Source organism: Phasianus colchicus, chromosome Z (genome assembly GCF_987193195.1).
Source record: "Phasianus colchicus chromosome Z, bPhaCol1.hap1.1, whole genome shotgun sequence".
NCBI lineage: Eukaryota > Metazoa > Chordata > Aves > Galliformes > Phasianidae > Phasianus > Phasianus colchicus.
Genome location: NC_143476.1, coordinates 27,504,278 through 27,565,225, shown reverse-complemented (window position 1 = coordinate 27,565,225; position 60,948 = coordinate 27,504,278). Strand labels below are relative to the sequence as shown.

The following is a 60,948-nucleotide window of genomic DNA, read 5'->3' as shown; positions in this document are numbered from 1 at the left end:
ATTGCATCCAACTCCACAGAGCACCATCCAACATCCAAACCCTGCGTCAAGAGCATTCTCCATACATTCCTTGAACTCCCACTGCCCTGTGCATCCCGTTCCATGCCCACCGCCCTGTGGTGCAGACCCTTTCCCTGACCCCCAGCTCCCCTCCCCTGACGCAGCTCCATGCCGTTCCCCCGGGCCCTGTGGCTGTCACACAGAGCAGAGCTCAGCGCTGCCCTCCGCTCCCTGTCAGGAGCTGCAGATGCCAGCAGGACTCCCCTCAGCTCCTCTGCTCTGAGCACACCCAGGGATTGCAGCTGCTCCTCATATGTTTTGCCCTCAGAACCCTCCACCATCTCTGTGTCCCTTGAAGTCCTCCTGCATGCACCTCTGTGTATGACTACATCTGTATGTGCCATCAGTTGTAAGATTTCAGACATGGCAAATTTAACTTACTGGGTCAGTAATATTTAAAAGTGAAAGCCTCAGAAGCATTTTGGCTTTAGGGTTTCAAAGAGAGCTTGTGGTTTCAACAGTAGCATGTGTACAACTTTGGTTTTGGTTTGGCATTAAGGAATTTAGGCCTGAACAGCAGCTAGAAATGCAGATGGCTATCAAATATGTGGAATTTTCACATCCCAAAAAAAGTTTAAGAGAGCAAAGAAACACGAAACAAAATAAAGTTACCAACTTGTAAAACTTTCAGCTATGGCTCAGTTCTGCAACCAAGAATTAACTGTTCAGAATGATGCAGCCATCTTGTACCAATAGCTACTGACCAACAGATAGACATTGCATTCTATCACAGAAAATGCTACAGTTAGCTCACAAAATTAGTGAGACTCTTGAGAGTACTGCCACCTCCTCCCCTGCCCCTAGCATATGCATAGGCTGGGGAAAGCCCCACAATCTCCACCTTCCCAAACACCTGACTGTACTCAAAATCAAAGTGTTTTGCCAGAGCCCTTCACTGTGAACGTAAAATAGAAGTAGACAGGAACTTCAGGCTCAGAAGGATAGGAAAAAGAGCCACTGCAAATTGGCATGTGTACATTTTGCTTTTTTGTTAGGGAATGTGCTAAGCATGAGTCCTTCTCCTGCCAAGGACAGCGTGCAGCCTGGTGCTCAATGAAGGCTGCAGCAATGCAGCTCCTGCTCTCCGACCTTGTTCTGTGAATGGTGCTTACTTCCCTGCCCACATTCCCAAGCAGTACCACTCACAGGCAAGGACAGCCCCACACCTCAGAGATGCAAAGTGAACATTTTATTGAACTCAAGTTGATGCAGAACAGAAGGGCAACAATGGCTCAAATGTTCATTGACAGAATGCCCCAAGATGTTTCACGCACAGAGTTTTAATACAGTTTGCATGGAAACAATTGAAAAAAGTCTTACAGTACTCTGAACCAGAAAGGGAAGTCACAGCCCTGTTGTAAGCCTTCATGTTCCCTTCACGTAAGGGAGGGCTGCCCTCCTTAAATAATTCCACAACCTTCCCCAGAAGAAGGCTACGGAACTTCTGGCCATATCCCTTTCCCTTCAGGTATACAGAGTAGAGCAAAACTTCTGAGAAGAATCATAGTTTAAAGTAGCCATAAAGTCTTCACATGAATCACCATTAACATATCCAGAAAGACTGGTTGTAACAACACTATTTAAGGAAAGCTAACAAATGAACAAGGTTACAATATCAACACATTAACCCAACTTGTTTAAAACTTATTGAAGCGACTTTGCTTCCAATACTTACGTACATGTTTTACAAAACGCTTTCAAATATTTTTACTTTTTGATTAGTGACAAGATCAAACGAAGACTTGGAAGCAGTCAACAGTGATCTGCTTCCTATGATGGTTTAGAGCATAGCTACTATTTCAAAAAAGTTTTCTTTGGGCATCGTTTTCCCCCTACAAACCATAACAAGATGGGAAACCAGTCCTCATAACTTGTGATTTTTTTTTTTTCCAGACAGCTGGAGAGGGCTGATGCCCCCTCATGTCTCGATGCTGTTTGAAACCGCAGTGAGATCCAGCTTCCTTTCAGGAGAAGGAACATCTGCCCCTCTCCATCAGTCATTTGCTCCAGACCTGTTGTAGTGTATCCCCAGCCAACATGCCGCCATCTGCAGTGCTTGCTCCTCCGAGCAAGCAGGACACTTGTATGGGGCAGGGCAATAAAGTCACAGGCCTAGAGTCAGTGGGTTCTTCCACATCTGCCAAACAGGAATGGCAGCTCAAGGGCAACAAGAGATACGTATTGCAAAATAGTGCCGTAAATTTACATAGGCTGTTTGGTATACTTGCAAGGCTTAAGAAATGCTTGATGCAAATGAGCAAAACCTTCAATTAAGGTCTTTACAGTAGCTTGTCAGATCTCATGGTGATGCACAGTGGTGGACCTCTCAAGTAGCATTAACCTCCAGCTGCAACAGATACACAGGTAGTAAACCAGAAGATGCATGCAAATACGAGTCAATCTTTTCACATAAAAGGAGGATAAAAATTTGTTAACTACACTAATCTCATTTACATAGTTGGTAGTACAACAAATAGTAACAACACATTTGGACAGCTGTACACCAGTACTGAATGTCTCACAATGGCAGCTGAAGTAAGATCTGTACAAACAGCTTAGATGAAGAGCACTGCACTGACAAAACAGTATAAGAAGCTTTCCATTGTTTTAATCTCAGAAGACACTTCGTTGAAAGTTAGGTTGAAATCCAGCCATCCAGTGCAGATGCAACACAGATAAAAGCTCCTGCACTTAGACCTAGGCACTACTGTCCGCGTGCCTTAGTATTTGAGCCCAGATGAACATTGCTCTTACTGTTAAGCAAGAGGTCATCCCTTCACATTGCCATTTGAAATGTGGAGGTTAAGCCAAGGGATCCAAAATCAGCTTGGCCTCAAATATATCATACAAGTCATGCAACAGAAAGGAATGCCTCTGCATGCTATTTCATCTTCATAACTACAAGATGTCTGAACTCACAAATTCAAGGCAAAAATTCAAATTCCCATTTCCTTGAATGCATATTTTCAAACATTTTCTGGTTTACAATCATATACGACAGTTTGGATTAGTTTTTCTTCGTTGTTGTTTTTTGTTGGTGTTTTTTTGTTGTTGCTGTTGTTGTGTTTTTTTTGTTTTGTTTTGTTTTTATTTTTTTGTTTGTTTTTTTTTGTGTTTTTTTTTTGCTTTTTTTTTTTTTTTTTTTTTTTTAATGCTGGAGATAAAGTTTATTAGAGATACTACCACTATTTTGGCAAACATTCCAAAATCATATTTGTAAACATAGTGCTTCCCTTTTAAATTGGCTGCATTTTGAAAAGACAAACAAAAGACAAAGTAAGATTTTGCTCTATTTCGACCAGATAACCCGTGTTTTCACATGACAAAGCAAGCTATGATTTAAATCAAAATAAAATAAAAACTGCATGAAATGAAAATTTGTGCTGTTTTGTGATCACAGTATTTCATAGTTAAATACATCTGTTCTTTGTTATATTCCTGGCACCCAGGACAGAAATTTTTAAATATACATTTCATGTAGGCAATAGGCTTCTTTGCATAACTCTCTTCAAAAAATACTTTATAGCAGTATATAAATAGGTAGCCTACATGTTTAGTTTTATAATCTTGCCCAAAACTATATATCTGTTTAATTTTTTGTAAAGTATCAATTTTACCAACATTAATAAAGCTGACAAACTATTGAAATGGAAATGCTCTCATCTTCCACAATAGAAGTAGCAATTTTATAGGAAAAAAAACCTAGAGGAACACTCGTCAGTTGTTTTAACCTGAGCGATGTCTGGCCTACTTAGAGTAGTTGGAGTAGCAGCTTTTTTTCTTTTTTTTTTTCCCCTCCTCATCATGCATGCTCACACCCACACATTTTTGCATACACACAGAACAGTCACACAGAACAGACACACACTTTCAGACTGGTAGGCCATGTAGTGCTTCCCAGGTGTTTCAGCAAGGCGGGAAGCAGTGTAGCTAATAGTTTAACTACACTAAATACACACAAGCAAACACCTTAAGGCAACCATTGCAATGGGGGGTTTAAGTTGCAGTGATGAGTTTCTCTAGTAATAAAGACGGGCTGTATATAGACTTATATACAACACCTTTTTAACCCTCCAAAACAATGTTTTTGTTTTTTGTTTTTTTTTTTGTGGGTTTTTTTTGTGCAAATTTCTAAACCTTCTACCATTTAAGGCAAAGAGTTTGCATTAACAAGAAAGGTCAGAAAAATAGCCTTATATTTATCCAAAAGTATTTCACTTCGCTATACTATTTTCTTAAAATGTGCACAACTTCACAGTAGGTGTACTGGGTCCCAGCACCTACTGATAAAATGATTTAAATGGACAAACATAAGTCTTGAAGAAAAAAAGGGACCAGAGAAAGCAGCTTCAAATATGCATATAAACAACATCAACAACAGAAGTAGTCAACTCAAGTATACTAATACTGAAAAACTTTTGTAATGCAAAAGTTCAATCTTAGAATCTTAGAGCAACTCATATGGAATTTTAAATAAATACGTTTCCATTCATTCACATGTGCTGGTCCAAGCTTAAGACTAGTGCTGCAACTCTGATTGCTGTTGGTCAAATTCACCTATCAGTCTCTTAATGTGAGACAGCTTGTTATGGAGATATTCACATCTGTGTTTCTCTTCACGGTAGTTGGGACTAGACTGTAAAGATAAAAAGAAAATTAGGGCATGAAAATATCTGAAGTTTAGTATTTCCTGTCCTTTGCTTAAAAATGGCCATAAGCCCATTCCAACAGTTTATAACTCCCACAGACCTCGTGCTACACATACCTGTTGTATCTTTCGATACTCTTCTAGGACTTCCTCATGAAGCATCTTAAAAAAAAAAAAATTGAAACGTGAAAACAATATGAAGAACATTTCATTACTAGAAAATACAACCAAATAAAGCATTAAAATGATGTTTTACTCAAGATACTTTCTTATCCAAGAGTCATCACTCTTCTGAGTCACAAAAAAACACAGACTAACAAACACAGAACACAGCCCAGATCTGCAATTAAATCTGTAAACAAACAACAGGAAGAAAATGCGTTTGAAGATTCCCTTTGTGAAGTCATTCATGCCACTGTAAAATACTTGCTTTCACAGAGAGCTCACTTGGGTGGAGTCTTCAAATAAGGGCTAAATGACTTGTTACACGGTTTTGCGAAGCCACAGAAGTCAAGAGTTAGCCAATGTAGGGTCAGACCACGTACGTGAGTTCTGTAAAGCTTTTCTCCTTTGTCTGATTGAGCAGTACCAGGGATTTTAAAATACTCCCTGTGCTCACAAATGCATTTGCAATCTGTGCAAAAATTCGTAAAAGTTAGCCAGATGCTACCAAACATCCTCAACACACACAAAGAATTTAAGAATTCCAGTACTGAGCAATTGGAATTTGCATGTCCAAATAATGTCAACCCAGGCTTGAAAGCTGGAATGCAAAGTTTTTAATACCCTTCTTTGCTAAAATTTACAGTTAGAGGCCAAATAAGTTTGTGACTGCACATCTTGTTAAATATACAAAATAAACTTGGCCCCTTTAAACAATGGGAAATAGCAGGTCAGCAAAGCCTGGGGATTATGGTCCTTTGGTTCTTCTCCTTTCTCATCAATGCAGCAGTACTCTTTTACTTCACAGGATGCTGTGAGGCGGTCAGTAAAACTACAGCCAATCTGGTAGCTCCTAACATACAACTAGTTACTTGGTCTCCCTTGGACACTTTAAAATCATGTCAACGTAATTTACTAGATTACAAAACTGAAGCATCTGCCTATGCTGAAAATACAGAACTCTGTAGGGCTTAAAAGATGGAAAAAGGACACAATCTTCATGGTTTTACTCTTCATTACCTGATATTCCTTGGACCCTGGAGAAAGCTGCTTTCGCTGTTCATCAAGCTTCATGAATTTTCTGGTAATGCTCTCCATTCGAGCATGCAAACTCCTGTATTCATCGTACTCTGCATTGAAGTCATCCTTATAACGCTGGCGTTGCTCATATGAGACTATAGCTATGTATTTTCTAGTAGAAAACACAAATGCATATTCAATCTTATACAAAAGACATTTCATGGTATCAAACAGATGCAGTGAGGGACCGGTTAACTGCTGAACTCTGCCCTGCCTTACCTCCTCTGCAAGGAAAGTGCTAACTGTTCTGAAGGTTAGGAACTAATTACTTTGTCTTTATCCAGAGACACCAACAGGGGCCCAAGCACTTCAGCAGGAGCTATGAGCAACAAACTGATTATGTGACAAAATCTAATCAAAAGATTCTCAAAACAGAACTTCAGCTTCAGAGAAGAGCAAGGTCTCATAGAGACATAAACAAAAGACTGGAGCTAACATATGCCTGCCCCGTGCTGGAAGCCCTGCTGAGCATGACAATGAGGGAAGTTGATTTGTGAACTCAGGACTGCTGTTATAATTTGACCAATCATGTCTGAACACAAATGGAATGGAATAGTTTGGTTTGGAAAGGACCTCCAAAGATCATCTTGTCCAACTGCCTGACCACTTCAAGGCTAACCAAAAGTTAGAGCATGTTATTCTGGGTATTATCCAAATGCCTCAAACACCGTGAGGCAGGGGCATCCACCACCTCTCTAGGAAGCCTGTTACAGAGTTTGACCAGCCTCTTGGTAATGTCCTAACGTCCAGTCTGAACCTTTCCTTGGCATCTTTGTGCCATTCCCATCAGATACAAGGAACACGGCCCAGTGCCTTCCTCTGCTTCCCCTCCTCAGAGGGTGGCAGAGAGCAACGACGTTACCTTCTGGCCTTCTCTGGAATAAACAACCCAATTGCCTTCAGTCTCTTCCCACAACATACACCTTCCAGTCCTGGTAGCAGCTTTGTTGGTCTCCTCTGGATGTTTCTGAGAACCTGCACATCCTTTTTAGATTGTGGAGCTGAGAACTGCAAACAGTATCAAGGTGAGGCTGCTCCAGTGCTAAGGCTTTCCTGCCACTTGTATCCCAGACTGTCCCAGACAAGGTGAGAAACCTTCCTTTGTTGAACTTCATGCCATTGATGACTACCCCATCCCCTACAACCTTTTGAACTCTTCTGTTGAGACAGTTCATCATGCAGTGCAGTCCAACTGTTTATCTCACAGTTGGACTGCTCCAAAGGCTTTACTTGAAATATAGGAAGATTATATCTACTGCCTTCTCTCCACTCACCAAGGAGGTGACCTTATCAGAGAAGGAGATCAAATTATTACAGCAGGACTTTCCCTTCGTGAGCCCACACTGAATGTGACTGATAATAGCTTTGTTCATTAACTGACTTCCTGTATCCCCCAGGACAGTCTTCTCTGTAATTTCTCCAGGGACTGAGGTTAGATTTACAGGTCTGTAGTTTCCTGGCTCCTCTCCTATGCTCTTTTTGTAGATCGCTGTGATGCTGGCTAGTCTCCAAGCTTAGGCTAGTCAGCAGAGACCTCCCCAGACTCTCACAACCTTCAGAAGATGGTTGAGAGAAGTGCAGTACTAATGTTTGTAAGTCCTTCAGCACTCTGAAGGTGAATCTCACCTGGTCCATGGATTTATGAACACTGAGCTGCTGCAACTGTTACTGTACAATTTTAGTGACCATAGATGGAAAGTCATTGATAGTCCAGTCACGATCCTCCATGTCAGAGGATCAGGCAGACAAAAATCTGCCATTATTAAAAACTGAGGCAAAAAGGTCATTAAAACCTTTCACCTTTTCTTAAGCCTTTTTGTTGATGACTTGTTGGTCACCTGTATCAACTGTCAGTACAGTGTTTTCCTTTGATCCCCCTTTGCTGTTCATATATTTGAAAAAGCCCTTTTTTGTTGTCCAACACCACAGCGACCAGCACTAATTCAAGTTGAGCTTTTGCTTTTCCTGTTTTCTCCCTGCTGCAGATGTAACTGAAGCTCTGTACTCTCCCCATAAATCCTGACTTTGCTGCTTGATATTTTATGTTTTCTGCCCTAATTCTATGAGGGCTTCTCTGTTTAGCCAGGCCTGTCTTCTGCTCTATTTGCTTGCCTTGCAGCAGAATGGAACTGAGTGATTCTGGACTTTCCAGAGTTGATTCTAGGGAAGTGACCAGCATTCATGGAGAGACTCTACAGGGCAAATTACTAGAGGACAATGCTAACTAGCTGCCTGAGTAGCTTCAGGTTTGCTTTCTTAAAATAGAGAGTGTTGACTTTTTTCTCCTTATGCCAAAAATTATGAAGTCAACTATTTCATTATCACTATGTCAGAGACAGCTCCCTACACTCACCTCTCTCTATTCTCAACCAACAGATCCGGGAGGTTGCCCTTCCAAGTTTACTCACTAAATATTTGTGATAGGAAATTATCTTCAACATGCTTTAGTGTTATACTAATGAATTATGTAGTACTTGGAGGCAGAAAGAAGAGCTAAAATAAATTACCAAAATCCTTTAAACTGGATCAACCCGCAGGTTTGTTCAAGCATTCAATCTTTTCCTCAAAACAAGGCAGATGCCTGAAGCAGCTCTATGTAACTTATTTCCAGTAAGCTATAGCTAACAGGTAGATTATCTGTACAATTATTTGAAAGGTTGCTCCTTTCACAAAGAATTCTCCATTGCAGTGTTTACATCCAATCAGAACCCAAACAACTTGATGAAATCTTACACTATCTTTTTCCCTTTTTAGCAAAGCTTAGAGACACCCAACTGAAATATCAGACTACATAAAACAGTTGTATATCTCTCTATGTGAGGACAAAAGATTTCAAGACACCTTAGAAAGCTCAGTATCACTGCCTTCAGCTTACATGGGAAGCAGATGTCAAAGAGCTGAATCTATTTTAACCCAGGAAAGGTTTGGAATTAAACACAGGTTTGAACTCTCAGCCCAATGCTTCAAGCACTAAACTAGAGCTCTGCAAAACAAGATTTACTCTGTCTGCCCACACCATATCACTGCAATAAAAATGCAGAAGCTACTTTTCTATTTTATAGGGTAAAGGATAATCCTTCTAACTGAACAATAATTTTATTATTCTAAAAAAAAAAAAAAAAAAAAAAAAAAAACCCTAAAAAAAAAACCAACCACAAACCCCAACATTTAGCAAACTATTGATTCTGCTATTACACCATTCCAAATCCAGTTTCTTAACGCCTGTCTTACTGCAATGAGGTATGAAAAATTTCTGTGTATGGCAGGTAAATTTTAACCTTTAGGCATGTTAATATGATGTGTAACTATCTGTTAAGAAGCTAAAATTAAGCTTAACTGGGTATTCTTTCTTCAATCGTAAAGAGTGTAATATCCCAATCACTACAGATATGCAACATTTCATATATGAGTTTAGCACATTCGTACCTATTTCACAGCTATATAAAATTAAAATTTGAATTGAAGTTTCTTCCTTATCTCTTGGTCTTCGGTCTATGATTCTGTTGTGAATTCGGTTGTTTTGCTATGGCTTCCAATTATCAGTGGTCATATACATCATCTTTAGAAATAACTTTGATGGTTAACTCCTGCTAGTTCATATATATACACTATGTAATGCTGGACTTTAAATTTTGCTAATTTTCCTTCACCACCTTCCCAACTTAGATGTACTAAGCAGTGAAAACAAGAAACTTTGCATACTCAGTATTTTGGCTTTCTGCCTTCCTTTCGTCTAAAAAGAAAGCAGCATACACTCTCAGGTCTTTTTATTTTGGTCTTCAAGAAGAATGAAATTAAATGTGTTTGTTTTTTTCTTTTTAAATCTGCCAAAGCATATTAAAAATTGTTCTTAACATTTTTTTTTCCCTCAAAATAATTAAAGGACAAGCTCATATCTCAAAACTTAAGGTTACTTAAGTAAGACAACCGGTTAACTTAAAATGTAATTTTAGAGTAATGGCAAGCTCCTTTATAGGAAATTGCCATTATGAATGAATTTGTTGTTATTCTCCAAGTACGTTTTGGTGGTTCTTCAATTTTGTAAATAAACTAGATTTTTTACAGGTGATTTTTCAGTTGCTTCAATAAGCAACAAGAGATTTTAAATTATTACTTTACTCACTTGATGTAGTCTGGTAGTTCATTTGTTGATGAAGGAGAATCTGTGGAGGCAGTGCACGTTTTTTCAACTCCTATAGAAAAGCAGAAGTTTTGACACTTGTGATAAACAGATTTTTAATATGGCTAAACAATAAGAACCTAAGGGGCTTGAAAAAAAATCCTATAGAGTTCTATTCTGACCATAAATTACTGCAAACAAGCTGCGTATATTAACAAGGCTCACATGACCTTCTCCACAGTACACAGTACCGCAGCTTAAAAAGAGGGAACGGCTAGTTTATTTCTCAGGTTCAGCATGACCAAAGCATTAATCAGAGGTCAACTTTTATTAATTCAAGACATAACATGGCATTTGCACAGCAATTCAAGTTAAACAGCTTGAATAGCTGCACAATTAGATAGCTTGATTTATACCAGCATTCATGTTGCAGAGGACTACAATACGTACACTGGAAGGTTTAGTTCTTTTTCTGCCACATTTTTATCCTTCCTTCCCTGCCCTTTTTAGATATCCAAAGTTAGATTTAATTTCAGCACTCTTCTAGGCAGGAAAGTTAAGACCTTTGTAGATGGGTTACTGGCACTCAGACTTCAATAAAGTGCAACAAAGAGATGTTCCTCACTAATGTATCTATACCAAGTTTCCAAGATATTTGCTCTTGGAAATCGCTCTGTCGATGGCATTATAAAAGCACAGTATACCTTCTAATCATTTTTAAAGAAATATTTCAAGACACATCTACTTTTTTGATAAATAAGAACAGCTGTTCTAAGGAAAATTAAGCTGTAACTGGAATTAGTGTTCTTTTCTTGTATCTTATCAAACCTCTACCTTTTTTTTCATTGGTGTTCGTTGGAAAGCTTAAAAAACAACAACAAAAAAAACCCTCTAATGATAATTATTATCTTACACTGCCACTGTCTAAGCATATTATTTCTGCTAACACTCAGCCATTTTTACGAATCTGTAAGCCATCTGAGCAAAGGCAGAGGAAAAGAGTTATTTTATGATGTTCTACAGAAGCTGATTACATTTAATGTTAGAAGTATAATGTCGAAAGCAGAAAGCATAGTAAAAAAGCAGTACATAAGTCAGAACAATATCTGAGAGAAATGCAGCCAGTAATGTTAACAAACACTATTTCTGTGAAGAATTTTGCTTCGAGCATTTTACTTCCGAGAGCTCAAACAATATTTGCTAAAATGGTTCAGCCCATTTAAAAACTTCAATGTAGGAATCAATATTAGAGTTAATACAGATTTTTATTTCCCTAGCTATTTGGAGTTATATTGCTGGAATCTGCAGAAAGATGCTCACATGTTGATAAAGTCAAAATATTTTCAAGGTAATTTCACACCACATGTGGACACGAGGCAGTATAATAAGGGCACGTGGGAAAAGACCACCTCAAAGCACTCTTTTTCTACGTGCAGAAGAATACTTCAAAGGGGCACCCTGCATGCTCTAAACATACCTTCAAGCTGTGACAGCTAAGGGCCAAACCTGACTTCTAGCCTGCTTTAGTAGTGAGTTCTGTGCCTAAAATGGAGGTGAGCTTACAGGACTGTTAAAACCAAAACTCAAGAAAACTGTAGGACAGTTTATGTAGATTTTAGATTTTCCATGAAAATGCAGATTGCCATGAAACTTGTATTCCAACGCATGATCAAACACATGCATGTCTGAACCATGTGTTTCAGTAAACTACCATTTAGCACCTGTATGTCAAACTTTTCTAATTATGTGCTATTAATGTGCAGGCTTTAAAAACAGTTGATTAAAAAATGTGCAGTAAACTGAAACTGTCAGTTCAATGGAAGTCAAATAAAAAAATAAATCCATTACCTGTTTTTTTTTTTAGCATCTACACTTTCCTTTTAAAGATTTACTTTTCAATAGGCACCCATAGAATATTTCCTTGTTCTAATCATTTCAGTACTGCAGAGTGAGAATTCTTAAAAATGAACCCAATTTTAGACAAGGCTCTAGCATAAGAAGTTCAGTCTCTGCTTCTGAGTTGTTTGTGGGTTTTGTTTATTTTATTTTATTTAGTTAGTTTTTTAAAGAAGAAGCGGTAACTAAAATATAATGAGAGAGGAAACAACAAATTATTTCCTAATTCTTTGTTAACATAAAGTAGAGATAATGGTAAAGAACTTAAAATACAGCAAGGGAAAAAGTAGACTATTCATGTTTCTAGTCTTTGTTTTTCTAGTGTCATTTCAGAAGGCCTATTCATGCAATAGTCACGAGAAGCAGCGTTTTAATACCTTCATCTGACTCCAAACCAGAGGGGCTTTTCATCATGGCAGTCTCCACTTTTCTACGGTCCGTTTTGCTTTCAAGTTGTCCTTCATCTTTCTGCTCTCTTGTAGTGTCCTGCTTTTTGATTTGGTCCTTCTCCTTATACTTTTTCACCTTCTTCATGGACTTCTTGCACAACACCGCACCCTCCTCACCTGCAAGTGTGGGATGTTCCAATTTACTACCAGCAGGCGCTGGGGTTTCCAAAGGAGTCCGAGAGGTATATTTTTCTTGCTGGTGCTTGAAGACGCTACTGCCGCTTTGGCTGATGCTATCTACAGGCAGATCTTGCGTCCCACGCCCCTCAGGTGTGCTGGGGGAGATTGAGCTGGCAGTCTGGGGCGGATTGGAGGCAGGCGGGTGGGCGGCAGGCATGGATGGTGGGGCGGGTGCAAGGGTTGTCTTCTTGCTGGGGGCAGGTGGGGGTCCGCTCAAGGACGGCTGGATTCGACTGTTGAGGTGGGAGATCCTCGGCTTCTTGTTCATCAGGGGATCAATGAAGTTGAAATCCAAGAGCCGTTTCTGCAAAATAAAATGGAGTAGTAGCATTCATTTGAATGGAGAACCTCTAAAAACAAGCAGCTATTGAACACAGCCATCTAAAGAAGAGACGACAAAGAACAGGTTGAAAAAACAGTTCTGCTGCAGCTGCCACTTCAGCTGTTTTCTCCAGTTGAAACACAGGTTCATGCTTTCCTGAACAAGTCTGCTGTGCTTTTTCTTGATTTACAAAATGGCAGCACTTGAAAACTAAGCACTGGGCACAGCTCTGTGTCATCTAGTTGTAACACATAGAGGTCCACAGCACACACATTGTGTTGCTGTTTGAGAGGATGAAAATAAGGGAAGAATAGGTATGCCCTTCCTCCACTTTTTAAACTGAAGTATCTTAACAGCGTAAGACTCCAAGTACTTCACTGTTTATCATTGCACACAAGCTCTGGTGTACCTAAATTTCTTTGAATTTCAGTTATTATGAAAATAAAGTTTCAAAGAAAGTGTCATACTTTTCCTCAAAGGAATGCATTTCACATGGATTTTTTCAAGCCACTTCTGAAGAGTTTGTACTGTGCTTAAGTTTGAAAAGGCTGGGGAAGCCTGGACCCACTGATCCAGACCTCCCTTTTACCCTGCATCATACTGGGTGTTCAAAGATGGCAGCAAGAAAAAATACATACCTCCAAACAGCAGACTGCAACTGTAATTTCTGCTTATTCTAGCTTTCCTAAGCATTATATTTAAACAGCAACATAATTACGTTTGTGCATCTTTGATGCATTTTTACTGCCACATCACAAAGAAACTTGAACACATGCAATCACACAACAAAATATATATATACATTCATAGTTTTCAGAATGCCTTCCTACACACCAAGATAAACAAATCTAGGGGCAATACAAAACAACCTTAAGATTTTAATCAGAAGTACTTGATAATAATGGGTAGCCAACAAGTTTAGCCTCTACAGGTGAGCTAGCTCCTGCAAGGTCAATGTGCTATTGATAGACAGGTGCTATGCTAACATTTCAGCTCTTCAAACACTACAGGGATATTCTCCAACCAATTTAGATATATTTACAAGATAGCATGTACATAGGAACTCTCTGTCTTTCCAAAGATTCCGAACATTCTGAAATACGAAGACTAAACATGGCAGCTTTTAGGCTATGTTATCATTAAGTCTTCAGGTCTTTGACAGTGCAACCATCTTTAAAAACAAAAAACAAAACAAACAAATGAAAAAGAAAAAAAAACATAAGCACCCATCTAGAAATAAATGCTTCAGTTTTTCATATGGCTAAGATAATACGAGTGCTCTGTATTACAGCTTTTATTCCAATATAAAAGCAAGTTAAACCTTAGTACATTATAAATAATTTTAAAAAGCCACAAAATACCTGGGAAGGAGAAGCTGATGCAGCATCTTTACTAGAAGTTACAGGAGATCCCAAATGACTGGTGCTGGTGGTACTCTGAGATGAATTTAGTTTTCTGTAAGGATTACCCACATTTCAGGTTACAAGGCAAAAGTATCCATGTCATAGTCCTTTCATTATTGGCAAAACACACAGTTTCTAAAACTGTTGTTTTCTTTCTCCTATAGCACCAACTATAGCTCCTATAGTGACCAACCTGCTTTGTTTTTGTTGCCCTCTTTTTTGAAGTTTTAATTAAAAAATTAAAGAATTAAAGTTTTTTTTTACTAGCATACATTAATCATATTATATGTTTTATATGTGGCCCATGACAATTCCTCTTTACTCAATGCAACCCAAGAAGTCTAATTAGACACCCACGTGAGAGAACAGAACTTACCTAGAAAGTATTAACTCCAATGTCTGTTTATCAACTTCATTGTATCCAGGCCAGTCTTTCTGAATGTCTTTAAATAAATAATCCTTCAGAGTATAAGAATTATCCTTGGGATTCAAGTTGGCTACCTAGACATTTACAAAGGGAAAAAAAAAAAAAGCCAATTATACCTAAGTGTAAACCACAGTAGTAATGTACAGCTAAATCAACAACATAAACAAAATCAAGCACCAGTTTTTATAGCTGAAAGACAAAGTAATTCTCATGCTGATCCTCAGAAATGTGGTCAAATTTGGATACAAAAGTTTGGATGTAAAAAATCCCCAAAAGATGCAAGCTTCTATGAATTGTACTCTTCAGAAAAACTTTTCTATGCATCACATATCTCTGTCTTTAAATACAGCTACACCAGAATGAAATATGTAGAGAGACCTGAGCTGCTCCATTTCAGGATGACACCAGCAATCCCTGTGTTTGACAGTGCTGCATTGTGTTTGCAGAGCACAACAGTTCTTGGAAAATGCTTCTTTCACCACCTCAGTGACTGCAGGAGCAAGAGCAGCTTTATTTGCCATCACTTTTCTTGTAAATAGAATCAAGTTTCTTTCTCAACTGACTGCGCCACAAGAAACAATACCTTTCTATTGAAAAGGCTTACTTGATAATGATAAATACACTTATTCATTTAGTATAAATAGTAAGTTTTCATCCAATCCAGTAGTTTTAAGGCACACTGACTATTTACAGGTGGAAAAAAGGTAGCTGCAGTAATACTTATCAAGATCTATTTAGGAATCAAGATGTATAGCTAACAGAGTGAGGTAGAGATGCATTCTTTCCCTTGCAGGCAGAGAGCTGACTGTAGCAAGATGCTATCATGAGAAAGTCACGTCTCTGAAAATAAGTTGTTTTTTTTTTTAATCTTCCTTAAGAACAACACAAAGTATACTAAAAAAATTCAAGTTATCTCTAGCAAAATCACATGACTAGTGACATCCAAAGCACTGTTTCAGGCTTCCTACTCTGATACCTGCCCAAACTTCCAGAGAAAATCTCAAAGAAGAACAGTGTCAGTCCACTTGCCTCATACAAAATGCTCAATCACTTTGCACACACCACCACCACCACTTTGTGCTGCCTTGATCATTTTCTCTCCTGTAATGTTTACTATTAAAAGGTGTGAATGTTGATGCTCGAAGAAGGAGGATTTAAATGCGCTAGTGGGTTAAGCATACTTTATTTTTTGCTGTCTTTTCTGACACATTCTTGCACCTGAGTTTAATTTTATTGACACTGTGGATAAATACTGCTAATCTGCGTGTGTTTCTCCTCTGTTTAAAAACTCAAAGTAAACAAAACATGGTGAAGTTGTAAACTTTGTTAAAAACTGAATTAAAGCTGCATTCCAAGATAATGAAATATATGCATATGAGAACACAGTTTTGGTTCCTGACTTTAGGCTCCTAGAAAACTAATAATGAAGATAAAAAAAATGTCAACAAGGTTTTCTATGGTGTAGTGCTGCTAACTTGTTTATTTCTGAATGTAAACTAATACCTTTACTCAACTCATACCACATAATAGAAGGAGATTCCAAGAAAGTCTCTAAACATTGCCAGAAATAATGGAAAGGGAAATGATTGTCATATGTTCTTTTTTACTCTAGTAAGCCGAGCTTCAGAATCTTAAAATACAAAATTAATTATTTATGAAGTTGATTAAAATCATATATAAGAACACATGGCTCTTTAAATTACACATCTTTGAGGTAAAAAAAACCATAACACCCTGTCATTGTTCTGGACAAACTAAACAATACTTAACTTATTTGAACAACCACTGTTTAAAATTCAGTGCAGGATTGACTAAAACTGCATAAATACTGAGTTACTCACTGTAGTGGTTTTCAAAACTATTCTAAATACACAGGAAATACTGCTACTTTACATACACAATACAGTCATCAGTCTGTGAGAACAGGTAGTATTAAAAATATTATATGCTATCTTAATGACCTTATCAGAATTATTTTGTTAAAAAAGTAGCAGTATGTGACACACTTGAATACAGAGCTTAGAAGTCTCATCTACATCATGCAACAGGCCTACTGGTGATTTTCATGAATATGATACAGAAATGCAATGGGAACCTAACTCAGTGGGGCACTGGAAAAGCCAGCACACAGGGAAAAAGCCTGCAAGAAAGACAAGGACAGAATCCATATGATAGCAAAGCAGGTTTGTTTGTTTGTTTTTTCCCAATAGAGACCACTGTCTCTCTCATTTACTGTTTGCTAAGACTGCCACATCCCAAGAAGAGGCACTGACCATATAGGCCATATAAAGGCCACCAACTACATGCGTGTGAAATAATAACTTAGTTCATTACTCGACTTTGCTCCACATACGGTTGGGGCAAGAAATATTAAGAAGAGCTACATCAAGCAATTGAGAGAAAGCATGGTCAGGTTCTCTTAATTACCTAGTTCAGCAGTTTCTTCTTAAACAGAGGGAGGAAAAAAGAAAAAGGCATTAGGAGCAACAAAGCTAAAAATAGTTAATTGCTGCTTGCCATCCCAGCAAAACAAAACTACCCCCCACATATCTTTTAATCTTTCCTTCCCTCACTTTGGCTTGCATTTTGAAGCACGTGTATAAAGTCAGTTGAAACACTTAAATGGTGAGAGGATTATTTAAGGTGTTTATTATTTTCTCATTTAAACATGGGAGTAACACATCCCAAAATTATGACTAAAAGAGTAGCAGGAGTAAAAAAAATGCTGGCAACCATGACCTCACCTGCTGCAGGATAGCTGTAAGGGAATTCCTGTCCTTCAGGTTGACACCATCTCTCTGCAAACGAGCAAGTAACTCTGGTTTCTTGTAGGTCTTCAATGCCAGTAAGTGAATCACTCTGTCTCTGTATGGTCGCTGAGAAACAGCATTGTTTGCATGAGTCCTCCGTATTGTATTTGCTGGGTTTATGGGTGTTGACCTCTTCCTTTCAGGCACAGGATCTGGAATGCTTTGTGGTGCTTTTCTTATCTGTACTCTTTTTCCTAAATTAAGGATTTAAAAAAAAAAAGTTATATGGGAGTTTGGGAGATGACAAGGAATTTGATTTTAAAGAGATTACTAGGCCAAATAATCTGCAAGAACTAGATTTGGTTAGCATTTTAAGATCCACTTGTAATACACAGAGTAAAGATGCATTAAGGTAGGAATTAAGAAATTACTCAATACAATAAAAATCAGGTAAATCAGTTATATTGTTAGGAAGACTTTGCTGGAATATTTATGTAAATGCTGATTTTATTATTTTTCCAGTTTATGATCTTAAGCACTGAATAAAATAAATCAGATTATTTTTGGAATAATACAGTTTGAAGAAAAGGCCTTCTATATAATTAAAGTGTTCATCATTAATGCCAACGGAGACCAAGTCTAAATAAATAATAGCACTGCTGCTTAAAGAGACTACCAACCTGATGTTCACTGCCTGACCTACTTATTTGAAAAAGAAAAGTTCTCCCTTCTTATTACATATGGCCATATACATGGCATCATGTTGGGCAGAAACAATACACAAAAAATCTAACTGTTCTTGGAACCATGACAAAGAAGTTTCAAAAGAAAGCCTGGAGAGCATTTTGGATCAAATTCTACAAAAACACATATTTCTCAACTGGAAGAACAATGCAAGTGCTTGCAAACAGTGAACCCAGAATGTTAAAGCAACAGCAGTCAACCATTAACTTGAGTTTCCCAGGAAAAGCTCTCAACTTCTCTACTACGTTTTTAAATAACATCTGCTACAGAACAGAAAACAAACAAAAATCCTGCAACATTCCATAAAATGTAATGGATGTGAGACAAACTATGCATTTTTCAGATGTTAACAATTCATGTTTGGTACATGAGGGAGGCAAGTGAGTATGTGTCATAAGAACTGAAGCTCTACCTCTCTTCCAACAGCAATGCTTGGAATTCAGGAAATTTCTGGAGTCACAGGAAAGAGAACAGCACATAGTTGTGTTTATATACTGCTATTCCCAAGAACAGTAAAAATTTATTGACATTTTGCAGAAAAGGCCAAATCACTATAATCTTTCAATCTTCAGGTTTTGCCTTTCTGGTTTTCAAGAACAAACCTAACCACAAAAAAGACAACTGACTATGCTTCTGGAGCAGCATGAACTTGCCAGTTGTGTATTAACGAATTTGATGTGTTGTGACAAGGTAAACACAGTTTAGATAAGCATCCCTGGCACTATGCATAGTGTACGTGGCGTTCAAGCAAGCACCTTAAGTTATGTCTCTGAATCACTTTGAAAAAATCAACTGAAAACATAACCACGTATTACCATGAGTGACAACCCCAGCTCCCAATCTGTGCTGTGTGAAGCATGCGGAAAGCCACCCTCCATACCTCAGCAGCAATGTAACCCTGTCCTGCCTTATCTTTGCCTATGCCACCCTCAAAGAGAAGCATCCCCAAACACCATCATTCTCCTGCTGCTCATCTTCAGATCCCGTTTATTTAACTTAAAAACATTCACTTGGAGCCTGTTTAAGCAACCACCACGAAGAACACAGATGATATCCATGTAAAATGGAGCTTCTCCAAGCAGAATGTTGTTGCAGAATACAGTGACGTGGCACATCTCACCTTGCAGCCTAGACAGTGCACATCCCAGTCCCAGCATTAACCCATTCCCAGCTCTGTTCCCACAACAGAGGCCATTTGATCTTCATTTTGCAATTCTAAGGAGAGACACAGGAGCATGCAGCTTGCCATGGGTGTCTATGTCAGCACAGTGACAAAGCCCAGCACATGATGGCTTTTTCTGCACAGGGACTCATGTGGCCTGTCTAGCTCACTGCCATGTCCAGCCCCAGCTGCGTGCTCACCGGCACTCTTATCTCCATTCTCCTTGGAGAAACAGTACTCAAAATGGTTTGTTCTGTGTAAAATGATGAAATCCACATGCAGATGACAGGGTTATTTTTTATGGAAAAAAAATATGGCTTTAGAATAACAATAGCTCATCCACGATAAAAGCATAAACAAAATCTGATAAGCATGTATGAAAAGCACATTATTTCGAAGCAAGTATTTGAATTTGTGTAAGAGATGTCCTTGATGTTATTTTTTCTTTTTAATTACTCTTACAAGTATTGGTTTAATACTGTATTCAAAGTTTTCTTACAGAACCAAAAACATTAGTTACTAAAACAGAGAAGGGTATGTGTGTGGGAAGATAAAACCCTGCACTTCAATGGTCAAAATTTTTACCAGCCAAGCAATAATAATAAGGAAGGAAGAGCTGGCAGGCTTTTCAGAGGAAAAATAAAGCCAGCCTTTAATGCAGCAACAGATTTTAAATCTGCAATATGATAGCGAGCCACCTAACACTGAGTCTTCTGAACACATAAACTCTGCTGACAGTATGATGAAAGGACCAATTACTAAATTTGAAAACTTACAGACATCTAGTAGAAAAGGAAATACAACCATACCTAAATATGGTCCACCAGGCTTAATAACCTTTGCACTTCGATTGCGTAATTCCTCTTCTGCTTGGGTCATGCGCTCTTTGGTCATCTGATAGGAATCATTTGTTGCACATACTGTAATTTTATTCTGTATAAGTCCCAGGCTACTCAGTTGTGAGGCTCCAGAACTATAAAAACATTGAGAAAAAATGAGCCCAAGCACTATTTCAAGTCTGGAAGTATGGTTGTATAAGAAACCTAAAAACCTGTTCTGTCAGGCAAAGAAAAATGTTTTTCAGTTCTCACCACTAGTAATATATGCTTCAAATCATTCTGCAAACCAAACATCGTTGTTTTATCAACGTTATCTGTCAATATATTTACAGTATTCTCATATAATCACATTCAAGAGGCAAGCTCAGGATAGTATGAGTTGCTACACAAAAAACTACTGTAAACTACTCAGATTAGAATGCAAACTAAAATAGACTGACATCCAAACTATATGCACTGTATGCCTGTAAGCAGGCATGCCCAACCCGCAGCCCACAGGCCGCATGATGCCCAGCACAGCTGGCAGTGTGCACCACCATGGAGGTGGCTCTTTATATGGAGCGGCCCCAGGCACGCACCCATTGCTCAGCAACAACCAAACTACTGGTGTGCTATTAACGCTGCGTCGACTGAAAGCAAGGCACGGGGAGGGCAGTGCTGACTCAAGGGATGGCAAATAACTGCTAAATACAGGGCTCTGAACAGTGAAGAATGCGCAGCTGTGCTTTCAGCTTTGGTAAAGGAGTTTGAGAATAGGGTTCAAGACTGCCGAAAAAGTCGTCATTTTCTGTGACTCCATTTTCAGTTGATATACCTACATTACCTGCAAATTTTCAAATGGAATGTATAGAGTTGCAATGAGACATTCAACTCAAAAATCTGATCGTGCCTCTTTGTAAGATTTTCACATTTCCCCTCTTACATCCCCTGCTTCACAATCATACTTTATTCAGTGTCATTGCTTTTTGGCAGTATGTAGGTGAACAATATGTATGTGCAGTGAACAATAACTTGCAAGGATGAAGCACAGGAAGACTAAAATTTCATCCAAAAAAATCTCTACTGAACGTTTTGAGAGCTCACTGAGAACTGCAGCCCCTGCCACTGAACTTGGCTGATACCATCAGTTTCACAAAAATATTGTCAAATATCCCACTAGTTTTATAGTTTTGTTCCTCTCTGTTGCTTTTTTTTTTTAAGGTTTTAATAAATACATTAAAACTCTTTGTTATTTATATACTAACAATATTGTATATTTTACAAGAACTGTTATGAAAATAATACCTCCTATTTTATGATGTCAGAGGCAGGTGTTGGTGGACTTTCCTGCCAGCATCCCATTACATGTTGTTGCTGTGTGACAGATGGCAATAGAGGACCGGTCTGACAAAATGGCATCTGACATGGAAGTGCAGATGCAATAAAGGTGTGTTACTGAAAAAATGGTACCCACTGACATTCATCAGCACTTGCTGAATATTTACAGAGACCAAACAGTGAATGTGAGCACAGTGAGGCAGTGGGTGGTGTGTTTCAGCAGTGGCAACAGTGACAGTGGGTCACCTCTGCCAGTGCAGATTTTTATGAGTGCAGCACGCAGGCTCTTGTTAATCACTGGTGAAAAATGCACAGCTAATGGTGGTTACTGCATTGAAAAAGAGTGCCTAGTAGTTGAGAATTTGCTCTATCAAATAGCATTCTTGTGCTCTTTGTATCTATTGAGTTTCCATGGAAATAAATAGGAGGCATTATTTTGGAGTAACATATAAATGTAGCCCAGTACAATTCCTTTTCACTCAGTGTGGCCTAGGTAAGAAAAAGTTGGACCTCCTCAAGTCATGCTCAGCAATTAGTTAAATACACATTTGAAAGTCACCTGCTTCTTCTGCCTGTCAAAGGCAGAGGTCTTGCCCATCACTGTCTGAGGTCTTGCCCATCACTGTTTATGTACCTCTAAGGTTCAGGAGACGTAAGCCAGACTTTCCCTAAAGCTTGCATGCTATTTACTATCCTGAACCGTCTCAGGATCCTCTGCTGACTCATTGTTTGATAGCAACCTGCAGCACTTGCGGTTTAACTATCTGCTTCTCTGGGGGTGTGTATTTAAATAAGGGACACAGACCAAAGCCCCACGCAACAGGAAAGAATGCAAGACCAGATATGGTGTCTCCTCAGCAAAGTTCAGGCGGGCATCAGGTTTCTGAAGAAGCACAGTCCTCTAGGATTTCTGCCTTGTATTCACAGCAGCTGCAGACATCAGCAGTGGCTCATGGACAAAGGTGTCAGCAGTTCCAAACTAAGTGAAGAGGGAGATTTTCCCCAGAACTGCTTCCTCATTTCTCCTGGATAAGTTTAAATGCATTTTTACAGTGTAATACATTCAGCCAGATGAGCACACATGTAGCCTAGATATCCTATATAGCCTAATAGCAACTTAATTTAGCCTGGTTTAGTGATTATGGCTGTTAACATTTATTTTGTGCAGCACTCACCTCAGCAACACCTCCAAACAGAGAAAGGATGCCAGGCTGCACTAGCCCAGAACATTCTGGACAACCCTAAAGATGATTTGAATCACCTAGTAAAGGTTCCATAAAGAAAGGCTGAGGAACATTTGGCAACTTGTTTCTTAATTTACCAAGTTGTTTCTGAAAGTCACAAAGGTTTGGCATCTAGTTTCTTAACTTACCAAGTTGTTTCTGAAAGTCACAAAGGTAGACCAAGCCGAGTCACTGCACAGTATTTCAAAATACAGCTACAATTTTGTCCAACCAAAGCCCAGAGCTGTATTTTTGGCATTATTTCTTGCTCCAAAATCACAGCATTTACAAAAGAAAATAGTTCTTGCCATGTAGAGCATAGATTCTATCTACTGCATATTTCCTTGACATCGCTGTCTTTATGCACCATAGGAACTGAACAGTTCAAGAAGGACCATCACCAACACCAAAGCACCATGCACTGGTCAGCAGCACGTGGTATGCTAACCATGTAGGACTGCAGTGGCCTGACTTGAAGTCAAGTGTGTGGCAGGCCTAGAGAATGGTACAGCTCCCAGACCAGCTCTAAAATATTCCAGAGACAGAACAGATTGAACAGAACTCAAAACAGGCTTACACCATGGGAGCTTCTGAGCACTGATCAAGGGCACTGCCCAATCTACTACAGAATAGATTGCAAAACTTAAGCCAGTTTTGAAGCCAGACTCACCTTCAGCAGGAAACCAAATACTCTCCAGAGGTTCCTTACGAATTATTCTTTAAAATGATTCTGCATAAAATATTTGAACAGACCAAGAGCCTGACTACAAAGGAACTGGTAAAAGCTTATCTGAATTAGATTTTGCAGAGCCACGTTCAAACTATATCGGCATATTATTCAGAATTATTTCTAACTAAAAGTTTTTAAATTTAGTCTTAGTTATAAAATGAATTCAGTTTAGTTTAACTGAACCTGCTCCTTCCCAAGCAACAAAGAGCCCAAAGAGAGACTTGGTGAAACACTGGAGTCAGTCTTGAGAACCCCTGTACATTGCCTAAAGAAGGAGCCTGATGCAGTATCTCTCAGAGAAAAGATTTTTATGAGTCCTCCACAATGGCTCTCCTGAAGGTCTCTTAAAGATTTTCTAATTGGGAGCTGGCAGCAGCCTCGGTACACCAGCAGCTGCAGTATGTGTGCAGAGCTTTCAATCAGACAAAAGAAAGAAGAAGCAAGACCTCTCAACCCAACATGCACTCCTGTAGGCTTACTTTGTGCCTCAGCAGCTGTCTGACCCCTTTCAGACACAAGTTAAACAAAAAAGAAACAACAAAACACACCACTCCAAGCTTGAAACCACTAAACCATTCAGCTTTTAGTGGTTCCATCAGTTACATAAGTTCACAGAAAAGCTGCATTGTTGTAGAAGAAAACTAACACAGAGAAGGAAGATGTTTAGAGATCTTCTGTCAGGCAGAGAGCTATTCAATCAGCTCGTTTTCATACTGCTGGCAAAATTCTCTATGTAAACAAATCCCATGTTTTCAGAGTAAGGGAAGATGCTTTTCTATGACCACAAACATGATTAGCACCTTTCTGAGACACGCTTGAGTAGCAGTTTGCTAGCAGCTTCCAATGTGATTACATGAAATCTGCCTGCAGCTTCCTAATAAACAAGATGGACAATTGTTCACATCAATGCTACACTAAGCGCATTATTCTAGGGGCTGAGGCAAACTTGACATAGAAAGATGGTATTTTCTTGGCCATTAGTTAGACATTAACACTTTTTACTTTGACTGAAATGAATCAGGACAAAGTGCTTCTGTACTGCGTTTGGGCTCTGAAGTGCAGCAGTCATGCAGTTATGGGTAAGGTCACTGATTTATGTGGTTCTTAAAGTCAGACAACTATCCATTATGGCCATCCTACTAGCATGCTGCCAGTTACATTTACATATGGTTGGAGAATGGACTTGTTCTAGCTTGAATGATACGGAACTCCAAATGCTTTTAAAAATAGCACGAAGAGGTGAAAAATTACTCAAAGCTTCTTCTTTTTAAAGCAAAACCAAAATAACTATGTAAAAGGTAGTATTTATAATGAACAAAAAATTGTGCTACTGCTAGAATTTTTTTTTTTTTTTTTTAACTGCAGCTCATCACTAAGAGCATGCATCTGTTAAAGATTTTTGCTACATGCTCAAAGCCACAGAATCTGCTTAGATTTGCCATGAAAGAAAATGTTAAGTAAAACTTACCTTGAGGCAGTTTGCTGGACACAGTCAAAGCTTCCCTGAGGGTTATCTTTGCCAACATTTGACAAGTAGAAGTTAAATGTATGCGATTCATTTGGGTGATCAACTTTGGGAATTTTAATAAGCTAAAAGGAAAAGAAAATGTTTATGTAAGGACTTCCATCTAAATTCCTTTGCTTGTCATTAGCTACAATACAAGAGTCTTCTTAGAATTTACTTCTAAAAGAGAAAATGTTTCAATTTCAAAAGTTTTAGCATGTTTTTAGTAACATCACCAAAAGTCTGATCTGGCATAACTCTACCTCTGAAAACAGCACCAGCTATATGCAGCAATTGTATTTGTACCAGAAGAGCTACAGTCACTGAGCATCCAATTCAGCAAAGCAATCAAGTATGAAGTGATCTCTTCTGATTTAGTGGAATTAATATGCATGTGCTTAACTTTACATGCAAGTGTCTGAGTACAGTTAAACAGACTGAAGACCAACTAACGCAACAGAGCAAAACAACGTGCACAGACCAACTTTGTGATTTATGCAGTCCTAATGAAGCATGTACTGGAGTCAGATACAAGAAGAAACAACAACACCCAAACTGCAAGACTAAAGTTTCTTAAATTATCAAACATGAACAACTTCAACAGATAATAAAAGCCTTTTTGCTTTGCTTAGCTCTGGATTCAGTTATTTGCATAAATGTGACATGTAAATAGTTTTTGGTACATTTAGTCAGAAACAACAAAATTTGATTTCCTTGGCTGAGCTAATTATTTAGTAAAGAATGTGCCACATTCTGCTGGAGCTGAAAAATGTAAATATGGGAAATTGCTTACAGATTTTTCTATGCGCAGTTTTATAAAAGAAGCCCTTAAGCATGCACACACAAAAGACTGCCATTCAAACACCTTACTCTGAAGGTAAAATTAGCTTGCATAAAATCGAATAAGCTGTTCTGAAATTTGCTTGTTCTGAATTTTTAATGGAATTTTTAATAATCAAATCATAAACAAGAAAAGTTTTGAAAAACAATATTCAACAGTCTTAGAAATCTTTCTCTTATCACTTTGCTTATGAAATTGTCCAGTCTTCATAAAAGTCAAGATCATTCACACAAAGTACTGATAATTGAGTCTTTCAGTTTTATATTTTAATCATCAGTACTGGCAGAGCTTAGCAACAGCTTGTTGCAGTGGCTGGACATGGAGAAAGACAAGGCAGTTGAACGCTGTATTCTTTTACTCAAGATCTAAAGTAGTGTTCTCAAAAGAGCAATGTAGGCATTTGAAATAAGAGATAAAACAAGATACCAGATGCATAATGTTGGATTATATATGCAGCTTTACCTTGTGACTGTTAAGAAGATTACTACAGAGTAACCATCAACCTTAAAAGATCATAGGGACACAGATGACACTAAAATTCTACATTCTATAAAATTATCACAGACAGAATGTTTCAATTTACTGATTTTATGATACACAGCAGGTGTGTATGCATGGATTTGACAGCACCATATGTAGTGGATTGGGGATTCAATCCATTGTAGAAGACATGATATGTTTTTAGCCTGATGTAGTTTTTGGAAAAATGGTAAATATGTAATATAATTGGCCAAAGGCTGCCCATCTCAAATTGCAGTCCAACAGAAGCAGGTAATTGTTGCTGCATATGCTTGCACTTCATTCTCAAAATGTTGGGGCGAATCTTTATTTTCTATTCATCAGCTAAAAGAATCTATATGCATGCAATGGCTCTAAAAGGTAATACCTACATCAGAATATCTGCACCTCAAAGTTTAGAAGAATACGTTTTAAAAGATTTTTGTTGCTGCTCCACTCCCTTCAGCAAAGTATCATTTATTCTAGATGTTGAGAAAGACCTATGTCTTTCCTAGGTTTGAAGAAAAAATAAATTTGCCTCCCTGCAGATAGAAATATACAAAGGAGATCACCATTTGAGTTTGCTGAAATTGAAACCTGAATCTTCTTAAGGCTTCCTCTCATTCCCTCCTACCCACTTTCGTAAGAAAGTCATTGATGATGGCTTTCTAATTTAATCAGGAGGGCTTTAAACTGGACTTGCTGGGGGTGGGGATCCTCAAATAACTGCACTTTGAGGCTGACAATGGTAATGGATGCCTTGGGCCTGGAGTAGGATCATAGGCCAGTAAGACAGCACCTAAAGTTCAGGATAAGGGAACTCTAATTGGTAAATCAGCCTCAATGGGAGCCCAAATCAAGCGCCTGTACAGCAATGAGTGGAGCATGGGGAACAAGCAGGAGGAGTTGCAGGCATGTGCATCCCTATAGGGCTATGATGTCAGTGACATCACTGAGATGTGGTGGGATGACTCTTATGACTGGAATGTAGGAATAAATGGGCATAAGCTATTTAGGAAAGACAGGCAGGGAAGAAGGTGAGGAGGTGTTTCCCTCTATATCAGTGACTACCTGGAGTCCATGGAGCCCTACCCGGGGATAGACAATGAGCCTGACAGATAGCTTATGAGTTAGGGTTAAAGGGAAGGCAGGGAAGGAGACATCATAAAGGCTGCCTGATCGGGAAGACCAAGTGGATGAGGCTCTCTATAAACAGATAGGAGCAGCTTCATGCTCACAAAACATGGTTCTCATGGGGGATTTCAACAACCCTGATATCTGTTAGAGGGACAACACAGCAGTGCACCCAAAATCAAAGAGGTTCCTGGAACTGATGATAACTTCCTCTTCCAAATAGTATAGGAACCCACAAGAAAAGGCATTATGATGGACCTTGTCCTCACCAACAAGGAAGAACTGGTGAGTAACATAAAGCCCAAGGGCTGCCTTAGCAGTACTGACCATGAAATGGTGGAGTTCAAAATCCCAGGGTGACAAAGAGGGTGTGCAGAAAGCTTGCAACTCTGGACTTCAAGAGAGCAGAACTTGGAACTCTTCAAGGAACTGTTTGGCAGAGTGACATGAGAGAAAAGCTCTAGAGTGAATAGGAGCCCAAGAAAGCTGGTTGGTATTCAAAGTACCATTTCCTCCAAGCCCAGAAGCAGCGTATCCTGAGAAAAAGAAAGGCAAACAAGAATCTTTGGATCAACAAGGAGCTCCTGGACTTAATTAAGCTCAAAAAGAAAGTCTACATGCAGCGAAAGCAGGAACAGGTTACCTGGGAGGACTACAAAGAAGCTGTCTGAGCAGTCAGTGATCAGGTTAAGAAAGTAAAATCTAGACAGAATTGAATCTAACCATGGACATAAAGGAGAACAAGAAGAAATGCTACAGTTTTGGTTTTTTTTTAACCAGTGATTAAAAGAAGGTAGATCATCCTGAAGGCTCTAGTAAGGCAATGGAAAATAAAGATGAGGTGGCTGGTGGTAACCAACATGGCTTCACCAAGGGCAAGTAATGCCTGACAAACTTGGTGGCCTTTTATGATGGAGTTTCAGAGTCAGTAGATAAAAGAGCAACAGACATCATCTACCTGGACTTGTGCAAAGCATTTGACACTGTCTCACATGACATCCTGGTCACCAAAATGGAAAAAAAAATAGATTTGATGGATGGATCACTTGTTGGATAAGGATCTGGCTGGATGGTTGCACACAGAGAGTTGTGGTCAGTGTCTAAATGCCCAAGTGAAGACCACTGATGAGTGGCATTTCTCAGGGATCGGTGTTGGGACTGGTGACATTTAAGTTCTTTGCAGGCAACGTAGACAGTGTGATCGAGTGAACCCTCAGCAAGTTTGCAGAGGACATCAAACAGAGTGGTGCAGTTGACAAGCTAGAGGGAAGGGATGCCATCCAGAGGCACCTAAACAGGCTTCAGAGGTGGGCTCATGCTAACCTCATGAAGTTCAACAAGGCCAAGTGCAAGGTCCTGCATCTGGGCCAGGGCAATTTTAAGTGCAGATACAGCGTGGGTAGAGAATGGCTTGAGAGCAGCCATTCTGAGGAGAATGGATTTGGGGATGATGAAAGATGTGACAAGACCTGGCAAAGTGTGCTTGCAGACCAGCAGGCCAACTGTATCCTGAGTTGAATTGAGAGAAGTATGACTAGCAGGAGGTGATTCTACCCCTCTACTTTGCTCTTGTGAGACTCTACCTGGAGTACTGTGTTCAGTTCTGGAGCGCCTAATAAAAAAAGGACATGAAGTTGTTGGAGCAGGTCCAGAGGAGGGCCTCAGAGATAATCGGAGGGCTAGAGAACCTCCCCTCAGAGGACAGGCTGAGAGATCTAGGGCTTTACAGCCTTCAGAAGAAGAAGCTCCAAGGAGACCTTGTTGCGGCCTTCCAGTACCTGAAAAGGACCTACAGGAAAGTTGTGGAGGGACTTTTTCTAAGGGCGGGTAGTGACAGGACAACGGGAAATGGTTTTAAACTGGAAAAAGGTAGATTAGGCTCAATATTAGGAAGAAGAAGATATTAGAGTGATGAGACTCTGAAACAAGTCACCCAGTGAGGTTGTCAGTGTCCCCTCCCTCGAAGCATTGAAGGCCAGGCTGGATGGGTCTCTGAGCAACCAGTCTAAGAGGTATCCCTGATTAAAGCGGGGGGCTAGATGATCTGAAAGGTCCCTTCCAACCCAAACCAGTCTATGATTCTATGATGATGAGGGAATCAACTGCTGTCACTGACGTGGCAGGTTTCTTCTCATAAGCAAGTAAAATATCTAGAGATTTACTTTCCTCCTCCATTTTCATGATACATTCTTCAGAAACTTTGCAAGAATCAAAGAATCATTAATCAGCCACTCACTAATTTGGATGAAATGGAAGCAAGAATTTTTGAGGAATTTTTATGCTTGAAGACTTCAAAAAAGGCAGATAACCAATCTGAGAATAAAAAAATATTTTTTTATCTTTAATTCCAAAACATTATTTAATTTGTAATAAAGCAGATGCAAGATTCTCATTTTTGTGATTTTTTTTTTTTCTGTAAAGTTCTTACCAGTTAGAAATCACTTTTAAAGACCTCAAAATAACAATAGTCAATGGGTGACAGCGGTTGCTAATTCAGCTTGACATGGTGTTTCTTGCAAAGGGTAGCTAAGCCAGTAAACTGAAGGACTCAGCAGATGCTGCAACAGCGTTTGAAAAGAACCCTTTCAGAGTATCCACACGTAAAAAGCTTTGTCCCTTAAACAAGGGAAAGCAATGAAAAAAGTCTGCCATGTCTCAGTTTAATAAACACTAGAAAAGTTCTGAGGGAAGAAGAACATTTTAATTTAAATTAAATGCAATTAAATCAGATAAGATGATTTTCCATTCTCCAGCTCAAAAATGGAAGCCAAAACATTAGGAAACTGACTGAAGTGAATCTGTAGGTGATATAAAACAGGCAGGGACATGAAAGTACATGAAAACAGAGCTAAAATTCAAAGTTGTCATGAAAAACTAGAAAGCAGGTTTGAAAACTGGAACATACCATCATTCAAAAGCAGCTGTGCAAAGTAACTCATTTTAGAGTAAAAACATGGGAATCAGCTTATACAAATGCAGCTCTTCAGAAAACATTCTACTGCTGGGCAGAACATGAACACAAGTCAGCAGTACTGTGCTTTTCCAGCACCTGGATACAAACCCAAATACTGCAATAGGAAGCAGCAGTCTGAACCTCAGCAAGATGGCCTGAGCTGTGCTTGAGAGCTGCTTCTTTTGATCTGTTTTCCAGTTACACGCAGGTTACTGCTGCTTTTGCAATTATTCTATTAATTTGCTGATAACCTCTAACTTTGCAAAAATTACCCCAAATGTTTGAAATCCAGTTTTACTGCTGTTGACACATTTGCTATTTCTTTCTGCATCTTGCAAGACTAAAGTAGTCTGACTCATCAAATTCTGGAAATAAGGCTCCTTTCTTAACAAACGCCCTGCTTTTATACTATAAATTTATATCATGCAGTTCTGAGCAATTCAACAGACAATTCAAGTATTTTTGGCTTAATCAGGATTCATATACTACATTCAGCTTGAGAAAAGCAGAATGGCCAGAAGTTTGTTTTGACTATTTGAGCTATACTTTCTAGAGAAGTTCAAGGAATATTTATTAGTAAAGTACATGTTGCAAATGCATAAATATATAATAGAAAATAATTCTTAATTTGTATCAGGAAGCAGCACCACAAGCCAGTTGTCAGTGCTTTTGTTTCATAAAAGCTGTTTTATATTCGTTTTCAGCCTTCCACAAATAAAAGGCATCCCCATTGATCTAGTGGGCAGCAACACAAAACGGAATGGGTTTTAAGGTCCCTTTCAATCCAAGCCATTCTGTGATTCTACACTAGGTGACGTGCAGTACTTCTAAATTTGCTGTATTTCCCAACAATGAAGAAGAGTCTTTCTGAACTGCAAACACTCGGCTTGGTTCAATTCATTATTAATAGCTAATGATGTGCTCTTCCCCTAGAAAAAGAGAAGTCCTTGCTGCCCACCTTTGTTAGCCCTGCTTTATCCTTAGCAACAGACTACCACATAGAGCAGCGAAAGAAAATGAGAAAGCCCGGAAGATGATGTAGGCACATCTTAACTAAAAAAAGTGCTCAAGTTGTGTCTAGACACAGAAATAAGGTCACTTTGAAAACAGTATATGAACACCATTCAAAACAACCTCTCATCCTACTTTAGTACCATTCTAGCGAAACGAGCCCTGCATCTGCCCCCTCTGCACTTGTACCACTTGAAGCACTTTGTTCCTGTGTATGAGTTCCTGTGTCTGTAGCCCATATTCTTTCCAGAAAACATACCAGCATAAGAAGAGAGAGCATCATGTTTTAGTTCTCACAGATGCCCACCTCACACAAAAAAACACATTTATCCTTGACTGGAATACATATAATATTCCTCATAGTAGCTAACAACTATTCTTGCCTAAAATTCCTAGTATCCCTGTGCTGCTATCAGTATCACCCATCTCTTGCTTCTCCTGCATGGAGGTCAGTAGACAGCACCAGGAGGCTGCAAACACTGAAGGAAAACAAAAAGCTAAGATACAGCTTCTGTACAGAGGTGAATAGTTAATTTTTCCATCAGGCTCTGCACTCTAAAGATCAGCTGTTGTTTCAAACCCTTCCTCCTCTCTGCCTTACTTCAGAGCTGTTTTCTTACATCATTTTATCATCTGTGTCATCACCCTCATTCTTCATGCTTAAAGGAAATAAAGATTTTGTTTAAAGTATTTAGTGAATGCAATGATTAACACTCTTTGTGAAAAGTGGCATGTGAAAAAAAAAAAAAAAAAGGGTCAGAAGTCACTACAGAAGAGCTATTACCATTCTGGCAACTACATAATTGCTTGTTTAACTTACAGAATTTGCACTACTTTAACAGAAGTGCACAGGAAGTCTTAGTATCAATGTCAAACACATCTCTCTAGGCTAACAGAGGTGCAGAAGTCTCTGTTTTCTAGATCCACACTGAAAAGACAGGAGTGGCTGAGCTGATCATTCTTAATTAAGGGCAGCTACAGGAAATTTGCTCCTTCTGTCTCCATTTACATAAAGAAAATGATTTCATCTATGCTTGCACACAATTCAGAGACACAAATTTAATTAACCCCAGAATCTTCTCTCCCTGGCAGATTATTCAGATGAGCTGTGCAGTGAATGACTGGATAAGGGATCTACTGCTTTCAAGTACCATAGCACAGACAAGTTGCAGGCGTCACTGCACCAGCCCTGAACACATCAGCTGTCTTGGCTCTGTTGCCAAAAGCAAAAAAAAAAAAAAAAAAAAAAAAAAAAAATCATCTTAAAAGAATAATTGTTACCAGTGCCTGAATCTCTAGCATTGTTATTATCTTTTAGGAGAGGAATATCAGGAAAGACCCTTAATACAGCTTATGCCCATTTAGCAGCATACAGGCATACAGTGAGCTCTTACAATGCAGCGAAGCCTGCCAAACAAGTGGTTGCCAGCAAGAAGCACAGCTCCACCACCATACATTCCTCCCACCTCCCTTGGGATAACCCTGGTCTCATACCTGTACCAGTCCTGCAGACAGGCCTTCTTTTCCTATAGCATCACTAGGTACAACACAAAACCACTGTGCATCAGCAGACAAAGAAGTGCCCATAAATACAGCAGAGCATAGAACAGTAAGGATACTGAACCTATTTAACAGCATGGTATCAAGATACTAGCTTGGATTTGCTAAAGGAAATACCAGTAAGAACTGAGTTGGTACAAGGTTCTGAAGAAAACAAAACAAAACTTCACACTTTCAGCACAAGTTGTAGGTGGCAAGTGGGAGAACAGATATTCTGTAAAGGTTTAGTTTTTAGATTTAGGACAAAGTAGTAAAGCCTTGTGCTGTTTGGAAACACACACACCAAAAAAAAAAAAAAAAAAAAAAGAAAAGGAGGTAAAGTGAAATAATCCTCCATATCTAAGTGACAAAATTAATGATTTAAAACCAAATCTGATAATCTCAAAGCAATTGTCTGTATGACCTATCATCTCAACAGCACTATGTGGCACACAGTGGGCACCTGTTTCAATCTCCTTTCTCCCAGTCCCCTGCTGCAAGACAAAGCCCACACTTGCAGAACCTTGTGCATTTTCACATTGCTCTAACGTGTGCTCAGAAAGGCATGTGTGCCCCAGTTTGGTCTCACTGTAATCACCTACCAGGCTGAAGTGCTTGACATCAGTGCTAAGAGCACCCGACTCTCTGAAGCCTACTTCAAAACATTATCTTAAAATCTATGTACTCAAATTGGTTTGCAACTTTTTCCCATTCAATGGGTTTAGTAACAGAGAACATCAACTAGAACAACTCATATCCTTGACTTTAATCTCTTTCTCTTCATCATCCATTTCAGGATCCTTCATTATTCTCTCCCACTCTCACATATCATCCTCAGTGGTTCTTTTCTTTTAATAACAGTTTTCATGATTTTCTCTGAACAATCCTGTACAGGCTTTCTCCTTTCAAAGAAAGCACTGCAGATTTTTTGGGTTATAGTTTTACTTCATTTCAGTCTTTTGCATCATTCCTGACAATGCCATGCACTGTTACAGTGTCCTTAATTCAGGACAGACATATTATGCTTCTCAAGCCTGAGTCATTTCATATCATTTGCTTCTGAATACATCTACCCACTCTCCCCACTTGTTCTCCCACAGCCTGCAACATGTCACAAACATTGAAGGCATCCACAGCGCTCTATTTTTGGGTACCTCAGCTTAGCAGATACGTGTAAGTTCCCCCCTTTTCCTTTTCAGAATTACCCTAACCTGACTCCTCTAATCAGCTCTGTTCCCACAAGTCATTACTGCTACACGTAATGTCTGCAGACCTGCTCCCTGTCCTGCACAGGTCTCTACCAACACTCAGCTTAGTCTGTGAGCCTCTCCCAAATCCACCACTTGGGCAGAAATTATTGAGTGACATGGCAAAGCCCTGCAAGTCAGGTTCCTATTCTGACAGACCTTTTAGGTTAATCCATTTCTTCAGCTGCTTTCCCAGCTGAAGTTTACTTTCAGTTTACTTTCTGATCTGGAAGATTTTCCAGATCAGAGCTTCATCTGTCAGGAGGCAAATACAGGCAGTGATGTACTGCTGCCAGGGAACAGTTCAGCAGGGGTGTTCTGTCAGACTGTATTTCCAGTTGTACAGAACCCACGAGGGATGATTTTTACTATGGCATTATTTGGCTTTTGACTATGCAGCTTTTGCCCAGGTACCTTGATCCAAGCTTAAAATTTTGATTATTAGATAGCATTAACGTAGGTGTCCAGCTGGCACCTCCAAGGAGACAAGTGTTCCAGAAAGCTACTTTACCATAACAAAGCCTCAAAAACCTGCTCTTATGGAAAAGAACTGTTTAGCACTGACTTTTATTGTTTTCATTTTAATATTTGCAAATCTTTTTTGCCAAAAGCTGTTTTCTTCAAGGACCAAACCTCATCTTCCTCCTTTATTAGAGCCAGACTACAGAAGGTCAGTGGTCAGTGCTGCTTTCTAAAGGGAAATTAGGATGCCTCAGCCTGTCTGAAGTAGTATCATTACACATGAACGCCTTGCAAACAAATTTAAGTGCCTTACTACAAAAAATCCACTTGAAATGCATTTTACTAATTACACTGATATATAGATAAATGAAGTAACCCAAAGGGAAAAAAAAAAAATTCTAGTTTCAGTCCCTCCTCACTTCTTTCCCAATGCTTTGGCCTTTTCTCTAAAAATCTAGTCTTCACTCCCTCAAGTTTGCCTATGGATCAGTTCATCTTTCCAGGCCTTGGCACTCGGATGGTGCTTCTTTCAGTGCCACCCAACCAGAGCGTGACACCCATCTGCTGCTGAACAGCTCTCCTCAAATGAGGTCTGCAAACAGCCTTTCCAACACGTGGAGCCACACATGGGCCACACTGCCTCAACAAAGAAATGGCACACTTAAGCTCTGCTGTCCTTCTGTACTGTTGGCAAGGATGCAGTAGAGCCCTTCCTCCACTCTGACAGCTGCGCATTTCTTGCCAGTGATAATGCTCCTGGCTAGCAGCACAAGAGGAGCCAGTTCTGCAGGGAAGCACAGTAACAGGTACTTCCTAATGCAATGTTTTGGGTTTTCTCAGTCCAGGCAAGGTGGACAAGCAGCATGGAGGGAGATAACAGGATTTGCACAAGAAGTAATTACAGTCAAGGGAGGACCAGAGATTTGCTTAGGAACAGAGACCATAGCAGGTAACTACTGTCCCCAGACTAGTGCCAGAGGTTATGTTACAGCAAAAATGAGCAAGAAAGAATACCATAGTGTATTACAAAACCACGTAAGATAGTGGGCATTTCATATTGCTTTCAGAAAAATGTTTTTATGCCAAAGAACAAACCATAATTCCTGCAACATACAAAGAGTATAAAAGGTTCATTTTAAATTGGAATGAATAATTGTACTAAAACTGATACCATTTGGTAAATTTACAGAAGTGGTTTCTATCCTCCCCAGGAGAACCAAACCCACCCTTGGGTGCATTACTGGTGTTCAGCAGAGCCAGCACTCTTCCATCCACAAACCAAGCCCCCAGAGATCACGTCCCTAAGATCAATAATGTTGATTTTGAATTATTTTGATGAGAATGCTGAATAGCACTTCAGCATTTATGTAGAAGTAGGTGTTTTGATTTAACTGATACCATAGCAAGGATATTTCCCTTAAGTCATTTGGAAACCACCTGAGTGGCAGTAATGAACATAAAATAACATAGCATTTGACAAAAGAAAAATGAAATCCTTAAGTGTAGAAAGAGATATATGAATGAACATAGTTAGATATTTTTAGGCAAAGAAGTCATAATTTCTCAAAAGTCACTTAAATTGTTACAGGACAGAGTATCTCAAAAGAAATAAGTTGGTCTACTTATAAGCTAGATCAACTGCTAGATTTCCAACGTACTATTCATTTTCCCAAATCAGATGACCTGTTTTGTAAGCTGAGAGGAAGAAAAGCATCGCTGTGCCTACCCCTCTGCAAATAGGAGTTGAAGCCCAGTCATGCTGAAGGCACATGGACCACAGCAAGAAACTATGCAAGCTGTCAGCTTTGGATACGGTGCAGTTGCTACAGATTATGTCTCTATCTAAGAGAGGAACGAGTGCAGTACAAGACATGGCAAAGAAAGAAAAGAATACAAAAGTGAAACCACACAAGGAAAGCATGCCTACTTAGAACTCAGTGCTAAAGTGGACTGCATAGTGGGCTAGAAGCAGCAGCTTGTTTTATTTGTAGCTGTTTGTTAAAATGTATCCCCACTCTGCATTACAGTGAAAAGTCAGTTGGCAATACTGTAATTCCTCAGAGTTATTGTATCTAGAACAACACAGCTCCTACACTGACTGAGATCACCTAAGCCAAGATGTATAATTACAAAGTATTTCTTAAAAGCTAATCTCTACCATTTAAACAACCTACATCTTGCCTTTCCTCCTCACCCCCCAGCTTCTTCAGACAGTACCACACATCATGGTCCAGATACTTCAGAAGTCAATGTTCCCAGTTCCAATGTTCCCAAGTTCTCTCCATTAGGGGCTGATTTGTGGTCATTTCAACGCTTGCTTATATTTAACAAACCAGAAATGACAGAGTTCTTAGCTGGATACCAACTGTACCGGTACTGTTTCAGTGATTATCACACCGAAGGCATTTAGAAGCTAATAACACAGCACACACAAATGTTTTGTTATCATTCTGAATGCGGACCATCTTACTGCATCCCTGGTTTTTCTATGGTACCTTCTGAGACTGTCAACACATATCCAGTGCTTTTCAGATGCCCTCAGGGAACTTTGTCCTAAAACAGATGGAAAGCTAAGCTTGACAGTTTTTCTTTCTTTATTTACTGGGTAAAGTAGCCACAGCAACACTCTGGCACCATACTTAGGTCCTTTTTAGAAAATATGCATGAAACAGAAGTTCCTACTTCACCTCTTCTAACCTAAGGCTCTTGTCTCAAGCTTCAGCTTCTCAACTTAATCCAACATGGCACCAGACCAACTCAAGCCAGCATGCTCCTTTCATTTCTCCACTTGAGCCCTACCCATGGAGGAAGATGAGTAGAACGTGTAACTAGAGCTGAAATACTTAAAAGCCCAGATTCTTTTAAAGGCAATTCAGCATTGCATCCTAGAGTTATGCAGCTGCCTGGTTCCACAGACACCAAGAACATACCCCAGGATGGAAAGGCCTCTCATGGCAGCCCAGCAGCCTGGCCTGCAACTCCAAGTGTTCTGGAAACACATAAAACACAGCGGTGCAATACAAAGAAAATGGAGTCTCATCATCTACCCTAATGAACTTAAACTAATATCCCTATGCTAGATAATTAGGACCTAGAAATGTCCTGGAATAAGTTCCTTGGTTTGCACTGACCTAATTATGGATAGACTTGAGAAGTACCATAGGAGATTTTTGCTCCTGCAGCAAGTAGTGAAGTCCTATCAGATGTTTCCACTTCATGGAGTACGGATTCACTGTTGAGTTTTATAATCAAGAAAATACAGCATTCTCTCTTGTGTTTAGTACCAGCCTGGGCTTTCACAGCACTCTGTGGAATCTACTGACCTAGTAGATTATTGAACACAGCTGTTAGGACATCCATGCATCACACAGTGATATTACAGGGGTTCAAATGCATGACAATGAAAAAAACAGATATTTAGAGATGAGAAACAAAGCCAGCCTGGTAGTACCTGAAATCTCGCATGCTGCTCCTGTAAGAATGCTACTTGAAAATGTGGGATAAACAAGGACGTGAACTTTTGCAGAGAAAAAGCATACAAGGTAGATCAAGTGTGCTAGCAATTTTTGCTTTTGCAGTATATCACTTTCAGACCTTCATGCCGATAGTTAGGTTAATTATTTATAATCCCATAACTTATTTTGAACTAAGCAAAACCATAACTTTTTCCAGGTTTTGTAAAAAAGAACAAAATGCACTCTGAAGGGTGGTTTTATGGTCATACAAAGGAACAGAGGAAAAATGCAGGCAAGTGCCAAAAGGGGATGATGATGCAATTCTCCTGACTGCCTCCCTGCTTGCAAGCACTCACTGATGAAAAGCTCGACATGAGCCAGCAGAGCATGCTTGCAGCCCAGAAAGGCAACCATATCATGGACTGCATCAAAAGCAGCATGGACACCAAACAAAGGAAGTTGATTGTTCACCTCTACTCCACTCTCCCAAGACCCTGCCAGCAGTGCTGAGTTTGCCTCTAGGGATCCCACCACAAGAAAGATGTGGAGCTGTCAGACTGAGTCCAGAGAAGGCCACAGGGATTAACATAGGGTTGAAGCACCTGTCCTACAAAGTGAAGTTGTTAAGTCGAGAAGTGAAAGTTCTGAAGAGACCTTAGGCAGCCTCCCAGTAAGTATATAAAGGGGACCTGCAAGAAAGCTGCAGAGGAACTCATCGCCATGGAGTGTAGTGATGGGACAAGAATAATGGCTTTAAACTGAAAGAAGATAGATTTAAGTTGGGTAACATAGAGATGCTGTAGATGTCCCATCCCTGGAGAAATTCAAGGTCAGGTTGGATGGGGGTCCTGGGCAACTTGATCTTGTGAAAGGTGTCCCTGCCCAGAGGGTTGAAACTAAATGAGCTTTAAGGTCTCTTTCAACCCAAATCAGCCAAACAAAAGAAAGGTGACCTTTTCAGCAGGACCACATCCCTGACACTGATTCTGATTCTCAGCCCACCAGGTCTAGCTAACTGGACCAGGACTGTAGTTTCAAATACTTTGGACAAGAATACTACCTTTCACCATCTGTAAGACTTTATCTATCCTTCTCTCATCTCTTCCTTGCTTTCTCCGCAGAAGCACTACAGGCATATATAGAAAACTGGATCTGATAACTGATCTGAATTAAAACTAACATTGTCTTAAAGTTCAAATATTAAACCTAAAATCCTAAGACTTACTACAACCAGCACTTAATTTTATGTTCAGCTTCAATTCTCCAGTTTGCACTTGTTGACTATTTAACTGGATTTTTGGCCTTCAGAAGGCCACATTTCCCTATTTTTTTTTTCCTGAAATTCTTTATCAACAGGCTTGAAATATCTCATTTCATTAGAAATTCAAAAAAAGCTTCAGAAATCATCAATAGTCTTCATGGCATAAGAAATAACATGCCTATCCCCCAAAACTACACTTTTGCTCCACACCTTAAAAACAACCACTTCAAGTCAGATTTACAATCCTAGACATTCACTGCTTAGCTGCTGACTTACAAATTTATATTTTTTCCTTTCAGATTTAGGCTAGAAGTTGATAAAAGCAGGAAAAAAAAAGTACACAGGAACATGGCTCTTTTCCATATTTTGAATAAATACACAATGAAACACATGGCATTGAACGCATCATGAAAATGTCCACATGACTTCTCTCTTTTAAGAGATACTAGATAATTTCTGGATATCTTTTCCTACGTAACATTAGTACAAAAAACTTACCCCTTGGCGTCCTTGGAACTGAATTGAAGGTTGAGAAGGAACAAGATCCTGCAAGAGAAAGAAAACAAGCAGAATGTAAGCAAAACTGCAAATCTCCATACACTGGTAAAAGTTATTTTGCTACACAAATTAAACACTTGTGGTAGATTCATTTACAACAACCAGCCTACATCCAGAGGCCATATTATGATGCGGAGCTGCTGTGTAAGCCAGGCCAGAGCTCCTGCAAGCTGTACCCTATGCAGAGCTGAGGAGTTCAAGACCTGATGTTTTGTTAGAATACATGGGCACTACAGGGAGAGAATGGGCAAGGAAATTAATGGTTTGTATTGCTGGCAATGAAGGGAACAAAAACTCCCCTACGTGTGACTGAAAAGAGCCCCAAGAGCCCTGCTCTTTCCCACTCCCAGACTCTGCCTTCACAGGCCAGCCACTCAAGGTTTTGGAAGGTGCTTATTTTCCAAAGAGCCTACTTGGTAACATTTTTACATGCATTTGAGTATCTGTCTTTTCTACTCCGCAGTTCAGCTAATCACTTAGAGTAAGTTTTACCAATGAAAAGATTCATTGTAACCAAATAAACATCAAAAAAAATAGGGCTCCCCCAAACAGTCTTCACTTTTACAGTAAGGAATCTACTAAGAGAAATATGTAAGAGTGCCAGAAACAACAAGAGCCACCTCTAGCTCGTCTCTATAATTTCACAGCAGTAAGCGCAGCCTCTTCCTGAATCACAGCGACGGAAGCATGCTGCACCAATTCTGTGCTCACATTACAGCTCATGAAGACTTACAGATGTTTTTAGGGCAGGGGACCAAGAAGCTTGCTAGTTGAAAACAACTGCTCTTTGTCGCAGGCTGGCTTCTGGTCAGATCTTCTCCTTGACATAGTTCAATGCACAACATCGAAACACCACTGTCAGCAGGAGCACACTGATAAGAATATCCTATTTAGCAGCAATACTGTGCTCAGCTTTACTGAACCCTGAAATTACGCTGCAGAACAGAATAACATATGGGCTCTGTGCTGACTAGTATAACTTACCAGGATTTTATAGAGCGTTAGTCAGCCTCCTGACAACATTTACACTGAGAATCGTACCAAAGGATAAAATACTTATTTGTTCAGATTTTACTCCAGAAAAGAAAGTTTTTATAGAGTATAAATTGAGGTGCCATTCAGGAGCACAAAGCTGCAGATGACATAGCATAGAATGACTGGAAAAGTAAGTTAGGTGCAACTCCAGCTCACTGCTGCCTCCAGCCACAGCTTGCTCCTCTATGCCTTGCGCCTGTCTGAGTTTTCAAAGTAAAACTCATGACATGGATACAGCAGCAAACTCCTGACTTTGGGGTTGGTGATGAAGTGGATCTGCTCATGAGGGTGCCTGTGGCTGCCAAAGCCAGGAGAGGTAAGTGGCAAGGTGCCAGGCAACACTCCAAGCAGCAACAGGCCCGCAGGCAAACTCCAAACTTCAACCTCATACCTTTAAAAACGGCTGCACCTATTTTTCATGATAGAAGGCTCACATTGCATCTCCAGTTTCACAGCAGCCCACAATACAGTTTGTATTGTGCGTCATTTTCACACAGACCCACAACACAATACAACCATAAGACCTTAAAAAACTCCACAGAACTTCCAACTTCAAGCTGGAAAGTGGCAGAAGCCATCCAAGTTTGAAACTATTAGAGGATTTTTATCAGCTTTTCCAGCGCCTACAAGCAAAGTGTTTAAAAATGCAATTTGGTAAACATACGAAGCCTGACGCAGCTATAAATCCTAACCTGCGTCTGAGGCGTCAGCTTTCTAGAAGGAAACTTCGTTCCATACAAAGTGAGTTAGGAGAGCACTCCACCACATGCTGAGTCAGACGTCCCAATGCACCCATCGTGCAGCTGTCACCATCTTACACAGGCTCACAGAACCTGACATCAGCTAGTTTCTGATCCAGTCAAAGTGTGCTGGCTGAACAGCAGCCCACCCTACTTCAACGCAAGGAATCTAAATTTAGCAGAGTATCAGTGAGCCCTCACGTCCTTGCTGGCACGTTATCTGGAGAGCCAGACTGCCCTGGCAGGGAGCAAGTAAGGAGAAAGCCCTGTGGTTCGGCCTGCTGCTGCTGCCAGGCCTTCACTCCAAAACAGGCTTGGGCTGTGCACGGCTGCAGGAGCAGAAGAAATAGCTTTTCTACTCATCACTTGCTCCAGCCCCCACTCCCATCAGTTCACAGTGTCTCTGTGGGGAGCACAGGTGCCTTCCACTTTCCTGAGCCATTCACTTCACACTTCCTCACCCTGACTGGTGTTGGAGGGCACAGCCCCCATTAGTTCTCTTTTGAATCTGTTTATACATCTGCTGCCTGTGAACTTGCCTAATCCTTTTGTGAACCCTCAGATATTCTTTACCTCCAGCCTCCTCTGACAGATCACCTATATGGTGAATAGAGTTATCTGCTTTAACTTATCTGTTTCACCAGGTGCCCTCACCCCAAAACAAAGTCCCAGCTTTTCTGGTCTCTTGGGAGGTGTAGGCAACTGATACACCTCACCTCGATCACTTGAGAGTAAGGTGGGCAGCTCTCTCTCCATACATCCTTCTGCAGATTCACAAATCAAATTCCTACTGGGGACTCCAAATGTGGGTGCACAAGAGCTCTGAACAACAACAGTAGCAAGAGAACACAACTGTACCACTCTCAACTCTAGCACTAGTTGCAATTGTCAATTCCAAGTCTTACCTCACGGAGTTTACTTGTTCTTATCTATGTTAGGGGAAAATCATATGCTACTATTTTTTTTCCACAAGCCCAGGCCAATGAGGTCTTTCTGGAGCTTCTCAGCGTGAGTTTCCAATCCTGAAAAACCTGAAGCTTTGACATCTCAATAGCTTCTCCAGACAACTCCTGAACATGTGAAGTGGAACTGCTCCTCCGAGTGATGCTTGGCAAACCAGATCTGAACTTGTTTCCACCCTAAAGAGTGACCACAAAGTCCAACGTGTGTCTTCAAGTCCCTCCTTTGGTGCCAATCTAACGGCAACAACTTAGGTTCAGCTAAGCAGTCCTCTGAGATCTCCTGTTCCCTTCCTGTGAAATCAGCAGTTCTGGAGATCTTGGGGTTCTGCAGACTGGGGGCAAGCCTAGAATCCCACCACAGTAATCAAATCCTGGAGAAACTGCCAGTGCTTGCAACGTGCACACTGTCTCATTGAAGTGAGAGTAGTAATAATCAAATGCCAACTCAGCCAAAAACCGATCTACAGACAGCTGCAGGCACATTTCACTTAAGCAATTTCCCTTTATTTGCATTTGAAAATTTTATTTGAGAAAAAATAAATTCTCCTATACAGGACTGATTAGAGAAAATTATATAGAGGAACAGTTACATTCAAATCTTAAATCTCTAAACTTTGGGTGAGAAAAATTCAAGAGCTACCTGGCTTGTTTTCTCCAGGTTTACAGTTTTGCTTAATTGTCTTTGGGCAGGGACTGTTTCTGCTTGCAAGACTCAAGATCTGCATGTACACGAGGTGCTTGGTAAATAACTCTACTATTTATAGGGCACCACCCTTGCATACAAGATTAATTATCTACTGTTTTCCAGGCACACTGACTCAGAGTGAATAGAAGATACCTTAACATCAGCACATTAAAGATTGTGATGTATAATATTTTTTTTATCTGTTTTAATGATTTTAAGAGCTACAAAGTAGAAGGCTACCATACCATGCAGTTGCAAGATACTGATGCTTACCAGCAGTGTCAGCTTAAGAAATTCCTTCCTCCCTTCCCCAACCCTCCAGCAGCTTCTCTTTGCTGCCTTGGGGCTGAAAACTGCCTGCTGAGCCTGTAAGAAGTTACTTGCTAATTTGCAGCATGGCCATACCTCAGCACAAGTTATGCTAAGGAATTAAAGAAGAAAAAGTGTTTAGACAGAAAGACTATATGCACTGATAAAACTGATTACATTATTACAGACACCTGTATCACCAACACTGAGGATTATTCCTTACGTACACATTCCAACCATCAAATCAGTCATATCATGCTTCCCAATTACTGTAAGGATTGAAAAATCATAGTAGCCAGCCAGTCCTTGTTTTAATGAAGTTCAGAGAGCTAACTCTGATCTCCAAATGCTTAATATATTAAGAAAATCATGTTGTGAGTTGGCAAAGCCATTTTAATGCAGAGATATGAAGATACAACTTTATCTTTGGCAACTGCTCTTGGAATTACATAATTGGCTTCTGGGCTTTTATTTATTAATTAATTTATTTTTATTTTAAATACACAACCTCATCACATCATCGGGACAGTAAGCTGGAAAACCCAGAACAGTGACAAAACTTAATGTATGACATACTAATATACAGTAAGGACTTGTTTACTATGAAAAATCTAGAGACTCTGTGCCAATAATCATAATAGGAGTGCTTCACGAAGATAAATACAGAGGTATTTGTATTTGCCATAAGAGTTTATTACTCTCCTTTTACTAACAGTAATATGCAAAGATCATAATCAGCACTATTTGGTTGCTTTGGGCATCAAACGTGAAAAGTCCCAGTTCTGATTTAACTAACACCAATACTTCCTGCTTCTTTCACAGGGAGAAAGACTAGCTCACAGCACGCTTCAAGCTAAGCAGAGCCTACTGTCAGCGTACACTGCAATGCCTGCTGCAAGCAGACCTGCCAGCACTGGCAGCAGCAGCGGTACTGGGGCAAGGCAAGAAAGAAGAGCCTGCAGTTGCACAGAGGTAATGAATGGGTGATCTTGGCTTCAGACCCTTGGTGCGATGCCCCCAGTGTCTGAGTAAAATCAGCACTGGAGCAGGGAAAACAACCATGGCTCAGAAAGTGGAACCATCACTCATAGGGAAGCTGGCAAACAGACCCACTTGGATAATAAAGTTGTACTTTTGCTACATGGCCATCAATTGCTTCATAGCTAATTGTTCCTGAAAGAGGAAGGTCTAGCTCCTTTCTCTTCCCACTCCCAGGATTCAGTTCCTCCCAGCACTTGTGGATCTCTTCCTTAACCTCAGTGAGCTCACTAACCCCAAGCAAGGCACCCTGAAAAAAATAAACAAAAAACAAAAAACCCACGCATGTTACACAGGTAGTTTTCTGCAATGAAAAGAAATGGTGCCACGAACCTTCGACCAGCTCAAGCTACCTCCATTTTACTCCAGATATTCAACTCAGTTATGCGATTATCTGTACAGGGTGCCAGTAAGGTGCTAGCCTTAGATCAACTCCATGGCAAGGGTGGGAATAATCTCATTTGTCAAGACAGTATTTAACTGCCCTCAGCTTTTCCTGCAGTCCTATGTCTCATCAACCACAACCTTCTGACATCTGAAACAGGATACACATCCTAGCCACCTTCATACCAGATATCTGATTTATCCAGGGCATGGTCCATCCTGTGCATTAGACAAGTTAAGAAATCTGTGGGAAGATAATGGAGCAATAGCACTGGAAGGAAAAAAGGAAATAATCCATTTTTTGCATCTGAGAGTGGATTTGCTGGTTTGGCCATAGTAGTACTCACACTCAGCATGGCAATCGCCCTTCTCCCTAGATCAGTTTCTCTCTGATGACACAAGCCCTCATACCAACAACCTGAGCAGGTAGGGTAGCCAAGCAAAGGATAAGAATGGCAAGAAGGACTTCTGGTTTTCTTTAGCAGCTGGCCCGGCTTAAACACACAGCGAAAGACTGCAGTGTCCTTCCGACAAGGCAGTAAGGCAGCAAGGCAACATGTATCCAACAGTTTGCAACAGGAACAGTGGCGTAAGCACTGCTTAAATGGAGCCAGTCATCTCCATTTCCTCTCCACCACGTGGAGCCTGTTGTCTTTCCTGGAGGTACAAGCACTTCATATCACAGTGTTCTTAACTCACACCTGTCACGCAGAGTCCCTCTTCTACTCATCTACTTCATAGTAACTGTATGGAATTAGGTTGTTTTTTTTCCCCACTGACAGACTTGTTCCAAATCAGACTTGTAACTTTCTGACAAGGGAAAAAACATTCGGAGTGGTATCTCCCAGTCCACACCGCCACACGAAATCTGGGTTAAAAGAGCTTGTGAAGATGCAAATGTATTTATAATGAATAACTGCATAGCTTTAATCAATTAACTCTGCGTTATTAATTGCACTGTCTTAAGAGATAAGAAATCTTAGATTTCAAGAAATCAAACCACAACACATACAGAATGCATCATCAACCCTTAGTACGTTTAGATGGGCAACAGAGGCAAAAACGTAGAGACCTCACCTAGGCACTTCCCTTCTTTTGCACAGAACTCCCTTGCAGTGTGTACAGTGGTATCAAGTGTTCCAGTACAAAATATTTATTTGCCAAGAGCAGAACAGACTGGATGGGGCATTCCCAGATAAAACTATAGGGTCTGGAAGTGCCCTGAAGTAACTGGACTCTTTTGGACTCCCATTCTTAAGCAGTCACCCACCTATGCAGACTGTTGGACTCTAGTATCCATTCCCCCCACTCTGCACACTTGCATCTAAATCCCAGCACAACTCATGGCATATGAACATTACAGCTGTGACAAGACTAATGCTATGTCCACCTTCAAGCTGAACAATAAGAAAGCAAAAAGAAAAAACCTGAGAGATTTGACCCTTCTAAAAGCATGAAGTGCATTCTCATTCCAAGTAGGACGTCACTGGCGATCTCTGAAAGTCTCAAGCTTTTAAACAGAAAGTCATTTCCTAACCCCAAGCCCTAGGTGTCAGAGATACATGTGAGCTATGGGGAATTTCAGCCCTGGTAAATGAAATACAGCAGCTTTCTGTGACTTCAGTTGCTCGGAGTGAGGGAACATCAGACAAACATGCATTTCATATGCTTACTAACTCCAGAATTGCTGCAGCTGGAACATCCAAATGACGAATAAAAACTTAAATGGCAAGACAGATTTGTAAAAGTCAGAACTATCCTTCAACTTCAGAAACTAAGATTTTAGAGGCAGACAGAAAGAAAGAAAGAAAAGAAGAAACTTGCTTAAACAGCATGCAGAAGAAAATAGAGATCTCTAGTTGCTTTCATCTGGAGAAACACAGCTAGGACATGACTGTAGAAGGTGATGTTCCTTCTGCAAAAAAAGTTTTATCAGCTGCAGACACAACTGTCCACACGACTCTGCAGAAACTGCTCAATACAGCATTCCCTAATCTGCTTCAGAAGCAGTCAGCAGATTAGGACATGTCACCACCTGCAAGAGTGAAATTATACACTGTCACCAAGCAGTGAGAAGCTCCACAGCAATACGACTGTTTCTGTTATACCTGTTCTCTTTATATCACTTTGCACAGAAGATGCATCTGCATACTATAACTTGAGGTAACCTAATCAGGTAGATGCCTCCAAAACACAGAGGCTGTATTTGTAGCACTCACTCTGGCCATATGTCCTTCTATCAAATCAGCTCTCAAAGCTCTTATATTTTTCCATCCAGAACTACTTTGGCAGGAGAAAAAAAAAAAAAAATGAAAAAAGAAAAAAAAAAAGGACAAATAAATAAGGTTGTTCAGAACAGTTCCAAGGACAGCACAAGGGCCAGGGAGGCAATGCACCATGGCCATGAGAGCTGTTCTGTGCCAAGCCAAGCGCTCATGTTCTCCAGGGGTTTCTAGTAGCACAGCCATGACCCTTTGGGATGTGCTATGCAAGGCTGTGCTACACTGCTCCTGTGCATCCTCAGAAATGTACACACTGCACTCTGCATTCCCCACTGCTCAGCCAGGGCAGCAGCTGCATGGCACGGCTGTGGCTCTAAAGGCAATATGCAGCAACCACCAGTACCAAAGTACCAGTACCAAAGAAACTGCCTGCAGAACAGAAGCTGATTAACAAACGAGTAGTCATGCTTTAAGTTCACACTGTCACAGATGATGCTCAAGTACTGCAAGCCATGCTGCTCAGTATTGTCAGAACAAAGCTAAACATCCTCCAGCATGTGGATTCAGTCTCCCCCTCCAAAGGCGTGCAGGAAACCTGCCCTCACTACAACAACCTGCACAGATCAGAAAGCACTGTTTCAGCTCTGTGCTTCTGCAGATGAAGGAGAAGTTGGATTTAAAGATTTAAGAGTACACCGTAAAGCAAGCTAAGAAAATTCTTAGAAAAGTAATAATATAGCACAAGTACTTTACAGATAGTGCTGGAACCTGAACGTGAAGCAACCTAGTGTACAGAGCCTGCTTACAGGCTGCCCAAGTTCTACAAGTGATGGCTAAGTAGGTCATTTGAGGGTTATCATGATTCCGCACTTCTACATACTGTTTGAAGAATTACTTGTGATGTACAGATAAGATCTTTCTGCACAGAGCAAAGGCAACAGCAAAACTGTGGGTCATCTTTCCTGCATTCACTTAATAACATCCTCCCCTTTTCAGCAACGCTGATTGCAAGCCTTCGTTATAATTTCTTTAGTAAGAGCTGAAATGGGTCAGTGATGCAAGAGAACACAAAGCTGGTGAGAAGAACTGAACTGCCAGCTGCAGACCATGTGCTCTGCCCTCCTTAGGCACTGCAAGGACATAAAACAGCTATTTTCAACTGGATTTATTTAAAATACAGACAACAGAAGCTGATAATGTCTTCTCTCTTCCCCATTCCTCTCACCTGAAGCAGAGATTCCTAACAGAAAAACAACGACCCCTTCAGAATCTCTCAAATATAGACTGAGAACTGCTTCCTGAATAGTGCCACAGGAGATTTTGAACACTGTGGAAGTGAGAAGACTATAGTTCAGTTCATCAGCTTAAAGGATGACCATTTTTAAACGTAAAAGTTCTAGAGACTGCAGTACCAAGGGCTGAAGTTTTACACTCTCCACGTTACTGTCACTGGCCACTGTTCCAGTGGCACACACTGACTCCTGCAGGATCAACTGAGAGAAAGCAGATCTGCAGAACAAGCTAGAGGTCCATTTAGTGAAGTTATGGAAATGATGAAATAGTGACATAGGAACAAGAATTTCATTTATTTTCGTGATCTTCATCATCACACACAGTTCTGTATTCACTTGACAACACCTTGATGATTAGGCATTCATTTTCTGACTCGGAAATGGATTTACTTTAGAAAGAAAGAAAAAAGAAAAAAGAAAAAAAAAAAAAAAAAAAAAAAAAAGCCTAGGCAGGTAATTGATTGAAGTTGTTTCACAGATCAGAATTACACAGTTCTCCATAACAGAACACAGGTTCACTACCACCGGTGCACGCCCGACCTGCCCTAAGTTCCTCACACGCAGAGCTGCCTAGCTCCCAACTGCAGCACCGCACGCACGGCTCCTACCGGGCGCACGAGCCTCGGGGACCCCATCCCTGACGGCACCGTGAACTATTCTGCGCACGAAGTTGAACTCCTCGCTGCCCGCAGCCTGGCACCCTTCATCTCATCGCACCGGCTGCGGGAAAGCAGCCCTTTCCAGGCGCACCGAGTTCAACCCCGAATCATCCCCGCACGTCGGTTTCAACGGCCGAACGCCGCAGCGCTGCCGGCAGCCACCACCCAGCGTCGGGAGCCGCAGCCCGGCGCCCGGCGGGGCGGGCGGTGCGAGCAGCCGGCACCCGCAGCGCTCGCTGTGACTCACGGCGTGCGGGAGGTGCGGGCGGAGAGCGGCGGAGCGAACCGAGCGGAGGCGAGATCGCCGCGCGGCTCCCGCTGGCCCCGCGCCCCGCCGCGGGACCCGGCAGCCCTCACCTTGCGGTTCTGGTAGCTCTCCAGCGCCCGCACGGCGGTCTCGGTCAGCTTGACGTGCAGCACCGAGACGTTGTCCGCCGCTTTCCCGCAGGACACGGCGTAGCGGCCCCCCTCCTGCAGCGACGCCATCTTACGCGCCCCTTTTCTTCCTCCTCCGCGGCCTGCCGCCCCGCCGCCGCCGCCGCCGCCGCCCCGCTACTGCCGTCTCCGCCGCCGCCGCCGCCTCCCGCCGCCGCCTCCGGCCGCCGCCGCCGTCGCTACAGCCATCGCGGCGCGGACGTGACGCCGCCCGCCCCGCGCCACGCCCCGCCCTCCGGCAGCGCCCATTGGCCGAGGTGCGGCGCCCGGGCGCGGCGCGTTGTAACGTCACGGGCGGCGCTCCACGTGCGCGCGCGTTGCGAGGCGGCGCTGGAAGGGTTAACGCCGTGCTCTGCGCTGCTCCCTCGCGGCGCTCCAAGTGTTTGATGGAATCCCCTTGCGCCTTCTCCGGCTCCACCATTTCCTAAAAAGAGGCAAACCAACAGAACGCGGAGGAACTTGGATGTGCTCTGCAGAGAAAAAGCCGGCAGTTGGTTTGGCGCTGACCGAAATTACACTCTGACAGCTAACTGCAGGTTGCCATCTGAGTCACTTAAGTGCACGGAAAGACATCTTACAGGCAGCTGAAAACAGCTTTACTTTCTTTGACCCCATTTCCAGTCTTATTCCTGCTCATCTCCATCGGCAAGCACTAAGAAGCCAAACTTGTCCTGTCTTTGAGGGGTTGGGTTTAAAACCAAATATGTTGTCTGTCATCTTCAAGGGCATGCGTTTTCACAACAAGAATTCACAAATTCATTTTTATTTGAAGACCATATATATCCTTTTCTGTCCCGGCCTGGTCTCCTGGCTAACACACGTGATGGCTCTCAAATTCCATCCTCATCTCCAGTAGTTCTGTTCTTTTATTCTCTGCTCCTTGTCAGAATTACAGAATATCCCGAGTTGGAATGGACCCACAAGGATCACAGGGTCCAAATCAGCCCCACACAGCACCACCCAAAATCAAACCCTGTGTCTGAGAGCAGTGTCCAAACACTCCTTTAATTCCAGCACTGGGGCCATGCCCCCCGCCCTGTGCATCCCATTCCATGCCCACCGCCCTGTGGCGCAGACCCTTTCCCTGACCCCCAGCTCCCCTCCCCTGATGCAGCTCCATGCCGTTCCCTCGGGCCCTGTGGCTGTCACACAGAGCAGAGCTCAGCGCTGCCCCCCGCTCCCTGTCAGGAGCTGTAGGTTGTGATGAAGTTCCTGTTCCTTGCATACTATACTAAAATACCTTCACGTATCCACATACACCATACACACCTCACACATCCCATTTCCCTCCGGCTATTTCTTAATACACCTTTTCAGCTTTTCCTTTTTCTGAAGATTATTCCCTGGCCAAAATAAGCAAAGGAAATGTGGAATAATAAGAAAGCTAATGATAACACCATCTCTTGACCGTGTAATGTGTGGCTCCATCCGTACTGTCATTCCTCATTTAGGGATGGCTTACTAAGTCCTATAATTTGTATAGGTTTAGGTGTGTCTCTGCATTGCCCTGTTGAAATCAAGGTTGCCTCTGTGTGATTCTTTGCAAGACTGGTTCTCTGGCATGTAAATCTTCCTTAGCATGACTGCATTATTATATAAATAATAATACCAGTAGGATACAGAGAGCAGACATCAGAGGCGCCTTCAAAACAGCTCAGCACAGAGTCTTGACATTATGCACCGAGATACATCTCACGAAGCCAAAATGCATGCACCATGGGGTAATGCAAAGTCTTTATAGAGAAGAGAAGGTAGAAGGAAAAATGTTTTGTTTTGTTTTTCTGAGTGTATTGAATAGAGTTCATGCTTTTAGTAAGTCAAAGCATCCATCCAAGTTCTCTCTTCCTTAGCACACAGTTACACAATATGAAATGGGGCATTTCTGGTCAGTCAGCTAGCATAGAACTTGATCCCTGCTCCTGTTATTATCAGGATCAAAGTTAGCACAATATGAGTGGGTACAATATGAAACTTAGGAAAATAATGAAAAACACACCAGACTGATAACTGAACCAAAGCTTGCTTCCTTGTTTTGCAAAGTGAGATTGTTCACCCTTGTTCCTGAAAACAGTCCCTAGAAGAAAACCTTGTGCATGTCTCAGTTAAGCCAACAGTCTCACATTCTCTGTGCTGCAGGTTTTTGGATTCATCTATATATGGAAGAACCCATGGTCCTGCCAATGCATCATGAAGTTGCATCTGTGTAATTAGATGTATGATTGCATGCTGAGCTGCTTAAGCTGGCACAGCTTTGTAAGTTGACACCTTCAGGCTAATAACAGGTTTCCTTTTGCAGCAAATTGTTGCAGCTTTTTTTAAATTCACTTTGCAAAAGTGAATTAAGATACATGGCCCAAACTGCTTCAGTGGTGGATGATAATTGAAATAATTTCTTCCACTGGCACAGGTAGATAGGGAAGAAAGCATTTTTTTTTCTCTCATTTAAAGTTCCAACTCCATGTTCAGATGAGCTTTTAGATTTGTGCAGTTTCTAGATTTTCTGATAACTATTTTTTTTTTCAACTGCATTTTGAATGAGTCAAGGCAATAAATCTAACTTAATGTTCAGACGTGTAGCTATTGTTTTTGTTTTTGTTTTGCTGATAGTTGCCTTGTGTATCTAGAGGCCAACACCTGCAGGTAAGGTTTCATATGTTTTATTGCCGATTGAAGTGGAAAAGGATCGTGCATGAAAGAAAGAAGGTAATTATGCTGATTATTTTTTTGTATTGTTCCCTCTTCTGTGGCCTGTTTGCCCTAGAAGTACTGCTTGGAGAAAGGAGCTGTAAAATAAGAAGCTTGGTAGCTGGGCAACAGAGTAATTCATCCATTGCCTATTGAGGTGTGGCAGGCTAGCATCTATGCCAAAATATGTGGGGGGATATGGAAAAAAAAAAGATATTCAGAGGTGTACAATTATACTCATAGAAAATATAACAACCCAAGAGAAATGATAGATAAAAGCGGTGTGTTCTCATTCCTTCTAGTGCTTTTTCCTGTCTTTCATTCAGTACTGAACTGAGCCAAAGCACTTTTCATTTTTTCAGAGCTGCAGCACATTTATACACACACACGCCCAATTAAAGAGCAAGCATTAGCAGCAGGACTAGGGCATGCAGGGCTTCAGCTTCCGTGCTGCTGCCACACTTGTTTTACTTGACAGACGGTAGGGATCTGGCTGGAAGTGCAGAGATGCTGTTGCCAAAAGTGTGTATGGCATAGCCTCCTGTTAAGAAAGAGGAAGGAGGTGGTAACACACAGGCAGGACATCTGTGTGCACTTCCAGCAGGGCTTGCTGGCAGTTCTCACCCAGCTTTGGGCTTTTGGGGAGTTTCTTTCTTCTGCCTGGTTGAGGCAGCCACTGCAGCCACAGCTCAGATGGTGCATGCTCTTACTGCTGGGCATGGTTGTAACTAATGCTTCCAAGGGAAGGAGGGATAAACACCATCTCCATTCTGAAGATGCTGACTCCTTTATGCTTCCCATGTCACCAGCTGCATTGTCATCACACTTGTTTCTTCCTTCCTCTTACAGTATTTTTCATAGTTTGTTATTCATGACTATGTGATGACATCAAATTCAAAACCCACTGAAGCATGAGGACTACTTGGGTAAAACAGGATTCCTGAAGTTCTTTTGGCTAGCACTTACTCTAATGAGTATGCTTATAAAATTAAAGCAGCCAGTGTTTGGAGAAACAGCCAATTAATGTTGGAAAAGCAGCCACTTGTATTATTTGTTCCTTCTTGAACGTGCCCTGAGCTCTCTGTAACTGGTGAAGCAGTGAAGGCTGTGGTGGTAACTCATGCTGCTGGAGGAGTGATGAGTGATGTGGCCATACTCTGTGGTCTGCTGAGAAAAGCCTCCATTTCCTCAGCATGCAGCTTAAAAATATACTTCCAGCAACAGTGGGAACAAAATCCTTCAATGTCCATATGAAGTGATAACTTAGTTTTTGGTAGTTTTCAACAGGAAGGTAGTTATAAAATAAGAATCTCAACATATTTCTTTAAAATTCAGTATCTTAATTGAATTGATTTGCAACACTGATTTTCTAATCTTCTTAACCACCGGTCTAGTTCTTGCATTCCACTTATAAAAATGTTGTCTGCTGAACAATCTTTGCCAAATTACATGCTTCCTATCCCTTGTCAGCGCCACAGCTGGTGTTATATGTCCTCTATATACACAGTTCCTGTACGTTCCTAGTTTTTCACATAGCTTTCTGATAAGTTTGTGTAGTGCTAAGGTTGAACTAGTCTCATTTGAGCTTCTGTTTTCCCAAAACTGTTGAAAATATACTGGAGCTGAAAACTGTTTAGCAGTAACTTTAATCTGTGTCTCTTCCTCCTGAAGTTCTGCAGAAATGTGAAATGGAGATACACCTGCAAAATGTATGCTCCCACTTTTCTTGACTCCTGTGATATTCCCTGCCACTACATATACAATTTATTCTGCTTAAAGGAAAAAAAACCAAAACAAACAAATAAACAACAACAACAGCAACAACAACTGAACAGGACTGTGCAAAGAGCTAGTTGGGTAAATTCTGTCTTATATGCCAGCAATGTTATGTGAGAAGTAGGATACACCTACTGCATGCAGCACCTCATTTTAGTGGAAGTCCCACAGCTGTGATATGTTTTAAATTCTGCTGAATAACGTGGAGTTGCTAAGGTAACCAAGATTTGGATGAAGAGGTTGGAAAATGAATCAGACAGTATACACTTCTGTAATCAATTATATACCTACATAATCATGTCAAGATTATTTGACATCTTTAATGTAAATCTTGTAATTTTGATTAGGAGTAGCTTCAGATTTGTGTAATTGCTGAAACCGTGCTTTGTTACCAATTTTCTGCTATATAGTAGGTAGGGGAGATATCTCTTTTTGTGTACTTTTGACACAGGAGGACATTATGATTTGACTGAATATTTGAAAAGCTGAATAGAATGAAAGGTCTGTAAGATTTTGCTGTTGTTGCTGCTGCTCTGTTTTAAGAGCCTTGTGTAATTTAAGCTGTGATCTCAAGAGGCTGTTTCTGGTGATGGTTTGGACTTTATGAAGGAGTTTGCAGGACAAAATATAAACTAAAATCATGTATGTCTGAAGTAGAAACATTATCAAATACTTGCTATTTGCCCTAGGAATTGAGTTTAGTTCACCTGAGTGACAGCAAGCAAGCCAGCCCAATGGGAGCCCCAGGCTGGCAGCCAGAGTGGCATAAATGCTGGCTTGGCCAAGGAAGGTGAGGGACATGTTCCTATGACTACACTACTGCTTAACAAGGCCAAAGCTGCTCTGTCAGCTCGCCCTGCAGCCTTTTCACGCTCTCCAATCGTCTTTTCAGTGTCTCCGGATCCTGCCTAGCATTTCCAGACTTAAAAATAGACTGAAAATTAAATCAGAAGCAGTCTTGTTATTTCATGAAAAGCAGCAGAGCGGACAGACCTAAACTCTGGTTTCCATTCATTTTGCAAATATGAGTAATAATCTGTAATATTCTTGGTTTCTCTCATGAATGAACTCTTTGTGATGAATCTTTCTGTAAATAGCCAAGGACAAGCCAAATGTTATTAGAAGAAAATATACACAGCTTTTTCTTTTTTTCCTTGGTTTTGGTTTTAGAGATGAGAAGATAACGTAATTGGGTGATTTTCCCAAAACTAAGAAAAAAGTACTGTGATAGTGAACTATAAGAAGTAAAACTTTTTTCTGATGAGATTGCCACCTGATTTTATGTTTTTTCTCTTTATTCTCAGGGTACAGAATCATCAACATTTTCCAGATTCAATAGAGTTTCTTTTATTACCACATACCTCATAACAAGTACATTTTATTTCATTACTTGAATAAAACATAGATAAACATGAATCCAAAGGATTTCTTACTCTGTACCACATTTGCTTGAGCAGCCTTGATGTTCTTTCTTGTGGAAGAGTTCAGCAGTTAAACTTGCTTCTTGTTAAAATAAATTGTTAAGACCTTATTGTAATTTTACTCCATAAATAGAAGCACAGCCTTTTTGCAATATAATACATGTCTTATATACCTCAGTTGTGCTGTAGAATCATTAAGCCAATTAGAGACATGTTTTTCTTGACTATAATTTCTTTGAGACTTGTAGCCTGTAATTTATGTGTAACTTTGTATGTAGTAAGACATTCGTGTTTTTTTTTTCTGTCTTTCTCCACATCACTCTTAAAAATAAAATTGTCCCAGATGCTGAAATACAGTTTTGGAAATAGAAACATGCAGCTCTTGGTTTCTTTACAAAGCAGCACTTACTGCTGCAGTAATAAGATTTGTTTGTCCTGCTAACCAGAAATAGTTACAGTCACCATTCAGACGCCTTCAGCTCTGTTAAAATGCCACAGTTACTGTAATTCTGACAATTGGAATTGTGCATCCCACTTTGCTATTGTTTATACCACTCCTTAATTGTCAGCCACTCACCTTGTGGTATTTTACATACATCAGAGCACTTTTTAAAATATAACACTTTTTTTGTTGTTGTTTTTTAAAGTCTTTTTTTTTTTTTTTTTTTTTTTTTGTCTTCTTTATATTGTAAGCTTGGGTTTTTTTTTCCTACTTTGTTGAAGGGAAGTTTAAATTTAGACGTAGACTGGAACTGCTGAAACCAGCTTATTTATGTTCAGTTGGTTTTGGTTTACATTTGCTCTATGAAGCTTATTCATTCATCCAGAACAGTTAAGTACGACTTGGAATGTTTGCCTTCCCCATTAGTTTCCAGTCTTTAAATTTGTGTCATGCACTTGAAATGAAGACATGAATTTTCATGGTGGAAAAATCAGGTACTCCATGTGACCTGCTGCATCAGACAGTTGATTAGACTGTGCTGCATTATGGATAATTAAATGCATAAGTAAATGCAATATTATTAATATATATTTTTTAAAATGTCAGGAAAGGAAAATTTGCTGTGTACCAACACCTTATCATGTGACATTAGGAGTGAGATTCTCATTCCATGTAGACTGCTGGAAAAGCTGTGGACAGCTGAAGAAGAATGCAGATTTCATCCTACGGACCACTGGGACCAGGCAAAATAAAAATGTCCGTTGTCTTGATTCTGTCTGATCCTTTCTCCTACCAGCCCTGATCCATGAACAGCATGTGTTTAATTGCAAAAGCGATTTACCTTGATGATGAAGACACACAAAATCCAAATTCCAATCTTGGGACTTGTTTCAATGGTGCTTAGAATGACAGAAAACTGACTTTTGATGAGAAGCTGGTACATACTACTCTCATACAAGTATATAATAGCAAGGACAGTGGAGCTTTGTTCCTGCTTTTGGCAGTAACTTACAGGGAACATAATTTCTTGGCACATAATAATTGTTTACCTACCTTTGTAGTGTCTTGAATTACTCTTATAGAAGTTATGCAGTACATGTGAAACTATGATATTATAAAATGTCTGACTTACTACAAAGGGGAACTGGAGAACTGAAGAGATTGGGATTAACTGTGTTGCTGTGCAGTAAACTAATTAATTTGTCCCTACTCCAGAAAATATGTGTGAATTATCAATCCTGAGTTTCATTGCTAGAAAGCCACCAAGTGTGAAGTCCACCCTATGATTCATTACTAAGTAGTTATCCAGGTAATGTGAGAGGATCACAAAGGAGAACCAATCTTTGGAAAAGACCCTCCTGGCAGCATTATTCCTGCATGAGCTGCATGCCATGGAGGTGTGCATGCTGGGCCAGGGGCTGCTTTTTTTCTGAAAAAAGGGCCTGTACATCTACAAGCAGACTGAAGTTTTGTTCTGCAGGAGAGAATATACAAGAGTCTGTTGCTCTTGGGACAGATACCATCTCTTGCAGGTCACCCTACAGTTTACCACTGCTGCAGCACTGAAGGAGCTAAGAAGCAGCTTGCTGGAACATTGCCAAAATGAACAGTGTGGAAAAATTAATAAGCAAATGACACTGAGGCATTCTATCTGCTTGTCCTGCATCAGTGTCCTGAGGCAGATTCTTCGTTAGGCTGTTAGTCTGACATAGTCTCCAAAAGCATGTTGGAGCACTTGCTTGGAAAGGCCTTCTATAGAAATGTCAGGCTTGCAGACTCCTGTTTATATACATATACATATGCTTCTATTTCCAGGACACCCATGGAATAAATCTCACAGCCTCAATTGTACAGCAGATCCCTGTGGCATCTCATTAGCTTCTCTCTAAGTCACTTATTGTCATCAAAATCCTTAATGACTTTGCTCAGGATTTCATTAAGTTAGAAGCAAATCTAATTAGCTTCTTGGTGTTAACCAGAAGGGCCCTGTAGCTTTTTCTCTGGACCAAAGGCTTCACTGACAAGATAAAATTAATGTCTTCACCTTTCAAGGACACCTGGCTTATAGGGGACCTAGCTATGTCCTGAAGGGATCCTGATGAAGAAAACCCTAATTCCTTTGGGGATCCTCCTGCAGATCTGTGTGCTTCCTCCAGGCAGTCACGTCCTCATTTTCCAATTTAAAAGTTTCTTGTGTAAAACAGACAAACTCTTGAGTCTGTTTGTGGGTTACTCAACCATCCCTCAGTGCCAGCAGGTGTGCAACAATCCTTCTTCCAACCATTCTTCAGAGGAGGCAGAGATTCCAGCTCCAGGATATGCTCTTTATTTAGTTTACTTATCTTTCACGTAGGTATTTTTCTCTTTGAGTAGTGTGATAATGCTCTTAGCACAACATAACGTCCCTCTAACCTTTGTTGTCATTGCGGAGGTGCAGTTTTCCCACCTTGGCCAATGGCACAGAGCACTACTTTCGTCACCTGCCAAATTAGCACGGTGACAGCTGGAGCACCTGATGCTGCGTGGCTGCTCTAATCCCTTTTTCCATGCTTCATTCTGCTCTCTTGAAACAGTTTGCCTTTTTCTTAATCCCCAGTATGATGAAGCATATGCTACCTGAATGTTACTAGTGTTGTGTATGACAAGAAAATATACATGAAGTCTATTGGTGATAGGTGGATGGATGGTATTGGTGATACACGAAGTCTATTGGTGGATGGTTGGACTGGATGATCTTGAAGGTCTTTTCCAACCTTCGTGATTCTGGGAAAGGCTGCAGATTGTTCTGTTCAAAATCAAGCATATATATAGCTAGTTACATTCTACTTTAAAAATCTGGTGGAAATACAAATTGTCAGTCCCCAGCTGTTCCTTAGCCACTTACATCTAATTCCTATATGGGAAACACAAAAGACATTTTTATGGCTGTATTAGTCAGAAGGTTATTGATGCTTCCCTGCCTGGAATAGCTCGCTGCTCATGCTTCAGTGGCAGTGTACATGGTCACCCAGACCAGATCATCACCCCCGCTGAAAATTGACCTTTGCAAAAATGCTGGTTGTCAGTTGGCTCAGGAGGCTGAATTGGGTAACTATTCAGGTAAATGATTACTAATGCATTTACAAGCAGAAGGGGTGGAATATGCATCAGGAGACTGAACAGAAAAATACATCCATGCCTTCCACTAACTGTCCCTAGTTAGAATGGATTAAGGAAACTGAAAAATCTGAGCAAAGAGAGAAGTTTACAAAGAACAGTAACCACAACTCCCGAAATGAGGGCCAAATTGGCCTTCTGTAGGAGACTGAGGATTTGTGCTTTCTTCCATGAAGTCATGCCACTTCTCTTCCTTGTGTTGTTACTGATACCCAAATATGAGCTTCCAGGCTTAATTCTTTTCAGCTCACCGTAAGAATTTCTGCGGAGCCCTGTGGATCTTCATATATTCTTCATATATGAAAGAACTAAAGTGAGTATCTGTGGGAGCTTAATTAGCCTAAAAATAGAAATTAGTATAAATAAACATGCCAACTATGAACAGGAATGCTTGTGTGATGCAGTTATGGCAAGGGCTGTTGAAGGGACAGCAACAGTGCTCAGTGATTAGGCACAGTTCATCACCTACAGCTGTTGCATCAACAGGTTAACAGATCAATAAAGTAATCCCAAACTTTGGTGTTCAACTCAGAGGGTTGGCATAAAGCTGGAAGACACTGATTATTTTTTTCCCAGCTGATCTCCTGTACAAGGTGCCTGTAAGAGAACTTGTATAACCAGTTTCCAAGGCTGTGTGAGGTATGCTGGCAGATGACTGGTGCAGCTAGAGAATGACAGACATTTTTGAATGCCATCTTTGTGGTTTCCACACTGATTTTGCATAGGGTTGAGATACAAGATACATATGGTACACTCTGGAGACTGGCTTTTATGAGGACATCATAAAGCAGCTCACAGAAAAGAAGCAGGGTTGGTTTCTGCTCCATGCTGGGATGGGTGTGTGCTGACTATGCATCCAGGTGTCCTGGTAATCCACTGGTGATGTAAGGAGATGTGGCTGCTGCCTCTCTCACAGTTGAAGTGTGCCATTCCTGCTTAGCCCAGTTTTAACTACTAGCAAGCTGCATGAAGCTCTATCGAGTTTGCCCATGGTCCAAAGCAAAGCATTCTCCAGGTCTACATCTCGATTTCTAGGCTAATCTCTGGAAATACCTCTGCATTTCTGCCTGAAAATACCAACTTGAATTGCAGTTATGCTGACAGTAAAGTGAGATTCTTGCTAGTCCATCACTGAAGGGCAAAACAAGTTATTCCTTCCAGTAATTGAATATGGTTACTGCTGTATTTTGAAAGTGTAGGAAATTTCTTTTTGTCTTGGGCTTTGTAAGATGATTTGCAAAAAGTTTCAAGATAGGGCTGAAGTGTAAAGTGACTCAGCAAAACTTGGCAATGTTTTTAATGAGGACAGTAGTCTTTCTGTAGAAAATTCAATCAGTCTCTTGAAATTGCCAACTACTTACTAGTATTTTAATGAATAAATCCTTTTTGGAATTACAGAGTCTTTCTTCTGCTAGAAGAAGAGAGCATTCAGTACATTGTGATCTCATTATAATAATAAATATAAATACAGACTTAATTAAAAAGGTAGCAGTCAATCGCAAATGCAGAAAATGCAGGAAACTGGAACACAAGAATTTCCATCTGAAAATGAGGAAACACTTCTTTACTTCGAGGTGATAGAGCACTGGAACAGGACTTCAGAGAGGCTGTGGAGTCTCCTTCTCTGGAGATATTTGAAAAAACCTGGACACTTTTCTGTGTGACCTACTGCTGGGAACATGCTTTAGCGGGGGTTTGGACTCAGTGATCTTCAGAGGTCCCTTTCAACCCC

General features: G+C 40.6%; 1 protein-coding gene across 2 annotated transcripts; it reads right to left on the bottom strand.

The window, feature by feature from the left end:
* Window positions 1-4,457: 4,457 nt before the first annotated feature.
* On the bottom strand, window positions 4,458-49,886 carry ELL2 (elongation factor for RNA polymerase II 2). 2 transcript variants are annotated; one of them, XM_031605295.2, is made up of 12 exons: window positions 49,659-49,886; window positions 39,916-39,963; window positions 24,981-25,102; window positions 20,213-20,376; window positions 17,492-17,751; window positions 14,697-14,821; window positions 14,279-14,372; window positions 12,344-12,899; window positions 10,074-10,143; window positions 5,891-6,062; window positions 4,826-4,870; window positions 4,458-4,696 (listed from the first exon to the last, which is right to left on the bottom strand). In XM_031605295.2, the coding sequence occupies exons 1-12, from the start codon at window positions 49,785-49,787 to the stop codon at window positions 4,580-4,582; spliced, it is 1,902 nt and encodes a 633-aa protein (XP_031461155.1). In that variant the 5' UTR covers window positions 49,788-49,886; the 3' UTR covers window positions 4,458-4,579. The 2 variants fall into 2 exon arrangements, with proteins under 2 accessions (XP_031461155.1, XP_031461156.1); XM_031605296.2 differs by lacking the exon at window positions 49,659-49,886 and adding an exon at window positions 49,251-49,478.
* Between the last annotated feature and the right edge of the window lie 11,062 nt (window positions 49,887-60,948).

What these genes read in the sequence shown, in the direction of transcription:
- ELL2 (XM_031605295.2), bottom strand. Translation starts at nt 49,787, where the DNA reads ATGGCGTCGCTGCAGGAGGGGGGCCGCTACGCCGTGTCCTGCGGGAAA. An exon ending in CATCAGCTTCTCCTTCCCAG is followed by an intron (nt 12,900 to 14,278) that starts GTATTTTGTGGC and finishes TTTATTTTGCAG; the next exon opens with AAACGGCTCTTGGATTTCAA. An exon ending in AGTATCGAAAGATACAACAG is followed by an intron (nt 4,697 to 4,825) that starts GTATGTGTAGCA and finishes TTATCTTTACAG; the next exon opens with TCTAGTCCCAACTACCGTGA.